This window comes from Lycium barbarum, chromosome 8 (genome assembly GCF_019175385.1).
Source record: "Lycium barbarum isolate Lr01 chromosome 8, ASM1917538v2, whole genome shotgun sequence".
In the NCBI taxonomy this organism is placed as follows: domain Eukaryota; kingdom Viridiplantae; phylum Streptophyta; class Magnoliopsida; order Solanales; family Solanaceae; genus Lycium; species Lycium barbarum.
The window spans coordinates 38,758,767-38,830,855 of NC_083344.1; the positions used below are offsets into that span (position 1 = coordinate 38,758,767).

Below are 72,089 nucleotides of genomic sequence, written 5' to 3' on the forward strand. Positions count from 1 at the left end.
CACATAGACATAAAAACACCATACTAATCCTCCCGTGGCCTCAGAATTCCTAACGGAGCTCTAATTCTCTACGTCACCCCCGATGGACTCAACACAAAATCAGACAACAATCACAAACAAGTCAAGTTTTCAGTTCTACTTACACAATCGAGTTTATATTAGCTCGTTCTACCCTTTGGAAGGTTCTATTGGTAGGGTGATCGTATATTTTCCATAACGACCGGGAGGGTCGTTACACCAGATACCAATTAAATTACCATTCGTCCCCGAACAGACAATGATGAGGATTCTAGGGAAAATTTACCTGTCTCAGCGAAAAGCTGAGGATACTTGCTACGCATATCAGATTCTGTTTCCCATGTAACTTCCTCCACCGGACGATTCTTCCACTGAACTTTCACGGAGGCTATTTCTTTGGACCTCAACTTGCGAACCTCCCTATCTAAGATAGCAACAGGCTCCCCCTCATATGACAAGTTCTCAGCTAGCAACACCGAATCCCAACGGATTATGTATGAACCATCGCTATGGTACCTCTTCAACATCAAAACGTGAAATACCGGATGAACGCCCGATAGACCTGGAGGTAAAGCCAACTCATAAGCTACCTCCCCCACACGCTTGAGAACCTCAAACGGCCCAATGTACCTCGGGCTAAGTTTTCCCTTCTTTCCAAACCTCATCACACCCTTCATGGGTGAGAATTTTAACAACACTTGCTCTCCCTCTCCAACACAAGATCTCTGACCTTACGGTCCGCATATTCCTTATGTCTACTCTGTGCTGCTAGTAGCTTAGCTTGAATCACCTTCTCTAAGGACTCTTATAGAAGATCTGTACTACACGGTCTCACCTCAAACGCATCAAACCACCCAATAGGAGACCTACACCTCCTCCCATACAACGCCTCAAACAGAGCCATATCAGTACTCGAGTGGTAGCTATTATTATATGCAAATTCGGGCAAAGGCAAGAACTGATCCCAGTGACCACCAAAGTCTATCAAACAAGCATGAAGCAAATCTTCAAGAACCTGAATAGTCCGCTCAGACTGTCCATCAGTCTGTGGGTGGAATGTTGTCCTAAGGTCCAACCTTATACCCAACTCCTCATGCAAATTCTCCCGAAATCTAGATGTGAACGTTGTGCCCCTATCGGACACAATGGAGGTAGGAACCCCGTGAAGCCTAACCACCTCACGAATATAGACTTTAGCCAATTTCTCTGCATCATAAGTTATCCGCACTGGAATAAAGTGGGCAGACTTAGTCAACCCCTCAACAATAACCCAAATAGAATCAAACTTCCCCGACGTCTTCGGAAATCCAACCACGAAATTCAAGTTTATTCTTTCCCACTTCCATTCAGGAATAGGCATCCTCTGAAGTGTACCCCCAGGTTTCTGATGTTTATACTTTACCTGTTGGCAGTTCAAACACTGAGCAACAAACTCTACTATATCACGCTTCACCCTAGTCCATCAGTAGTGTTGTCTCAAATCGTGATACATCTTAGTAACGCCAGGATGGATAGAGGACCTCGAACTATGAGCCTCTATCAGAATAGTCTTAATCAAATCACCCACACATGGCACACAAACTCACCCCTTGATATGTAACACACCCTCTTCATTGATCACGGCCTCCTTGGCCTCACCACGCAACACCTTGTCTCGTATTTTGCACAACTTAGCATCCTCAAACTGATTAGACTTAATCTGCTCCAGAAATGATGACCGAACCTCAACACAAGCCAACACCCTGCCTGTGTTAGAAATATCCAGCCTCATAAAACTGTTAGCCAGAGTCTGAACCTCTCTAGATAATGGACGCTCCGAAGAAATCAAACGAGCCAGACTTCCCATACTAGCCGACTTCCTGCTCAACGCGTCAGCCACTACATTTGCCTTACCGGGATGGTACAAGATAGTCATGTCATAATCTTTCAGCAGTTCCATCCATCTCCGCTGCCTAGAGTTCAGATCCCTCTGAGTAAACACATGCTGCAAATTGCGATGATCAGTGTACACCTCACAATGGACACTATACAAGTAGTGCCTCCAAATCTTCAGCACGAACACCACTACTGTCAGTTCTAAGTCATGAGTAGGATAGTTCTTCTCATGCACTTTCAACCGCCGAGAAGTATAAGCAATCACCTTCTTTTCCTCCATCAAAACATCACCCAAACCAGAATATGAAGCATCACAATGCACAACAAAATCTTTGCCCTCCACAGGAAATGCTGGAACAGGCGCTATAGTCAACAAAGTCTTAAGCTTTTGAAAGCTCTCCTCACACTCGTCGGACCACTAAAACGGTACCTCTTTCTGAGTCAAACGGATCAAGTGAGAAACAATGGAGGCGAGCCCTTTCAGAAACCAACGATAGTAGCTAGCCAGGCCCATGAAACTGCGGATCTCGATCACTGATGTGGGCCTAGCTGATTCCCTGACTGCCTGAATTTTCTGCGGATCTACCACAATACCTTCCTTCGAAATTACATGCCCCAAGAAGGACACAGACGACAACCAGAATTCACACTTGGAGAATTTAGCATACAGCTCCTTCTCCCGTAACACCCCAAGAGCAATCCTCAAATGTTTCTCCTGCTCCTCCTTACTTCTAGAATACACTAGGATGTCATCATTGAACACTATCACAAAAGATTCTAAAAATGGCTTAAACATACTGTTCATCAAATCCATGAACGCAGCTGGATCATTAGTAAGCCCAAAAGACATAACCAAGAACTCATAGTGTCCATACCTTGTCCGGAAAGCTGTCTTAGGAACATCCTCTACCCGAATCTTTAACTGGTGATACCCCGACCTTAAGTCAATTTTAGAGAACACAGAAGCTCCCTATAACTGATCAAACAAGTCATCAATACGGGGAATGGGATACTTGTTCCTGAAAGTTACCTTATTCAACTGACGGTAATCAATACACATACGCATAGACCCATCCTTCTTTTTAACAAACAATACAGGAGCACCCCAAGGAGAGGCACTCAGGCGAATAAACCCCTTACTCAAAAGATCTTTCAACTGTTCTTTCAATTCCCTGAGTTCTGCTGGCGCCATCCTATAAGGTGTAATAGAGATAGGACGAGTCCCTAGGTCTAAATCAATTCGGAAATCAATGTCACGGTCAGGTGGCATACCTGGCAAGTCCGCGGGGAACACATCCGCATACTCGCGTACCACTGAAACCGAATCAATAGATGGAGTATCCATACTGGTGTCACAAATACGTGTCAAATAAGCTAGACAACCCTTTTCCACTAGCTTCCTAGCATGAACGAAGGATATGACTTTCTTAGGGAGGGAACTAAGGTTACCCTTCCACTCAAGTCTAGGTGCCCCGGGCATAGCTAAGGTAACGGCTTTAGAGTGACAATCAAGAATGGCATAATGCGGGGACAACCAACTCATGCCCAAAATGACATCGAAATCTACCATATCTAGGATCATCAAATCCACCCAAGTACTATACCCCATAAATGTAATTGCACAAGAAGGGTAGACGCTATCTAGCACCGCCGAATCCCAGCCGGAGTAGATACATAAATAGGGGCATCAAGAGTATCACACATCATATCCAAACCCACAGCAAAATATGTAGACACATAAGAAAAAGTAGAGCCCGAATCAAATAACACAGAAGCCATCCGGTCATAAACTGAGATAGTACCTGTGATGACAGCACTGGGAAAGCGTACAAATGACTGCGCCCTCTTGTATCCTGTGAACCACCATTATTACCCTGTCCAGTTTGAGCCCCGCCTCTGCTGGACTGCTGTCTGTTTCTGCCTGCCTGAGGACCTCCTCGGTTAGGATGAGCGCCACCCCCTACCCGCGGTGTGGCAGCCCCGCCTTGCCGGTGCATGGTCCTTACCTCCTCTATTTAGTGCAAATAGAGCTCGGGGAGCCTAATACTGAGTCCCTTGTCCACCCTATCTGAGTCTGGGGCAATACCTCTTAATATGCCTATCTCACCACACTCCTAACATGCACGGTCCAGCGTAGGTCGCTGAACAGAAGCTGATGAAGCAGTACAACCCCCATGCTGACGTGAAGACTGATAATTGGCCCCTGATGGGCCCCCAATGGACACCTGCATCGCTGACTGAACCGGACGCCCTGAATATACCTACGAACTCTGACCCCTCGAGAAAGAGTTACTGATATTCCCACCCCTTCGAGCCTTCTTCTCTATCTTTTTTGCATGACTTTCCTGTTTAATTCCCTCAACAACACGGACATGCTCCAGTACCTCCTGGAATGAAGCCCAGTGGCTATAAGCTGTAGAGCTGATAGCTGAAGTCGAGTGTTCAATCCCTTCACGAACCGCCGGATCTTCTCCCCCTCAGTAGGCAGCAACTGAAGAGCATATCGGGACAAGGAATGGAAACGAGACTCGTACATAGCAACCAATTCAACACTTGTGCCATCGCATCTGGTATGCCAGGAGCAACTGCAGCCCCTGGCCGAACTGGTACTGCTGTTGGTTTGGGCTGGTGCAGCTGCATCTCCCACGGCCTCATTAGGAACCGCTGGAGGCACGGGATCAACTACTGGGACTCCGCCCCTAGCTGGGGCCACCCCTCTACCACCTCCTCTGCCTCCACCTCTGTCTCTAGATGCTACCGCGCGTGTTCTCGCCATCTGCGAGAGAATGAAGGATAGTTAGATACCAATTTGAATCATCAGATACCAATTGAAATCAAGTAGCACGAAAGAAAGAAGAAAATAGAGTTTTCCTAGTGTCCGGTAGCCTCTCAAGGATAAGTACAGACGTCCCCGTACCGATCCGCAAGACTCTACTAGACGTGTCCTTGTACGACGAGATCGATGAACCTAAGGCTCTGATACTAACTCTGTCACGACCCAACCCGCCATGACTGGTACCCAGACTAACTCCTAGTGGATAAACAAACACACGTGTCACCTATTCATTCAAGTCCGTTTTTGTATTAACTAATTCCATCAGTTATTACCCATTCAAGCACAAGATAATCAAAAATAAGTCATGCCATAAAACAATGAAATAAATGCGGAAGTCCTAACTATTACAAATCCCAAAATCTGAAAGTCACCGTACAAGGACTCTATTCTAAAACATGTCTAACGATCGAAATCTGTCTAACAATAACCACAATGTCTGGAGTAGAAATAGACGTCATAAAGAAGATCTTCGGGCGGCCTGGCATGGATAGAAGCTCACCTTAAAATCTGTGAGCAATGGCCTCACGCTAGATATGAGGACGGGTAGCAGTCTCTGGACCACAATCTGCACTCAAAAGAATGTAGCAAGGTAGTATCATTACAAACACTATGTACCGGTAGATATCATAGGCCGACTAAGATTAGTATCATGCATACATCATAAAATCAATAAAATAGACAAGTCAGCCAACAACAAGAAATCAATAATCCAATCAATAAGTAAACCAAGGATAATCACGAATCAAGTCACCCAACGATATCAAGGATCAGATCAACAGAAACAATAGACGGGAACAACTCTACCAACAATAACCATAACCTCGCTGTACACACATGCTAACTGATGTCATTGCTCAGTAGTCATGACCTGCAGGGGACCCATGGTGTCCATGTACCACTCGCTCCGGATACTCATTGAACCCAAGCATAAAATCTCCGCTCCGAAAAGAACCTCGGACGCGGTCCACATCAAGAATCACTCGTTTTCGGAACGAACCTCAGACCACGAGCCTATAATCTAGGGCACATCCTCATTTCGGTCAACTGTTGCTTTTCGTGCATCTATACATAATAGTATTTCTTGCCCTCATATTATCAATGCTCAAATCATCACTTTGTATCACAATTTCACCGAGAAGATCATATTAACTTCTCATCACAACAACATCAAACTGTAGAATCAACACACATGAATAGTGGCACGAGGCCTACATAGTCACTCAATCAATTGCATATAGGAGATCAACCACACACATATCATGTTTGAAGACTAAACATGCTTTCTCCTATTGAATTCACAACGCATACAATCAACTAATCAAATTCTAACTCAAGTAGACCGTAACCTACCTCAAACGTAGAACTGGAACAACGCGAATCACTCCACTATAGCTTTTCCCTTCCGTAAAGCCTCGGAACGCTCAGAGTCTAGAAATTATAATGCTCAATGAGTCACAATTACTCTAGTCACAACATTAGTTCAAGAATACCCTTCCCTTTAACCTCATTCCAATGGTGAATGACTTCTAGGTGTAAAATAACCTAACAATGGCCTTAGTAACCACTAAGCATTAATTTATAACAATATTTCATCAACACATCAATTACAAGCAATTTCCATGGTCAAGCTACCATTTTTATGAAACCCTAAGTCTCAATTCACTTAGTTCAGGACTCTAATGGTTCAATTCTTGATTAAGAGGAGTTAACCCAAGCCATTAGATGATAAATAAATGATAACAATCATAACCCATCAATTATAGAAGGTCTATTAGGTTCTAGGGTTACTACTACTAATTCACCATTGAAGACCCATAAAAGGGATGATAATCATGAAGAAGATAACGTATTGATTGAAGGGAATGGTTGAGACTTACCTCTCAAGAATATTCTTGCCCTAGCTTGGAATTCGCCCTAGGTGCTTGTGGGGAACTGTGTTGGAGTTTTGTGAATAAAGAATTCATAACTAAGTGTTTAAAACGGGATTATTGTTTTCCGTCGACCGCTACAGCGGTCATTTCGCCGCTGCGGCGGTCTCGCTATAGCGGCCAAGTGCCCGCTATAGCGGACCAAAAGAAATTCGACCTCCGTTATGGCGGTCATATCCCGCTATAGCGACATCACCATAGCGGGCCATTGGCCCCCACAGAGGACACAATGAACAACAATTGCCCGCTCGCGGCGAGAGGCCTGCCGCTACAGCGGTACCGCCGCAGTGGTACAACTCCCGCCACAGCGGTACTACTGAGGCAGTGAGTACGAAATTTTTTTCAGTTTTTCACTTTATCACTCAACATTTCATCCGAAGCCTCACAAACATAAACAAACATGCACAAAGACATAAAAACACCATACGAATCCACCCATGGCCTCGGAATTCGCAACGGAGCCCTAATTCTCTACGTCACTCCCGATGGACTCAACACAAAATCAGACAACAATCACAAACAAGTCAAGTTTTCAGTTCTTAGACTTACACAATCGAGTTTCTATTAGCTCGTTCTACCCTTGGGAAGGTTCTATTGGTGGGGTGATCCTATATTTTCCATAATGACCGGGAGGGTCGTTACAGGATGCTGACGAGCAAGATTAACAGACACATCTCAACGCCAATATGCATTCATAGCACAAAAGAATCAAGAGAGGGTCGAGGCTACTACAATTGAGGTCGCGGACAACAGCAGCAAGGGTGTAAACAACCCATTACTCACATAGAAAATAAAAATTGGAAAGAACTTGAAACCAAAAGGTGTTTTTATTGTATCTGATCTTAAGAAGAATCTTTTTTCTGTGTAAATTTAAGAATGATAATTTTTTCTCTAAATACATATTTAAGACTGCTTTAAAAATGTTGTAATTAAAAATCGAAAAGACGCTTCTAATAGAGTTTCTAAACAAACACTATGCAAATTAGTTTTGAGTATATCACGGGATACTTAAACTTTAAAAAAAAAAAAAAAAAAGCAACCTGCATCCAAAATGTTAAAAATTCCTTATTTGAGATTCTTAAAATCATTAATCATGTGATAACCAATATCTTCGGAGAAAAATAGGATGAAGAACAAGTGGAAGGAGGGTGTAAAATTCGTTGGGGCTCTGAGGTGGCATGTCAAATGGCGTCCACCTAATCAAAATGTCAATGCTACATGACTTGAGCCCCTAACAGAGGAATATATTTGAACCATTTAGATAACTACGAGCAAATTATGCCCGTGCATTGCACGGGGCCCAACATGATTAATTTAGTTACTCACTTTAGTTAGTCTTTATGGTTTGTATATTTTGCAAAGGATTCCGTGATTCTCTTTGGTGAGTCTCCATATTTTATTTCTTTCCTCTTATTTTTCCCCTTACTTTCTCAATTGTTGTTAAATTTGTCTTATTTTGGTTATATCCGCCTCTTTTTATATTTAGTAAGTTGACAATTCAAATATCCAACATGTTAAGTTTATAATCACAAGATTTAAAGGATATTTTATTATATTATACACATTTTAATTTAGAACCACAAGATTCAAAAGTCTATGTTTATTTCTTAAACTCCGTCACTTTAATTAGCCAGTCTTTAAGGTTTGTATTTTGTAAATAACTTTTAAAAACATTCTAATTGTTGTTATATATAGCAACATATACAAAATGTATTTTATGTACCATCACTTTAGTTATAGTTAAAAAATGATGGAATTAAGTCTTTGAGATGGAAAGAGTCTGACTTTTTTCTCATTGTCATGACAATAAAAGTTGTTCATCGATATGAAAAAGAAAATTAGTAAGATTTAAGGTTTGTATTTTGTAAATAACTTTTAAAAACATTCTAATTGTTGTTATATATAGCAACATATACAAAATGTATTTTATGTACCATCACTTTAGTTATAGTTAAAAAATGATGGAATTAAGTCTTTGAGATGGAAAGAGTCTGACTTTTTTCTCATTGTCATGACAATGAAAATTGTTCATCGATATGAAAAAGAAAATTAGTAAGAATATGAGGGGAAATTAATATTTTGATTCTATATTTTTTCTCTTAAATTCTTTAATATCTTATATGTATACTGACAAGTTGATATCCATCTCAATTAATTAACTGTTCAGATCCAAACATAAGAATCATTGTTGTATATATTGGATTTTTTAAACGCAAAACTAATAAAATATGTTAATAAGGGGTAAATTAGTTACATTATAATTTTTTATATTAACAATTATAGATAAAAAGAATTGTTACAAAGAATCAAAATTAAGATTTAATTAATTTTATCTTGGTTTTGTAAATGAAAAAATAATTTGGACACAGTGTTTTAAAAGGCGTTTTCGGGGCGAGCCTCTGGGCTGGGCGTATCAAAAATGCCCCGGGGCGATGGTTCGAGGCGAAAGTCTCAAAAGGCGTACGCCCAGCAATTCAGGGCGTACGTCTAGGCGTTTGGGGCGAGTTTTTTTTATTGGGGCGTAAGCCCAGAAAACTTCTTCAAATTAAAACAAAATTTGTTAAATAAGTCCTCAATATAATGCCCAAATTCTCAAAAGTCAACTAGTAATTACTCAAATATTTTAAAAAGGAATCGAAACATTAAGTTTAAAAGTCACGACCTTTTTTTATTGCTAGAATGCCTAATATATGTTCTTTTCCAATTATTTATCTTGTCTTCTATTATCTCAAAAAAGTAACGAGCAATCACTTGTGCTTGTAAGTAGCGTATAATAGATTGTTCTGATTAGTTTTTTTGTGAGGATGGAGCATATATTTATAGTTTTCTTCAAATGCTTACGCTATTTTACCTATTTAAAAGTATTTATTATAATTATATCCTTTTATGAAATACTAAAAATTAAAGTCCCATGAGGCTTACGCCCCGTGCCTCGGGGCTTATGCCTCGCTGAGACAGATGTAAAATGCCTCGCCTTTTAAAACACTGTTTGGACATATATTTTTAGTAATGTGGCCAAGTAATATGGGACCGAGGGAGTACTTCATTTATTAATTACTAAAGAATGTGAAAAATTAAAAGTGAACAAGTAAAAATAAATATGTGTCGGAGAATTAAAATTGAAGTGCATACGTGTATACATGAGAAGAGAATAAATATTCAGTATCATGACATATGTCCACGTGAGATTAAAAAAATAGTTTAGTAATATGGCCAAGTAATATGGGACGGAGGAAGTACTTCATTTATTAATTCTTAAAAAACGTGAAAAGTCAAAAGTGAACAAGTAAAAGTGCACGGAGGAAATAAATGTGTTGGAGAATTAAAATTGAAGTGCATACGTGTATGCATGAGAAGATAATAAATATTCAGTAGCCAAGTAATATCGGACGGAGAGGCTAAGATGAGAACGATTTAATTAATTTTATTTTGATTTTGTAAATGAACAAATAATTTGGACATATATTTTTAGTAATGTGGCCAAGTAATATGGGACGGAGGGTGTACTTCATTTATTAATTCCTAAAGAACGTGAAAAGTCAAAAGTGAACAAGTAAAAGTGTACGGAGGAAATAAATGTGTCTGAGAATTAAAATCGAAGTGCATATGTGTATACATGAGAAGAGAATAAATATTCAGTACTATGACATATGTCCACGTGGGATAAAGAAGTAGTTGGTTAAAGTGTACAATTTATATAAATTTTGGTACAAGTATTCATTGCTGTGTTAAAGTGTACAATTTATATAGCTTCTAGTACAAGTATTGAATGATGTGTTAGTCCTATCGAGACACTTATTTGGTCAGGTAATACGGGACGGAAGGTGAACTTCATTTATTAATTCCTAAAGAACATGAAAAGTCAAAAGTGAACAAATAAAAGTGCACGGAAAAAATAAATGTGTCCAAAAATTAAAATTGAAGTGCATACGTGTATACATGAGAAGAGATAAATATTCGATACTATGACATATGTCCACATGGAACAAAAAAGTAATTGGTTAAAGTGTACAATTTATACAACTTTTGATACAAATATTCATTGCTGTATTAAAGTGTACAATTTATATAGCTTCTGGTATAAATATTGAATGCTCTGTTAGTCCTCTTAAGACACTTATATATAATAGAAAAAATGGTATTTTTGTACATATAGTATACCAGAGGATACAATCGATCCTTTTCACATACGGGCAAATTTGACCATTTTCCCTACAAAAAATGCTCATTGAATTCTTAAAAAGAAAAATTGACTTGCCAAAAAAGGAAATTGGAGATGAAAAGGCCATGTAGAAACTTGCATTCTATTACCATGATTAAAGGAAAATCTGGTGCAGTGAACAGTTTAGAAGAAAAGGTTTCTTTTATTTAAAGGAAAATAATTAATTACCCATACATTTGGAAGACATGATGTTAACCTAAAAAACACGTGCTCTGCACATGGCAACAGTCACGAACAGACCTCTACAGTTTACTTTTTACACCCTTGTACAGTTACTTTTATCTCAGGTATGTTTACCATCTAGGCCTCACCTAATGGCTAACCCAACTCTAGGTATACCTCAAACTAATAATGTACAACTCAAGTATTACAAACATTTTTATTTTTTTAACATGCTCCATGGTAACAGGTAGAGCCAAATCTAAGACAACAGAACAAAGACAAGGACACTCAACCTAGCCTCAGTTAGCTGTACAGTTTCCCTCCTATGCCATCTAAGCAGAATACGAAGCCAGAAAGCTGATCCTCCTCTCTGCAAAACATGCAACACCTAGTTAGAAATGCACTTCCACTTATTTATTGCAATTCAGTCATAAACAAATCCAATATTAGGTGCAAAGTTCCAAAATTGACGGTGGGCAGTGGGGAAGGCAGCTTAATCAAGTACAAAACTAGAGTATAGCAAAACAAAAATTAGAGAAGAAATTGAGTAAACTAGGGAAGAAATATTGATAACCCATCGTGAACATAAAATGAGATGTCAGTCTTAACAGACGGGTAAAGACATGAGTTATCGTAAGCTAGGAAGAGTGGAGGCAAAAGAAAGAATACCTCCAGCAGCGACTAGTTTCTCTACACGGGCAACTATGTGTTTTCCATAGGTATATTTCTTCAGAGCATTTAGATGAATCTTAATTCGGTTGAGAATTAGTTCAAGTTGCTGGTCATCACACGTCTCCAGCACTTTCTGTACTACATAGTTTGCAAACTGATCTTTCATCATCACCTGCACATCAAATCATAAATACACAAGCTCCCTATGAACACCAGCAAGATAGTTTTCCTACTGCCTGAAGTTAAAAGACAATTGCTCACAAATAGCCTCTCCATCACATAAACAAAATTGATAGGGTTTGGAGTACAAGGTGAAAGTACGCAATTTTCAGCATGAATCTAGACATCAGTTCCTACTTCTTAATATAAATATCACATACTTAGAAACTATACACAAAGTATTATAAAAAACAATTTTTGTAATTAAACATAATATAAAAATGTTTTTAAAGAAATCATAATTGAACAGAAGAAGTTATTTGACTCCACAAATAGTAACTGCCATAAAACATAAGGAAATCGACTATCCATGTCCAAGAAGTATGCATGATGAGTTCTGAAATAAAATTTTAAATACATAAGGTAAGAAAGAAAAACAGGCATAAAGTGATAACATATGAAATCTCCACCATAACCATAGTTGATGGAAGAAATGTGGTTTACAAAGTAGCTATCCTCCATCTTGCCACTTCGAACAGTTTTCTTTTCCTTTGTTCATTTAAGGGTCGTTGGTTGGTGAACAAGTTATACCGGGATTATAATACGTAAATTAAAGAATGACGGGATTATTTAGTTGATATATGGTAGATGTTTGGTTCATTGGACTGAAAACGGAATATACGGTATATAAAGCATTTGTTTCGTTTTACCATAAAGAAATTGGATAAGGTATTATTTCCAATTTTAACCTTGACTTTTTTAAAGAACTTTGGGAGATTAGCTTTGATGAAGAACATCGTTGCCATTTTGGTGTTTTATCCCGTGACTAGTAATCCCGGGATTCTTATCACACATTGAGTGGTAAATAATACCACAATTGTGGTGTGACTAATTCCGGGATTAGGTAAATAATACCACAATTGTGGTGTGACTAATTCCGGGATTGCTAAACCCGGAATCAAAAGTTCAGCAAAACATGGGATAAAATAATCACATATTCTATCCCGAAATTTTGCTATTACTGCCTATTATTATTGTTGTCTTGGCACCTTTTCTTGAGCCGGGGGTCTTTCAGAAACAACCTTCGTACCTCCCAAGGTAGGGGTAAGATCTGCGTACACACTACCCTCCCCGGACCCCACCATGTGGGAATACACTGGGTATGTTGTTGTTGTTGTATTCTATCCCGAAATTATTGACTCTTATTCCACCAACCAAAAGTAGATTCTAAAATAATAAAGATATTAACAGATTATTCAATAAGATAGATACAAAAAGTTTCGTGGTCCAACCATACCTATTCTATTAGCATCTTATACTTTTATATGAATCATTTCCATAATTTGTTTACTTATGTTAGACGTGAACTTAGTATTTTGTTTCTTTGTTTAAAAGTCAACAATTGATTTCTATATTTTCTGTTTTACATTTTTCTCAATGTTATGTTACGGCTGTCCGTCTATCTGTATAATTACCGCTATTTTTTCTCCCACGCAGATACAAATGAAAAGAAAGTCTTTTAACTAAATAATGAAATAAAGAGCTCAAAGATCTCCTTTTGCTACCACTTCAGATATGCTCTATCTTTAGTAGCTAGGATCACCCACAGCCATGCTCTAAAAGGAGCCCGTAGTATTTTCAATTTGAAGTACTCTTAGCAAACCAACAAACTGAAAGAAATGCATCCCAGAGGGTTCAAAAAGCTTACTCAATCATGTTAATTAGCACAAGAAGAAGGACAACCCTCCCCCACCCCATTGGAAAAGCCCGAACTGCGCATTAGGCCGAATGCTTGTGAACAAGGAGTATTTATTCTCAGAAAACCATCTACACTAAAGCTCAAGGCCACCAAAGCAAATCAATTACATCTGAGTTGATGTGGTTTATATTAGACAGCCAAAAGTACAGAGAACACTTAAGTAAGCTTGAGCATACCACTAGTGAAAGAAGCATCTGAAAACTAACAAACCTGAAGAGGACCATTTTCATCTTCGGAGCCAAGGATCTCATCCACCAAGGTTTGGCGTTCTTCAGGAGTTCCAAAGGTTAAACACTTCTCTACAACATTTGAGGCAAATTTCTGCTGGCTCATCTGAACTATCTGCCCCGTCAGCTTATTAATTATAGAAGTGCGCTCCTCTGGCTTTCCATGTTCCAATACATGCTGTTACAAAACATATCAGTACTAGGGGAGTAGTCGAACATCTAAGCAAAGACATTATGACAGAATAAATCCCTCTACCCAACCCCCCAAAATGGGAAAGCCAATGACCTCGGTCCAATTCTTATCAACTGTACAACATTGAGACATGAGAATGCATTCTAGTATGGCAAATAGAAACTGCTAAGATCTGCCAATAATGAGAATGCATAAACTTTACAAATAAAAATTGTACACCAGTCAACATGGAATTTAAACAAGAGTTAGCATCAATTTTCATTTATTTGGCTCAATGAGAGACAAATGAAAAGTCCTTAAATATAAAGACTGGTGGTATTTCAGAAAAGGCCTTCCCCACAATGCACTATCTAACAGATGAATAAATTAAACCCCAAAAAGTTGATGTACCAATCTTTTTCCAAAAAAAAAAGAAACCAGCATGGAAAAGAAGTGATGGTTTTTTAAGCTTTAATAGACTAGTTCACATCTTCTGGTAAATTAGCAATCTTGAAACATCACATTGGTAATGAGCTATGGAAGTTGAGATATGCAGCAGACCTGAACAACATAATTCCCATATTGATCTTGCGCCAGCATGCAAATAGATTGCAAAATCTCCTTCATCACAATGTTCTGTGTTTCAGGATTATGGCAATGTTCCAAGACTCTCTGTCATGAGAAAGTAAATTGAAATAAAAATCATCCCGTGGACACAGAACACCGAAGAAAAACAAAAGTTTACAAGCAATTCAGTTTTGACCTGTATCACCCGACATCCATATGGATGGGTGGACAATGTCACAACTTGATCATAAAATGTGGAAACGATAAACTGGATGGCATCCTCTGGAATGCATTCGATACACTTCTGGATAACATGATTCCCATTCTGATCTCTAACACAGCGCATAGTATGACCATCAAGCTCTCTTACCATTTTGGTTTGCTGATCCAGATCTACCACCTCTACGGCCTGACATATTCAAGAGGGCATAAGAAAAGAGAGAACCTCAAATATTTAGCACTGAAGTGCCATAGAAGAAATCCTTATAACAGTATGATGCATAGAAGCTGTGTACATTGGATTATAAATATGCCAATTTCCATTCGGTGAGACACCAAGTACAGAATTCAAGACCTAAGCCCAATCAATAAATCCATAAATACAGCATCAGTAGTTCTAGCGCAATGCAATTAGAGACAGGAAACGAGGCCACCCTATCGGAAGCCTTTGGATACCAGTGAACCCTAAAAGTCAATATTGTAGCAGGCAACAGTTTCATATAACAATTCAAAACCATTCCGTTCGTATTAGACCAAGATGGTATCAACTTTCCAAACTTACAAAGGGTATGCCATTAACTAAATACAAAAATCAGCTTAGATGGTTTCCATTTTCTTGGTAAAGTGAATTTTGGCATACTAAGACAAGAACTTTGCGTATTATTTGAGAAAGAAAGTTGTTATGTCATAACAGTCCGATCATAGGAAACAAGAAATATTTTGGACGTTCAGTTCCTTATCACATAGGATACCCATTTTTAACAAGGACAAGAAGCAGCTAATGTAGCTTCCAGGGGAGACAATCTACCATAGGATGATAGGATAGGATAGCCCCAGTAATTCAGCTTATAAAGAAATGAGATTCCGCTTTACATGCCACGAGAATAGCCAAGTTGCAAGGATGTCAACTTTTTCCACTGCTCTAGCAATACGTAGCCAATACAGTGACATAATTCTCTCCAAAACGAATTAAAACTATTTTTCCAGTAATAGCTATGGTAATCCTCTAGCAGGTTTCCATCGCAAAAATACAACATTTTTAAAGACAAGGAAGAAGGGAAAGAAATATGCAGAGAAGGGAAAAGACAAACATTAAAAGAAAAATCAGAAACTAGTGATGGGAAATTGAAACAACAGCAGCAAAGCCTTTCAATTTGTCAAATGACTGGAGTTTCGAAAGGAAGGCCTAATTTAACTACATCAGTTTGTGATTTCAAGTTCTCAACTGACATTACTTGCTAAATTACCACACATAAGCCAGGAGAAAACAAAACGAATAGCCTGTTTGCCAGGTTTTTTGGGAGGCTAAAAGTGCTCTCCTTTGTTTTTCCCCAAAAAAAGCACTTTTTTGAGATTTGAGGTGTTGGGCCAAAACGGAGAAATGCTTTTGAGCAGCAGTAGAAAAGGTTTTTGCTTTTGTGGAGGAAGCTACATTTCTGCCTTCTGCCAAGACGCGGAAGCAGAAATTTAATTTTCTCAAGACAAAAACGTTCTTACTATAAATTTATATTTACCAAACTATCCCTTATTACTTTAACCTTCTTCTTTTCCTTTTTTGTTTCTCCATTTCGTATCCTTCTCCTTCTCATTCTCTTTGGAATAGTCTCTCAACTATAAATACAATCTCCTTATTCTTTTTCTCTTCTGTCGTTTCTTCTCTTCTTCCTCTTTGAAATAACAAAGGCAGACGAAGAAAATTAATTTTTTGAAGACAAATAGTCTTACCATAAATTTATATTTACCAAAATATCCCTTATTAATTTAACCTTTTCCTTTTGTGTTGCTACCATTCCTCATCCTTCTCCTCGTCCTTTTTGGGATAGTCTCTGAACTATAAATACGATTTCCTTTTTCTTTTTTGTTTCTACCGTTTCTTCTCTTTTTCCTCTCCTCTTCTTCTTTGAAATAACAAAGGCAGAAGGAAAAATATTCTCACTGTAAATTTATATTTACTAAACTATCCTTTTAATTTAATAACCTTTTCCTTTTCCTTTTTTTTGTTTCTATCATTCCTTATCCTTGTCCTCCTCATCAATCCAGCTATAAATAAGACACCCTTTTTCTTTTCCTTTTCTACTGTTTATTCTCTTCTTCCTCTTCTTCTCCTCTTTGAAATAACAAAGCTAATCGCCAAAATCAAACAATTTTCACGAGGTATGATTTCTTTTCTTCTTTTGCAGTATATCAGTTAAATCATCTCCAGTTTCTACTTTTGCCGCAATTTTGTCTAGGGCGTATTTACACATATGAAAGAGCATGTGTTCTTGCGTTGTCGTACCTTCATTTAATTTTTAAGTATAAAATAGAAAATTTAATTAAGTTTTCCATAATGAATATTTAAAATTTATTTCTATGTTTACATAATACTAATTGTAATATGACCTTGATACTAGTTCTTTCGTTATTTGACACTCAAGCACTTTGTGAAAAGATTGGTCAAACACAATTTGGTTATCAAATATTGACAAAGTACTTCTCAAACGAATTGGCCAAACACAAACTACAACAACAACAACATACCCAGTGAAATCCCACAAAGTGAGGTCTGGGGAGGGTAGAGTGTACGCAGACCTTACCTCTACCTTACGCAAAATTGCAACTCTCCAAAAGTACTTCTCTGAAAAGTTATTTTGACAAAAGCGCTTCTAAACATAAGCAGTTTTGGCAGCTTGGCAAACAGGCTTTTAAAAGGACATATAAGGAACATGAGATAAATATCATCCTGAATGACACTACACATCATACATTATAGTGAATTAGAAAATGTAACAAATCCAGATTATAAAAGAGAGCACGAAAGATGGTATGGCGATCAATTTATGAACAGATAAAAAATAAATAAATAAATTGGAAACTGGTAATGTTTAATTATGAACAGATAAATTACAAACACAATTAATACCTTCTGGATCACTCGGCAACCATACATTTGAAGAGAAAGTGTTAGTACATGCCCATTGAGCTGGTCAGCTAGTTCTCTAATCTGCGATGCACTTCCATGTTCAAAAAACTGAAAAAGTGAAAAAGAAAGAAAAAAGAGAACAAATAAGATCATGTTTCTGATTCCTTATGATTCAGAGCATTTCGCTCACAAAGTGAACAACAAGATACGCCAAATATTGACTTAGGCTAACAAGAACATCCAAAAATGCTAGCGAAAAAGACATCATACCTTTTGGATCACATAATTACCGAACACATCAGTCATCAATGAGAGAGCTTGTGGCATAATCTCACAGAAGACCATGTTCTTCTCCTCTGTGGTAGCAGTCTCCAATTTCTGTTGAATGAACCTGCTTCCGTACTGGTCCGCGCTGATAACAGAAGACATTCGATCAACTTATAAACTTATAAAAGTCCAGGTGAAATGGAAGAAAAAGTATAAGAGTAAAGTTTACCTGAACTCCACAACATGGCCTTCAATCTCCGACAACTCAAAACACTTGCTTTTGTTGCTCTTAAACTCATCTAATAATGAAGAAGCAAACCTTTCTCCCGAGTTAGAACCAGAGGCAGAATGCCAAGCTCCCATTACACCAGATAAGTTCCTCATTCCTAAAGGAAAATGTATGTTCGGTTCCCCATATCTCACTGGACTACCAGGCCCAAAGGGGAGATTCTGAAGTGCTGCACCAGCCAAAGGACTTCCAGGATACGACATTTTAACACCAAGAGCTAGATTACCATAGAAACCATTATTGAAGCCACCAGATTTTCCAAGACAAGGAAAACCATACTGTGATTTTTGAGACACAAGCAGCTCCCCAATATATGCTTTCTGAAGCTCAAGCAAATCCATGTAGGAATTGCCTAGAGATTCCCTGTTAACAGTTGGATCATTGACAGCTGATAGCTGAGCAGCAAGATACTCGGTTGATCTCAAGTATTGAAGGTGCATGGGATCCATCTGACGCAATTGCAGCGAACCACCCGAGGTTTGATTACCAAGTCTATTAATGTTCTGTAATTCAGCAGCGACAGCCAACAGATTAGGACCCAAATTCAGGCCTCCTCCAATTGCTCTAGGATCAATTCCACAGGCACTCATTGCTGCCCCAGCAGCAATATTTTCAAAAACTGAAGGAAAATTACCACCACCAAGTTGGTTTTCCGACATCGGTGGTGATGAAGGGTTCATACCATAACCTCCTAAAACATATGGAGAAAACATTGAATTAGGACTATCAACAGTTGGATATTGAGATGGTGAACTTCCTCCACTACTGAGAGTTGGGGTAGAAAGCCCTTTCAAGTATGAAGGGGCAGAGGAACATGCAGATCTATGAAACTGAACTGATTCAGACTTGTTCGAATAGGAATGCTGCTTCATAGGATTTTGATCCTTCTGCAAATGAAAGAGGTTCTGATGATAGTCAATCTCATTATGAGTTTGAGCGTTTTGAAATTTTCGTTCATCTCCCATACCATTCACTGACAGACCCATGCCAGAAAATGCAGTTACCAGATCAGCATGCTCCCCCATATTAGATGAAATGTTTTCTGATGCGTTAGGGACATCTAGGTTTCTTTTGTCTAGTGAGCTTATCCTCCCTCCTCCAGCAGAAGGAATACGAGGACTAGGTCTAGCTACAAGCTGAGGGTCAGAGGTGGTACTTTGTGACAATGATGCACCCAAAGCAGAAGCATAAGATTGAGAGCCTGATGTGTTGACTTTTTGGAGTGCAGATGTGCCTTGAATCTTTTCCTGAGAATGTAATGCATCCAAAGATGCCAACTCGTGATGAAGATGAGCAAATTGGGACTCAGAAGGATCAACCACATCATCAAATGCACGGCTAGCTGGCCGAGATGACTGCCTCGAAGTAGATGTTGTGTGATTCACACCATCCTACATTTCCAAAGAAGTCTCAGAACAATATACCCACAGCCCTTTAGATGAAAATTAGCAGAAAGAAAAAGGAACTCGTGTAGCAACAAGCTGAATAGACGAAGAATAACAAAAAAACTTGCAAGCACACTAAAAAAACAATCGTAAAAACTAGATAAATTGCATTGCTCAGTAAGAAAATTATAGACCTTTACAAATTGCTCTACAAAGATATAAGATATGATCGGATTACATATATTATTGATCAAAGAATGCAAGTCTCTCTTGGTAGCAATTACTAATGAGTAATGATTCAAAGTAATTCCAGGTTTCTCAAGGTACATCAAAACATCACTAACAATGACATGAATTGTCAATAACAAACTCAGACCATAGTCACCAAAATAAGTGATAAAACAATCTTTTTTTGATCAACTTTTTTTTTTTTTGCGACGCTATGCGATGATTAAACAATCTTTTACAGGTGTACCATGACATTAAGCAGTACCGGTGAAAAAACGAAAAAAGACATTTATTGGTATTGGTATGAGGAGCCATTTGTCTATTAGGAAACAGGAAATAGAACAAGCGAAGGTGTTTGACTCTATTCAAAACACGTGTCTGACACACAACATCCCCATCCTAAAAAATATGATGATGCATTGACCAGTGTTGTCAAAGGCGCGCTTAAGCCCTGAAGCGAGGCTCAAAACATGTTGAGCGCTTCGCCTCACTTTATTTGCTCTTCAGTGTCATCAACAAGGCTCTAAGACATACTTTTCCTTGACAATGAGCCTCTCTTGACGAGGTGACACTAGATAATTGATAATTCACTTTATCGTAATGTTTTTATAATTTCTTTGTCCATATATTTGTTGTTCATGCTTATTATTAGTAGTCTTGGACTAAACATATCTATATTTGTATTCATTAAACCCCACACTTTATTTGCGCTTTGTGCTTAAAACCCCAGCTGACCTTAGAGCTTTTTTTGCCCTTTTCGCTTTTAATAACATGGCATTGACTGCTATACCCAAGTACATGCTGTCCAGTTGAAAAAGCTGGAGTAATTAAATACTAGGACAGGTTTAAATTATGAAGCCGACAAAATGTACAAAGGCACTACAGAAAGGATTACACAATTGCAGAAGCCCTTTTGACCAATATCCTCGAGATCAAGAAAAATAATTTACTGTGAATATCTCACCAACAAAACTAGCCTGAAAGAGTCCCAAGATACCCTAGACTACAAATGTGAGGCTCCAACTCAATAAAGGAAAATTGTTGTTAGCAAAGGCGGATCTAGGAGGGGTTGAGGGTGTTTACCCGACCCCCCTTGGTGAAAAATTACACTGTATATATAAGGTAATTTTTTTTTTTTTTATGTACATATATAGATTTTGAATCCCCTAAACACAAGGCTAGAGGTAGTCTCAGTGATTAAGGGGGTTCAAAATTCACCTTGGGGATCCAAGTTCAAATCCCAGACACTACATATTTATTTTTCGAACCCCCTTAATGAAAATCCTGAATCCGCCACTTGGTTGTAAGAAATGAGAACTATAGAGACTCAATAACAGGAAATCAAGCCGACATAAGAAATTAGAAAGTCAATTCAAAAGATTTCAGAAACGACAAGTCTACACTATAGCCAATTCACAACAACAATTAACAGACACGAGCTTGATCCTCGGACAACTAGCTTTTAAGCTGATAAAATCCAAGAGTGTACGTTTTAACTATGTATACCTCCTTTTTTTTCCTTTTGTGTCCAAGGTAGCCAAAACGCACTGGTGGAAAAACTTCACACGTTATAAAATACTAATTAACACACTTTGACAATCAAGAAAAACAATTATGACATCTAGTTAAAGAAGTCACAATTCCGACGAGGAAAATCAAACCAACACATGAATACACACAGTAATGCTACATATCCAAAAATGCAGACAGCTACAACCTTTCAAACATAATAAGCATGTTATTACAATGTTTGAGATGCAGAAAGCGATACTAACGTAAAGCATTCAACAACCTCTATAAACAGGAATAATGTTTCAAAATCTACTAAACAGGCACAACAAATTATATAACAGATACCAACAGACATTGTTTAGACACCAATACATTCAAACATATGTTATTGTATTTTCCATTTATGTTGCACCTGAATCATCTCAGCCACGCTTTTCTGGTGGCTTCCTAATCCGAGGCCACGTAATCCAATAAGTCCATCTCCTCCGCGCCATTCGTTCTTGTCATCTAATTTTCTGGTATCTCCTAATGGCAGACGGTGGGCAAAGCGGCAGACATCTTTGGAGAGAAGAGGTGGCGGAAGGCGAGGGTTAAGGTTCACATTGGAGCGGTAGTAAGCAATGTAGGCTGGATCACTCCTTAATTCCTCTTCTGAAACACCTTCAACAGTCGGCGGAGCAGAATCACTTCGGAACATGGTATGCCCTCTCTCTCCATCATTCTGCCTTCTATAATCGTTGCTTCCTCCTACCATTGATTCCGATATCATTTTTGAATAATTATTACTAATCATTGCATATACAACATTGACATAAAATTACACCTCCAAAACTCCAAATGTAGCCCAAAAATATCGATCTACTTAAATTAAATTTTATGTCCAGAACTTGTAATAGTTTAAATATTTAAGCTAGTTTCGGACGGGCAGAACATCAATTTAAGTTGATCAGATGGAAAAAGGTCATCACTGAAGACGGGGTTTTAGAGAGTGTTTGTTAGTGCACTGAACACTGAAGGAAGAAAACGGGGAGTGATAAGTACGAGGACTGTGATGGTACGCACCGTTGGATGAAGAGGTGGACGGCTCAGATTCGGAGTTTTTCTTCTTACAGTGGGCTACCGTTTTAGGGTTTTATTTTAGAAATATTTAAAACTGGATTTTTGGTCGGTGTTTGGATATTTCTGATTTCACATTATTTGTTTTATTAGATAAGATTTTTTAGCGGCATGCATAGATAACATATATTTTTTCTGGCAAGTGAAGATTTATTTCATGAATATGAAAATAAGACGGCTAGGGTAAGCTCAAAATTAAGGTTTGGACACGGCCAAGAATTGCTCGAACGATTTTTTTTTGCCGATAAAAAATGTTCTCTACAATAGCCCTACCAACCCTACCCATATTGTCAACTCTGATGGCCAGTGTGGCCGGCGGACAGCCTCCGACGGGGTTTGTTCCGCCAATTCCATAACCCACAACTGAACCAACTTATGTTAGCGTAAACATTCACCATCAAGCACGACTCTCATACCACCTATTCCATTGAAACCAGTTACGTATCTGCATGCAGAATCTATGATAATTTGGAACAAGGAAAAAATCAACAGTATGATCGCTCGTAAAAGTCTGCAATTTGCCGTAATTGGCAAATTCTCGTATGGCTGGCCCGACATTAAGGAACTACACAAATTAATTCCCCTTCAATGTGAACTTAAAGGTGAATACAATATTGAATTATTGCGCAATAGGTACGTTCTGATTCGACTTACGTTATTGGAAGATTATGTGAATCTATTGTCGAAACCTGCTTTCTATATTAGCATCAAGGTTGGTCGTATTAGATGAGAACATTGAAGTGGGATCCTTTATTTGATCAGGATGAAGAAACATCAATAGCCATTGCATGGCTTTTGTTTCCATTCCTGTCGCCAAATTATTGTCAAAGAATCCATTTTTTTAGTGGCTGCGGCAGTAGGTAAACAATCACAAGTTGAAATGGCGACAAAAAATTAACCTATACCAAGTTGTATTGGGGTCAAGGTTGAAGAGGACTTGGTGAATTTCCGAAAAGGATCAATATAGGCCTGAGAATGAAGGGATCAGGAGAGGTAAAAGCAAAATGGATCAAAATCCCATACGATTACATGCCCAAATATTGTAGAAGATGTAAATTGCAGGGGCATAATGTCGAGCCCCGAAAATGGTTAGGGTGTAACACAGCACTTGGTGCCTGAACTGATGGGCCGAGCGAACCAATCATGACTGATTAAACTGCTGAAAATATAATTGTGCGGAATGGACTTAAAGCTGAACTACTGAAGAGTATGACTGAATATCATAATTATGAAATACTGAGATAAGTCTGAGAATATAAAGATGTAGCTAACACAACTAACACAATATCTTAAAATATTGACTAACTGATACTCTAGTCTATGAAGCCTCCAAAGAATACTGAAATACTGACTGTTTACCGGGACAAGGCCCCCAGCATACCTGACTATCTAACATAACTGACTAAAAGAAAATAAAAGCAACGCCCGAAAGAGATTGGGGCTCACCAAGCCGGTGATATGTAGGAGGTCCAAACGAACAGATCTGTCGTCCTATAAATCAACACCTGCAATGTGAAATGCAGGCTCCAGGCAAAAAGGGACGTAAGTACATTTGAATTATATTATATGTAAAGCCAACTGAAAGAATAAAATAGTTGTGGGGTGGTCGGTAAAAGGAGCAGCCCAAATAAATAACATAATACATAACTAAATACTGAAACTGAAACATAAGGATAACTGAACTGAAACTTAAAAGTCATAACCATAAGTTTCCCTTTTCTAAATATGAGGGAGTACACCTGTTTACCTGAATTTATAGACTGTGGCCTCTGGCCCAATTATAAGTACAAAATTCTGTGGCTCGAGCCCAAGTATATGTATACATAAAATGTGACCTCAGGCCCAAATGCATGTGTTTATAATTTAATAATTTATATCATTGATTTGAGAAACATTCTGTAATTCATAACATGGAATACTAGCATCACTATTCTGAGACATAGAATTATGGGTAGTTCATAGAATTTAGAGTATTAACTGTTCATAAGCATTCTGGGTTTTCAACACTTAGACTCATGGAATGTCAAACATGAGTATACACTGATTACATACTGAGTTCATGTTGTTCGGAATAACATACATGAACGAACTACGAAACTATATTGTTTAAAGAATAGAAGTTCTGAAGATTTTCATAAGACTATAGTATAACTCAATATCTGAAGCAAGTCGTAGTAATGAACATGGCATGGGGAAGATCAATAATATTCTTACACGTAGAGTGTTAGCCTTACATACCTCAATTTCATCCTTTAGGCATACTACTATGTTCGGTTACCCTTTCGGCTTTAATCTACAACAATATACGTCAAAGGGAACCAATATTAGTAAGAACATTCATGGTTTGGTCATCTAAGCATTTTATCAAATACCTAGTGGACATGAAGCTCCATAACCTTCATCAATGGTGTTTCTTCATCCAACAACCTATCCTCTTGCTATTAGATGATACTACACCCTCATATAAATATAAATACCATCACCTATGAGATCAACAACAACCCTTAACCAAACATTCTATCCATATAATCATTCATGATTCTCTACCATATTCACCAACTATTATTCAAGAACTTATAGCCTCTAAATACTAAATACATAATTATATTCGAGTGTAGGATGAAGGCCTTACCTTTTGATATCCAAATCTTAAATTTCGAATTCTAGGGTTTCTTGTCTAAGATGAAGACTCAAGCAAGAATCGATGAATTCTCAAGGTTTAATCTTGTTAGTAAGAGTATTGGAGAATTGGAATCAACTTAAAAACACCATTAAACTCACCTTGGAGGGTTCTTGATGCCTTAGACGAATTTTAGCTCTCTCTAGAATGGTTTTCAGACTTGGGGAAACAAACCCAGACCTTGGATACTTATAAAATACCAAATCTGGAAAAGTACGACCACGCGTCACATGGGTGCCGCACAAGAACAAAAACATTTCAGAATGGGACTTGGCATGTGCCACCTATGCGACGTATAGGTGTCGTGCCTGCTGTCCTGCCTTTAGTAAAATGTGCATAACTTTTTGTCACAGAGATCCGTTTGGCCCGTTCCTTATATGGATGAAAAGGTATTTCAAAGGGCTACAACTTTTATCAAGAAGTTTTCCCAAATTCCCAACTAATAAGGGGGTTATGTTCTCTTGAAGTGAGGCCTTGTGAAAGCTCACTTGAAAACATGGTCCGTAGTGTAGCTTCCAACTTTAATTTTCCCAAAGACTATCCTTATACCTTTTATAGGTTTCAAAACACTTCCTACACTTTCCATCTTGGTTCCTTTATATCCCTACCTTACAAGTCAAACCATAGCCAGAAGGCACGAGGTGTTACACATAATGAAGTGTAATGTCATTTACTACATCTAAAACTATTGCCAAAAGATGAGGAAGAAAAGGATGACGGAACAGTGAATGAGAAGGTTGTAACTCAGAAAGTAACATCCAGTGGAAAGGTTGTGGATTGCCAGAATTCAAATGCTCAAGGGAAACAACAACTTGCTTAGTCTAAAGATCCAGGAAATCAAGGAAATCAATAAATTACTCATCCTAAGGATGATGGAAATAAAAGAAAACAACAACAAGCACATCTTCTAAGGATGGAGGAAAACAGAGAAGACCATATCAGGGGCATCATAATAACAACAGAAAAATCATCAGGTCTTCGAAGGCATGGAATTTTGTCAAAGATAAACTTAAAAGATGGGAAAACTATAAAGTTGATAGGTAAGATACTAATAGGGCACATCAATTCACCAGGTGGTGATACTGTAGAGAAAGCAGATGTTGAAGATATATCACCTAATTTGGAGGCAGATGCAGAAAGGGATAAACACACTTTGGATCCAGGCATACAACAGCCACATGAGGATATTCATGAGCATATTCGAGTAACTGAAGCATTAAAAGAAACAACTCAATCTCAAGAACATATAGCAGAACTCAATGGTGAAGTTGTAGCTTGGTCACAAGAGGGACAATTACAAAATACAGATAAAGAGTTTGATAACAGCGAGGTTAGGGATCCCAAATTTAGAATTAAATACTAGAAGTGCGGAAGCAAAAATACAAAAGAATATGAAAACTAGAAAATAAAGATATGGGAAATTCGAAGGACCAATCCAAGAATTTTCAAGAACGTAAGTTCTAAAGTATTGACCAGATCCAAGTAACAACATACAGATTTATAAGAAGAAATGTAATGCATTTACTTGAGATAACGAATCAAAATAATAGATAAGATCTAAAGCGCTCTGTGAGTAACTTAAGACAATAATTAGTATTTAAAACTAATCATCATCAAAAGACTACCCAAAAGAAATCAAAGATATCTCAAGAAGAATTTATCTTACTACCATGAACTATGAACTAGTTAGGTTGAAAGATAAATCTCAAAGCAATGCCACAAAGGTTCAAAAGAACTCTCAGTATAATATTATTCAAAATGTAAGTTACAATTGGGGAACAAAGCACCCTTTATATAGTAGTAAAGAAGGGGGCTGGTCAAAGACAAAACTAAAATGGGAATGATATTCCCTAGGGGTATAGAAGGTTTCCACAAATTAGTCCAATGTAGTCAATATAGATTAAAACAACTCTTAAATATAAATTCTAGAAACTAGTTTTGGGGCAGATTTGGGCTGCTGTATTTTCTTCTTTTTGGGGCAGATTTAGGCCCCATTCCACCTCATCTTGGACTTTATTTTGGGCCTCCAAATAGATGTAAGACTTGGGAAACATTCTTCATTGGGCTGGAGCTCTTCCTCCATCACAAGACACTTTTTAAGTGCTAATTGTATCCCAAGGGTTCGTGCATAAGAGTTATATACATTTTTCTATTGAAAGTTACTTATGCTTGGGAAAAAAGAAATTTTAAGCTTTTAGTCTATCACTTTCTTAGTTGTTTAAAATTTCTTAAACTATAAAACTGAAGTGTTAGGATTTTACCAATTATTTACTTGGTGTTCACATTATGACTGGTCTCTTCATTAGAACTATAGAAATTAAAAGAGATCTCTGAAATAGCTGCCATGAAAGTCGTAGTAAAGCCTCAAACGCCATTTTAGTTTAGCTGCATTACAAACCACACTAATTGAGATGCTGACACATTTTTTACTAATTTCTATCTATAGGTTTTTTCCCAACTTGAAATTGTCTGTAACTTGCAATTAACTATATGAGGATTTAATTATTGGGAGCACTAGATTTAATTGTTGGGAGCATCAGATTTCATTTGCATGCTATTTATTGTTTTAGTTTATAGCTAGGTATGTTTGCAGATTGGAACGACATACACCCAAGTAGTGGCAACACAAGTAGAAGTTTTCTATAAAGTGTAACTTACACCATGGCTCCAATAGCCTTCTGGTATTACTGTCACGACCCAGCCCCGTGGGCCGCGACTGGCACCCTACCTGGGTGCCCAGACCAAATCACATATTCATTTACCAAATCCGAACGTATTTCAGAATTTCACAAAAGTCATATCAACATAGGTTATATCAAAATATGTCTTAAGCGGTCGCACAAATCAAAATGTCATATCGAATCCAAACGGAGCGGCGGAATAGACATCGCCGGTCATAAGTACAAATATAAGCATAAGGGCCATTTAGGGCCATCATAACAAACTGACCGCTCTAAGACCAGAAAACAAAATCAAACAAACATACATAGGACCCTCGCCCCACATATATGACTACAGGCCTCTACGAATTCAAAACAAAGACATATGGCGAGACAGGGCCCCGCCGTACCCAAATAGTCAAATGTACAGAATATATACATAGCAAAAGAAGTCTGTACCAAAAGTGGACTCCGAGTCAAGAAGGAGCACTCTGAAATAGCAGAGAGTGAAGCCTACAGTGGAGGATCCCCAATATCTGTACCTGCGGGCATGAAACGCAGCCCCCCGAAGAAAGGGGGTCAGTACGAAATATGTACTGAGTATGTAAAGCACGGAGTACAGAAATATGGGCCAAAACTGAAAGCAAACCGGATATCAAAGGGAAGTACCAATCAGTATGTCAAAATCCGTACCAAATCATATACATATACATAATGCAAACGAAATCATGCAAACGCTCAAGAATGTGGTCGCCACTCCGACGCTGGCGCCACACACAGCATAACACCAGAAGGTTTCGAATCTCCGTACATCCCCGAACACAAACATAAGTGAGCGTATCGCATCACTAGCCATATCACAGCATAACTCCAAACGGAACCCGGCCCTATGGCGAGGCCTCGGGAACCGTAACACAGCATACGGCCGAATTATCATAGGGCGCACGAATCATAACCGGCCCGGGAACCGGTGAACGAAGTCATAGTAAGGCACGAGCGGAGTCGTGAGCAAACAAATGCAAATCATATTTCAAAATAGCCTTTCAAAACATAATGATTTCATAAGTCATTTCATAACCCAAAATAATCGAATACTTAGCTGATACGAAGGTTTATTTCACAAAATGTTTCCAAAGTGGTACGTATGGCTCAAAACAAAACTTAACATATCGTAATAGTCAAAACATAATTCATAGAGGGAAGTCTCAAAGTCGAAGATCTCATATCGAAGTTCATCCAAAAAGAGAGCCCGATAGGACAAATAGGGCGTCTCGGGGTTAGCGGGCCCACCTCGAGTCAATTGAGGTGACGAACATAATTTACGAACATTTAGAGGCTAAAGATCATACATAATGATTTCAAAGTGACCCGATCACATTTCGATAGGTTTCGGACATTTGAGTGCATTCTAGCCAAAACAGAGCCTTTAGGCTTCAATTGAATTGAATGAATAGTAGTCGTTTTGTAGATCGGGTTTCGAGGAGCAGAAATGCTCCGGAGGTTCCAATATTCACCTAACATACTAAGACATGCCAAACGAAGAAGTGGGAAGCTTTACATACCTTATAGACGTCTTATGCTTTCCCCAAAATCAAATCCCGTTTCGTCCAGAATCTGCAAATGGTCAAAGTTACCAATTAGAGATTCTTAGGCTTAAAATTTCCATTAACTGGATTTTTGTCTACCGAAATTTCGGCAGCATTTCCCCTATATATCTAACACCCCCGAGACTTAGCTCGGCTCAAAATATATCAACAACAACAACCCAAACATCATCAAACAACATAAACCATAATCAAACCATTCTAACTTCAATGTTCTTCCTTACTATATAAGTTGGCAACTTTTCATTCAAACTTCACAATTCTAAATCTATGTCCACATTATTGTATTCATTTACTCATTCAAGATTATTCAAACACGTCCCAATAATATTCCAAGCAATATACATAAGTTCAAACAATTCGCTACTTTCCATATTGCATCCCAAACGTCAAAAGTCACGACGAACATTCTAACTTGCATCGTTTCACTTCAAATTCATTAACATCAACCATAAATCCCATTTAAAGTCTTTAGCATCATAATTATACAACAATATACACAATTATACAAAAGGTATACACTTTCCCATAATACTCCACAACCATTTCCAATGCCATTTCAATTCGTTAATCATTCATTTACGTTATAAAGGTCACAACGACGCCACAAACCAACTAAACAAATCAATTTCACATTGCCTTCTACTCCACTCAAGTCACGGCCACAACACCCAACACACACACACCCACGGTTTTGCACACACATCAAAGTTACGGAATTCTCGTCTATTCTCAATCCTTATCACATTCATACAAATTCCATAACAAAAGAATAGCAAAATTCTTACCTTTTCTTAAATTTCCGACTTGCCGCAAACGCGCACCTTTCGCCAAACTAATTGTACCCCGTTGAAGAGGGTCTTGAGTACTTTACAAATATGGGAAAACTAAGATTTTTAAGGCTAGAATCAAGCTTGCAAAAAAAATTTCTTTCCCTTCTCTATGGTTCGGCCGAGAGGTATTTTGAGGTGCTTTCTTATTTGTTTTGTTTGTTTTGATGATTTTTCTTGAACATTCTAAGGCTAAGGATGATATATATCCAATTAAAGTCATGTGCCTAGCACATGACTTGCTAAAATGGGCTTGGACCATGCCATTATGGCCGGCCACCCCACAATCTTGGGCCTCAATTTTTGTTGTCCAATTCTTGGCCCAATTCATTAAAAGTCCCGTTTTGTAATTCCCGAAACTAATTTCCGAAATTCCAAATTTACCCTCGGCCTTCCCCGATGTCTTAACATTAGTGATTTCATAACCAACATAGTCATATCCACTAGAGTCAAATTATTTCCTTATGACACACAAGTCTTGATTATTTCTCGCTTTCCAATTATACGAAAACACGGAACATAACATTCTCCCCCCCTTAAGAACATTCGTCCCCGAATGTTGAATTAACCTTGTAAAGTCTTATGACCAAGGCGGGGGAGTTCTTTATTATTAGTGGCATACAAAATTATTTTTATCAACCAACATAACAAACTGAAAGGTTTAGATTACCTGTGGACGTCGGGAACAAGTGAGGGTATTTCCTTTTCATCTCGTCCTCCGCCTCCCAAGTCATCTCCTCCCGATTATTGTTGCGCCACAGGACTTTGACGGAGGGCACTTCTTTAGTGCGTAGTCTCCGCACCTGTCGATCCAGAATAGATACAGGCTGCTCGTCATAAGATAACTGCTCCGTCACCTGAATGTCATCAACTGGGAATATCCTGGAAGGATCACCAATACATTTCCGCAACATAGACACATGAAACACCGGGTGTACGGCCTCCAAGTCGGATGGTAAGTCTAGCTCGTAGGCGACCTCGCCTATCTTTCGAACGATCTGATACGGCCCAATGTACCGGGGGCTCAACTTACCCTTTATACCGAATCTCATGACACCCTTCATGGGCGACACCTTCAGGAACACCCAGTCGCCAATCTGGAACCCTAACGGTCGACGTCGTCTATCTACATAAGCTTTCTGTCGACTCTGAGCAGCCAATAATCGTTCTCGAATAAGCTTTACCTTATCTACAGCTTCCTGGATCACATCTGGCCCAATCAGCTTAGTCTCGCCCACGTCAAACCAGCCAATAGAAGATCTGCATTTCCTGCCATAAAGGGCCTCGTACGGAGCCATCTGAATGCTGGAGTGATAACTGTTATTATAGGCAAACTCAATAAGCGGCAAATGATCATCCCAGCTGCCCCTGAAATCAATAACGCAGGCCCGCAACATATCTTCGAGCGTCTGAATAGTGCGCTCGGCCTGCCCGTCGGACTGAGGGTGAAAAGCTGTACTAAGGCTCACCCGAGTCCCTAATCCCTCCTGAAATGACCTCCAGAAATTAGCTGTAAACTGGGCACCTCGGTTAGTAATAATAGATATAGGGACTCCGTGAAGTCTGACTATTTCTCTAATATACAATCTGGCATAGTCCTCAGCCGAATAAGTAGTCCGAACCGGAAGGAAATGGGCTGATTTCGTCAGCCTGTCAACAATAACCCAAATAGAATCATACCTGCGTGGAGTGCGCGGTAACCCAACAACGAAATCCATATTAATCATCTCCCATTTCCAGGCTGGAATTTCCATCTCCTGTAATAATCCACAGGGCTTCTGATGCTCGATCTTAACTTGCTGGCAGTTCGGGCACTGACTAACAAACTCAGCAATATCTTTCTTCATGCTGTCCCACCAATACAAACACCTGAGATCCCGATACATTTTAGTGGAACCAGGATGAACAGAATACCGTGCATTATGGGCCTCGCCCATAATCTGCCGCCGTAATCCCGCAACGTCCGGTACACAGAATCTGCCGTCATATAATAATACTCGTTCAGGCGAGATCTCAAACTGAGTCTTTGCTTTATTAAGGGCCACATCTCTGTACTGAATCAGGAGAGAATCTTTAAACTGGCGCTGCTTTACCTCCTGAATAATAGATGATTCAGCAACTGGACGAACAGAATCCCAGAATCTCCAGAATCCGCCAAACGAACTCCGAGGCTGGCCAGCTGATGAATATCACGAACCAAATCTCTCTTATCAGATGGTACACCAGCCAGACTGGCTACGGACTTGCGGCTAAGCGCATCAGCTACCACATTGGCTTTCCCCAGATGGTACAGAATATCAACGTCGTAATCCTTTAGTAACTCAAGCCATCTCCGCTGCCGCAAATTTAGCTCCTTCTGCTTAAAAATATACTGGAGACTCTTATGGTCCGTATAAATATCAACATGGATCCCATATAAATAATGCCGCCAAATCTTCAAAGCATGAACTACCTCGGCCAACTCAAGATCATGAGTGGGATAGTTCTTCTCGTGCGGTCTGAGCTGCCGGGAAGCATAGGCTATGACTTGACCGTGCTGCATCAGTACACATCCTATCCCAATACCAGAGGCGTCACAATAAACAACATACCCGTCGGATCCCTCTGGGAGAGCCAAAACTGGTGCTGTAACCAATCTCTCTTTCAGCATCTGAAAGCTGCGCTCGCAGGCATCTGTCCACTGGAATTTCGCTGCTTTCTGAGTAAGCCTCGTCAGTGGTGCTGCAATAGAAGAAAAATCCTCCACAAACCTGCGATAATAACCAGCTAACCCCAGAAAACTGCGCTCCTCCGTCGGTGTAGTAGGTCTGGGCCAATTCTGTACAGCCTCAATCTTCTGCGTATCGACCCGAATACCGTCTGCACCGACAATATGGCCCAAGAATGCCACAGAAGTCAACCAGAATTCACATTTGGAGAATTTAGCGTATAACTTCTGCTGACGGAGAATACCAAGCACCACCCTCAAATGATCTGAATGCTCCTCGGCTGATCGTGAGTAAATCAGAATGTCATCAATAAACACAATAACAAACATGTCCAGAAAAGGCCGAAATACCCGATTCATCAGATCCATAAATACCGCTGGAGCATTAGTCAGCCCGAAAGACATAACTCGGAACTCATAGTGCCCGTACCGGGTCCTGAAAGCAGTCTTCGGGATATCTGACTCCCGCACTCGCACCTGATGATAACCTGAGCGCAGATCTACCTTCGAAAAATATTTAGCACCCTGCAGCTGATCAAACAAGTCATCAATCCGGGGGAGGGGATATTTATTCTTAATAGTCACCTTATTCAGCTGCTGGTAGTCGATACACATCCGCAGTGACCCATCTTTCTTTCTAACAAACAATACCGGCGCTCCCCAGGGTGATGTGCTGGGTCTGATAAAGCCTTTATCCAACAAATCTTTCAGCTGCTCCTTCAACTCTTTCAACTCAGCCGGTGCCATCCTGTACGGGGGAATAGATATAGGCTGCGTATCCGGCATCAACTCTATAGTAAAATCAATCTCCCGCCCAGGCGGAAGGCCAGAAAGCTCATCAGGAAATACATCTGGGAACTCACTAACGACCGGAACAGACTGAAGGGTAGGTATCTCCGCTGCAGTATCGTGCACACGAACCAAATGATAGATATAACCCTTCTGGATCATCTTCTTAGCCTTGAGGTATGAAATAAACTTACCCCTCGGCGACGCAGTAGATCCGAACCACTCTATGACTGGTTCCCCTGGAAACTGAAAACGGACTACCTTTTTCTGGCAGTCAACATTAGCATAACAAGAAGACAACCAGTCCATACCCATAATGACGTCAAACTCAAGCATGTCTAACTCTATCAGATCAGCCCTAGTGCAACGATCATAAATAGTCACAGAACAATCCCTATAGATCTGTTTCGCTATAACAAAATCCCCAACTGGCGTAGCTACCTCAAATGGCTCTATAGGCTCAGACACTATCCCAGTTTTTCTAGCAACGAGCGGGGAAATATATGATAAAGTAGAACCAGGGTCAATCAATGCATATACAGATCTGGAGAAAACCAGTAATGTACCTGTGACGACGTTTGGCGAAGCCTCCTGATCCTGGCGGCTGGCCAAAGCATATATGCGGTTCGAGGGACCGCTAGAACCTGAAACGCCACCGCGGCCTCGACCGCGTCCCGCCGGTGTCGGCGCACCTCGCCCTGCAGGGCGTGCAACAGATGGAGCAGATGATGAACCGGCGGCTGACCCTGTCGGCTGAGCCACACTACCAGAACCGCTGGCTAACGGACAATCTCTCATAAAATGGCCCTGACCACCGCACGAAAAACAAGCTCCAGTAGCTCGATAACACTCCCCAGGATGAGACTTCCCGCAATGAGAACAACGGGGCCTGGGTGGTCTGGTCTGGCTGGGACCTCTAGTCATCTGTGAACCTGCCGCTCTGGAGCTCTGACCGGCCCCAGACGGTCCCGCACTGTCAACTCTCCGGCTGCCTGACTGAGTACTCCGGCCGGACGGAGGTAGCTGTCTGCCTGACTGCTGCTGCTGAGGCTGTCCGCCCCGAAAATCTCCAGAATAGCCTGCGGACCTAGCCCTCTTGGGCGGCCTCCTATCCCGATCTCTACCAGAATAGTCAGACCTGTGACGATCTTCCATACCCATCGCATAAGCCTGAAGTCGGGTAATGTCCATATCTGCCTGTAATGACACTGCCATACAGCCGTCAATCAAATACCGATCCAATCCCATAACATATCTGTGCATCCGATCGGACATATCTGCTACCACGGCCGGTGCATATCGGGCCAGAGAATCAAACTCAAGATTATATTCGCGAACACTCCGACCCCTCTGCTGCAAATGTAAGAATCGGTCAGCCCGCGCCCGCCGTAACTCTGGGGGCAGAAAGTGGCGGGTGAAAGCAGTCACAAATTGATCCCACGTAGCTGGAGGAGCACCCTCAACCCTAGATAACTCCCAAGTCTCGTACCAGTGAGTGGCAACATCTCGAAGTCTGTGCGAAGCCAGCTCGACCGACTCGGTCTCTGAAGCCCTGACCAAGTCCAGTGAGCGCCGCATCCCCCGAATAAAGTCGTGGGGGTCCTCGTCGGGCTTAGACCCGAAAAACTCTGGAGGGCCACATAATAAAAACTCCCAAACTCTCAGGCTGTCCCGCCTGTCATCATCATCATCGTCCCTCCGCCCGCTTCTACGAGCCTGTCCTGCCACCAGTGTAGTCAACAACTGTACAGCCTCCCTCAGGGTCCTATCCTCCGCCCCCGGCTGAGGAGCTGGAGTCTCAGGAGCGGGTACACGGACCTCTGGAGCTGCTGAAGGTCCTGCCCCAGGCTGTACTAGTGGGGGCGTAGCAGACCCCTCAGAATGAGGCACAACCTCAGGCAAATCATAAACACGAGCCCGGGTAGATCGCTGTGCCTGACTAGTCTCTCCCATCCCCGCTTTGCCCTTCTGGGCCGCTGTTGCCTTTTTCGGAGGCATCACTGCAAACACAAGAATGGGTCAGATCAGAATCATCCTAATAGCACAGCACTATCGCACGATCTAAGATTCCAAAGAAAGTAACATCCTAAATGCCCTGTAGCTTCCTGTGTATAGATGTGGTGCACAACACATCGATAAACAGGACTCTACGAGACACGGCCTGTAGACATTCCGAGGACAAACTGCTCTGATACCACTTTTGTCACGACCCAGCCCCGTGGGCCGCGACTGGCACCCTACCTGGGTGCCCAGACCAAATCACATATTCATTTACCAAATCCGAACGTATTTCAGAATTTCACAAAAGTCATATCAAAATATGTCTTAAGCGGTCGCACAAATCAAAATGTCATATCGAATCCAAACGGAGCGGCGGAATAGACATCGCCGGTCATAAGTACAAATATAAGCATAAGGGCCATTTAGGGCCATCATAACAAACTGACCGCTCTAAGACCAGAAAACAAAATCAAACAAACATACATAGGACCCTCGCCCCACATATATGACTACAGGCCTCTACGAATTCAAAACAAAGACATATGGCGAGACAGGGCCCCGCCGTACCCAAATAGTCAAATGTACAGAATATATACATAGCAAAAGAAGTCTGTACCAAAAGTGGACTCCGAGTCAAGAAGGAGCACTCTGAAATAGCAGAGAGTGAAGCCTACAGTGGAGGATCCCCAATATCTGTACCTGCGGGCATGAAACGCAGCCCCCCGAAGAAAGGGGGTCAGTACGAAATATGTACTGAGTATGTAAAGCACGGAGTACAGAAATATGGGCCAAAACTGAAAGCAAACCGGATATCAAAGGGAAGTACCAATCAGTATGTCAAAATCCGTACCAAATCATATACATATACATAATGCAAACGAAATCATGCAAACGCTCAAGAATGTGGTCGCCACTCCGACGCTGGCGCCACACACAGCATAACACCAGAAGGTTTCGAATCTCCGTACATCCCCGAACACAAACATAAGTGAGCGTATCGCATCACTAGCCATATCACAGCATAACTCCAAACGGAACCCGGCCCTATGGCGAGGCCTCGGGAACCGTAACACAGCATACGGCCGAATTATCATAGGGCGCACGAATCATAACCGGCCCGGGAACCGGTGAACGAAGTCATAGTAAGGCACGAGCGGAGTCGTGAGCAAACAAATGCAAATCATATTTCAAAATAGCCTTTCAAAACATAATGATTTCATAAGTCATTTCATAACCCAAAATAATCGAATACTTAGCTGATACGAAGGTTTATTTCACAAAATGTTTCCAAAGTGGTACGTATGGCTCAAAACAAAACTTAACATATCGTAATAGTCAAAACATAATTCATAGAGGGAAGTCTCAAAGTCGAAGATCTCATATCGAAGTTCATCCAAAAAGAGAGCCCGATAGGACAAATAGGGCGTCTCGGGGTTAGCGGGCCCACCTCGAGTCAATTGAGGTGACGAACATAATTTACGAACATTTAGAGGCTAAAGATCATACATAATGATTTCAAAGTGACCCGATCACATTTCGATAGGTTTCGGACATTTGAGTGCATTCTAGCCAAAACAGAGCCTTTAGGCTTCAATTGAATTGAATGAATAGTAGTCGTTTTGTAGATCGGGTTTCGAGGAGCAGAAATGCTCCGGAGGTTCCAATATTCACCTAACATACTAAGACATGCCAAACGAAGAAGTGGGAAGCTTTACATACCTTATAGACGTCTTATGCTTTCCCCAAAATCAAATCCCGTTTCGTCCAGAATCTGCAAATGGTCAAAGTTACCAATTAGAGATTCTTAGGCTTAAAATTTCCATTAATTGGATTTTTGTCTACCGAAATTTCGGCAGCATTTCCCCTATATATCTAACACCCCCGAGACTTAGCTCGGCTCAAAATATATCAACAACAACAACCCAAACATCATCAAACAACATAAACCATAATCAAACCATTCTAACTTCAATGTTCTTCCTTACTATATAAGTTGGCAACTTTTCATTCAAACTTCACAATTCTAAATCTATGTCCACATTATTGTATTCATTTACTCATTCAAGATTATTCAAACATGTCCCAATAATATTCCAAGCAATATACATAAGTTCAAACAATTCGCTACTTTCCATATTGCATCCCAAACGTCAAAAGTCACGACGAACATTCTAACTTGCATCGTTTCACTTCAAATTCATTAACATCAACCATAAATCCCATTTAAAGTCTTTAGCATCATAATTATACAACAATATACACAATTATACAAAAGGTATACACTTTCCCATAATACTCCACAACCATTTCCAATGCCATTTCAATTCGTTAATCATTCATTTACGTTATAAAGGTCACAACGACGCCACAAACCAACTAAACAAATCAATTTCACATTGCCTTCTACTCCACTCAAGTCACGGCCACAACACCCAACACACACACACCCACGGTTTTGCACACACATCAAAGTTACGGAATTCTCGTCTATTCTCAATCCTTATCACATTCATACAAATTCCATAACAAAAGAATAGCAAAATTCTTACCTTTTCTTAAATTTCCGACTTGCCGCAAACGCGCACCTTTCGCCAAACTAATTGTACCCCGTTGAAGAGGGTCTTGAGTACTTTACAAATATGGGAAAACTAAGATTTTTAAGGCTAGAATCAAGCTTGCAAAAAATATTTCTTTCCCTTCTCTATGGTTCGGCCGAGAGGTATTTTGAGGTGCTTTCTTATTTGTTTTGTTTGTTTTGATGATTTTTCTTGAACATTCTAAGGATAAGGATGATATATATCCAATTAAAGTCATGTGCCTAGCACATGACTTGCTAAAATGGGCTTGGACCATGCCATTATGGCCGGCCACCCCACAATCTTGGGCCTCAATTTTTGTTGTCCAATTCTTGGCCCAATTCATTAAAAGTCCCGTTTTGTAATTCCCGAAACTAATTTCCGAAATTCCAAATTTACCCTCGGCCTTCCCCGATGTCTTAACATTAGTGATTTCATAACCAACATAGTCATATCCACTAGAGTCAAATTATTTCCTTATGACACACAAGTCTTGATTATTTCTCGCTTTCCAATTATACGAAAACACGGAACATAACATTCTCCCCCCCTTAAGAACATTCGTCCCCGAATGTTGAATTAACCTTGTAAAGTCTTATGACCAAGGCGGGGGAGTTCTTTATTATTAGTGGCATACAAAATTATTTTTATCAACCAACATAACAAACTGAAAGGTTTAGATTACCTGTGGACGTCGGGAACAAGTGAGGGTATAGAAGTGTATATATATAGGCACTGCCACATATGTATTTCATATTTTTTCATCGCTTCTTCTGTTTTTTTTTCTTATTTTGTTCCCTTTCTTTCTTCTTTTTCTTTTCTTTCTTTCCTACTGTCTCTTGAACTTTTTGTAGTATAGAAGTTGTTGTTTCGGTCGTTATGCAACGTAACCCCCTTGGGCTTGGATTATATCTCCTCTGAGAAAACTACTGAATTCACCGAGAAATAAGCCAGGTTCCTTCAGAACAAAGGAGATAATAAGATTCAAAGGGAATATGTCTTCGAAAACATGGATAGAGTTAAGATTGATAGATGTCAGGAAATTAACAAACAAGGAGCTAACAATCTACTGGAATTGATAAAAAAGCTCGATTGACAAAGAAACGTTAGAAGAGAACTCCAAAAGGGTCCACTCAATCGACGAGGACATTGAATGAGAATTTACCCTTACTGAAAAATGAAAATAATCAGAAGAATAATTGGCATTGGATCACCATTCAAAAGAACTAATATAGCAAACACCGCAAGGAAGATAAAACCTGCATATTCTAGATCCAGGCATACAGAAAAGGGCAAAATAACCACAAAATCCACCTGACAAAATGGAATTAATAAAAAGGGGAAGGTCATGCTTTAAAAGAAGAGTCATCGAAGAGAAAAAGGGAAGCACAAGAAAATGAACTGGCAAATCCTAAAAGATCAAGCAGGAAAAGAGTAAAGAGAATAGATGTGTAGAGGAAGAAAGAAAAGGCTGTTTTAAAAGGAAGACAATTGATCCCGAAGCTATGGAAGAACCCAGCATAAAAGAGCTCAAGTGGAAACTTGATCTACAAGGATCATCTAATCTGCTGCTAGATCAAAATCCTATGGTGTATGAGGAGGAGATGCAACAATTTTACAAAGGGCTGAAAATTGTGATAGAGATACAGTGGTGACTATTGTAAACAAAACAAAAATTGAATTTACAAGATTTGGGAGACATTCTTAATATACCCCATGTTGGGTATGAAGAATACATCAAAAAGAAATGGGTCGAAAATGTCGCACCCCAAACCAAAGGGGCAAGACCGGCACTCGGTCCTTATTTGATGAGCGCCACATGATTCCTACTGACATTCATACTATAATCATGCTGGCAACCAATAAAGACATAATATGTGTATCGAATAAAAGAAGAGATCATGTAACAGTAATAAGTTGGGCCATACATATATACACAGGGCCATCATAGAATGTTAGACAACCAAACACTGGCCGACGAGGCCACCACAGGAATATATATATATATATATCGTACATACAAAAGTTATACAGAGGACACATGTCTATGAGCCTCTAAGAGTAAACATAACATGTCCTAAAGGTCGAGACAGGACCCCGACATACTTAACACATATACATATATATATATATATATATATATATATATATATATATATATATATAGCAGCATATCTGTCACGACCCAGCTAGGGGCCGTGACGGGTACCCGGGGCTAGCCACGGAGCACCACTCGTGCTACTACTCATCTTGCTCATTTAATGGTCTTTTATCAGCTTTATACTCAAATTGTAGGAAAATCATATTTTATATGGAAACGTAAATACTTTTTATATACATTTGCCTCTCGGCCATCAAAATAATATATACATATAATAGCATCTCGTGAGACCATCTAACCCACACTGCGCATCTACGAGCCTCTACTAGAGTGCTACACATAAGGACGGGACAAGACCCCGTCATGCCCAAAAATACATATACATGAATATACACAACAGAATCGTCATAAGCACCTCCGAACAAAGGAGTGCTTTCAATCAGCTGACAGCTACTACTGGTCTGGGTTGAGCTCTCGTCCCTGCCTACCTGTGGGCATGATCACAACGTCCAAAGAAAACGGACGTCAGTGCGAATATTGTACTGAGTATGAGAGGCATAAACAAGGAAATAAGGCAACGATATACAAGAAGCATCAATATGGAATAACTGTATCTGACTGTCAAGTGTAAAAGAAATAATGCATGCTGGCTTACTCATAGTCATCATCAGGTCATGTGTGCATAAATATATAAGCTGCCCGCCCATATAGGTACGGTGTAATAATGTATAAGCTGCCCGTCCATATCGGATCGGTGTGATAATCATAACATTAGCCTGCGTCCAGGCCTCCCGCGTCCGGGGTATCATCTCATGCCGCCCACTAGTGGTGTCTGCCCATGCCATTTGGCCATGGTGTATCGTATAGCTGCCCGCCTTGGCGGTGACTGCCCGTCCAACTAGGCGCGGTGTTATATCATCATCATACATGCTCATCATAATATGCTTATCGTAACATACTTATCATAATACATGCATAAGGCTTATGAACAACTTTACTTTATCGGGGTGATGTAAGGTCGTGATCCCCCGATTTCATTATGGAGCAATTATTGACATTCTACCTCACCTTGAAGGAACTAACATATAAGGTGAGTGTGAGCAATAAATAACATCATGCCATTTTAGGATCATCATTCAAGTATCATAACCTTCTAATACTTTAAACAACATGTTTTAGTCATGAAACTTACCTTAGATGATAGTTGAACAAGCCTTGAATGGAATTACTCCTTTAGCACCAAAACCCTACTTTACTTCTTTTGGGTTTTCTTGAGAAAGATGAACTTTAGTGTGATTCTTACACTTGATTTCGTGGGTTTCATGTAGTTGATCACTAATTTCCTTTGGTTTTCTTGTGATGAAGAGTAGAGAGTATTCTAGAGGCTTCTTGAGAGAAATATCGTGGAGTTGAAATGAATGGAATGAGGTTAGGTCTCCTTTTAATGACTTAAAATCTAATCCGGAATGAACAGTGACTGAAGTGCACAGTGGTCGTAAACCCAGTTTACGGTCCGTATTCCAGTTTACGGGCCTTATATCGTGGTCGTATTTAAGCATATCAAAACCAGAAAGGTAAGCTGAGGATCATGGCGATTTACGATCGAAGTTTACGGACCGTAAATTACGGGCCGTATTTCAATTTACGGTCCGTATTCCAAGTCGTATTTAACCATTTGAACATTTGGCAGAAAGTTGAAGTTTTGTGAGTTGGAATACGACATGGTGATTTACGGGCCGTATACCACTTTACGGTCCGTATTTCACTTTACGGTTGACTGGGCCAAAATGCAATCTGCGACTTTCAAGTCTTCAAAACCTATAATTAGTCATTGTGGAGCATAACCTTATCCCTTGTTCCCATTACCTTTGAAATCTTACTTAAGGTCGTCAAACGTCGTTCCCTTCTCATTAAAACATCGTATACTCGTATTCTTCGTTAGTCTATTCGTTGTGCGTTCACGGGGAAATTTCCGAGTTGTAACAATATCAACTTAACAAGGCAAGCCCGGAAGGAGTGGAGCTCGCCAACCAACTGCTGAACAGGAACAAGCCTACTAGGAAGGTCCACCGAGCTGTTTCTCTGGACTTGCAATACAAAATGCAGCGTCCCAGGAAATAGCACGTCAGTACAGATAAATGTACCAAGTATGTAAGACATGAAAACATGAATAAGGCAGTAATGTAAAGAGGAGTAGGGAAGGAGCAACCTGCAACTCTGAAAGCTACTAAGAACATATGATATGCATACTTATGATAAGATCAGTTGAGCATATGATAAGGCAGTATATATATACATATATATATATACATATATATATATACATACAATATACAATATATATATACATATCTCAAGCCACTCTGTGGGGCTAATCATCATAAGATGTCCAACTGATCAATGGTGTGAAGTACATATATATAATGCACAATAGGTGTCTGCCGGCTGTTACGGTTCACTTTTACACGAGGCATAAAAGCTACTACATAGTTGTGGACTCTTTTTGGATTTATTTATTTTTAGAGTCACCAACTTTTATTAAGGGAAATTAGGAAAACCAAGTTAAAAGGGTTTAGTCAAGCAAGAGGTAAATTCTTTTTAAACCAGAGTTCGAGTAAGGGTTCAAGTGATTCCTCGGGGAAGGTATTAGGCACCCCGATATTAAGAATCCGCATAATGCGGTTGACCTTCTAGTTTCAAAGTGTAATTTGTGTTTATTTGCTTAAAAAGAGTTTAAAAATTTGTATATAAAGTCATGGCATATCATAGAGAAAATGGTTTCGTTAAAGTCTTTTTACTTCTTTCACAAAGAGTTGAATTACAGTTGAAAAATACGTATAAGGTTTGAAATGGTCATTTCCTTTTTTGGACCAAAACACACTCAAAGGTTCCCTCGGGTAGAGTTCAACTAAATTTGTCCTAAATGTTATGTCCTATTTGTCCTTATAAGTTTATGAGAGTTTCAAGTATATTCTTTTTGCAAAATATGCCGTAAAATTATACAATATTTATAAAAATACCCCTTTTCACTTATAAGTCGTGAGATTTATCCGTTTTACTTTTACTGAAGGTCAACCACATCCCTTCCCTAAAATTTGTGTTTTGAGTAAAATTCCTTTTGTCTATTCACGTTAAAGTGGGCTTGCCCAAAACCAGATTTCTGTTCTTAAAAATCATTTAAGATCCATTTAAAACATTTGATTTTTTTCAATAATCCTATTTTAGACTCATTCTTTTTATTTCCTTTGAAAAAAAATTCTCAAGTTGGAAAAGGTTTTTGTTCCTCTAACAGTCAGTCCACTGTTCCGTTTTCTCCTCAAAATTTTCAGGTTAATAAAGTTGATCTTTAAAATAGTACAATACTTCACTGTTTTTCCATTTTATAAGAGAAGGAAAAATTATCTTTTCTTTGTCACATTTTTGAAAGAATGTTATTTCTTTATCTTTCGTCGGGTCCGATTTTGAAATGGTTCGGGGTCCTATCTGTTCTAATGATATCACGCATCGCTTGCCTATTTTCAACTAGGTTCCTTACATAGGTTTCAATACTTTACAAAGTATCTTTACAACAAACATACACAATATAAAATAAAAGCATAATGGGTTGGTGGGCCTACCAAGCCCACCAGTTAAACCATTTTCACCTATGGTTGGGCCTTCAATTTTTGCGATTGGACTCGGTAATATGGAATGTTGGGCCTTGGCCCAACGAATCGGCGGATATGCGGAATTCAACCCCATAGGCTCATGCGAGGGATGTCATTCCACGAAGAAGGTGAGAAGGAAAATAGTGGTTTGAAAGTATCTACACTTACTGAACAAAAACAAAGAAGCAAAAGGAGTACCACTTAATCAGTTCAGAGAAAAGCAAAAGAGAAACAGTTTCATATAAATACAAGATTAATGACTACCTATGACTTGGCATGTTCTCATGAACCCAACAACAAATGATAACAACAACAGGCCCAAACAGGATTGCCTCAATCATAGAAAACAGTGCCATACAAGCCAAAACAGCAAAATCATACAAAGGCGACATCGTGGGCTTCTGGCCTAACACATTTATAAGAAACATAAGTTAAAAGAAGAGGAAGAAGTGAAGTTGTTTTTTGGACCAAGTTAAGTCAACACAGTGGTCTGCCTACCATAATATACTCTAAATATACACGATATGCACCTTTTATACACCGAAGCATATGTATAGGCTTATACTCGTATATATCAAGACATATCTGTCACGACCCGTCTAGGGGCCGTGACGAGTACCCGATACTTGTACCGAGCACCCCTTGTCTATCGTTTTACCTTTACCTCTTAGCAAGCCATGTAAACAGAGCCATTTTTTTTTTGAACATTAACATTAGCGGCGTCATTCTGAACATAGACTAATAAACTTCGTTATCACTTATACATTAACATTAGCATGCCAAAACACCATATACCTAACTATACTTAACTGACTGTACATATCTGTCTACGAGCCTCTAGACGTAGTACACTTATACATAGAAAGGGCTGAGTACTGCCGTGCCCGAATATATATACACAAAATAGTACCAAGGAAGTGAGGCTCCGGAATAACTGGAGCACTGTCAACACTGCTGGTAGAGCTTCTAAGTATCAAATCCGCCTGTCTGCTGACCTGCGCGGCATGAAACGCAGCGTCCACAAGAAGAGACGTCAGTACGAATAGTGTACCGAGTATGTAAGGCATGAATAGTAATATACAGAAAATATGAATCATGTATAATGACATAAGAGAGTTACAACACATGTCCTGGGATAGAAACATAACCTGTATATATATGTACCCTTGGCAGGTGCTATGCGTACTTAGCTTTCCTTTAAGAATCTTTCCTTGTTCATATACATATACATATAAAATAGGACATATCATATTGCCGAGGCGTCGGCAGCCGATCCATTTAACCATAAATATACACATCCCGCGTCCGGGCATCCCGCGTCCGGGACGATATCATATCATGTAATGCCAACTGATCAGGTGGATATGCGTTCATAACGCTCTGCCCTTACCTCCATTTTCCCCGTATACACATGCATATATCATGTACATATATCAGCGTCTATAGCGCTCTAGCTCTTTTATCATATACATATACGTGTGTCATGTAGGTACATCAGCGTCTATAGCGCTCTAGCTCTTTCGTCATGTGCATATTTTAAAAATATATACGCATATCCTACATACATTTACATGTCTTATATGCATTTACGTATCCTATAAACATATATCTCATAGGCACGCAGGAAAGCCCAAAGAAGAATCATGTAGTCATCGGAATGACGTAAGGTCGGTGACCTCCAATTATATTATAGAATACTCGTGATCGCTTTGTCTTACCTTGAAGGAACGAGTATTTTAAGGTGAGACTACCAACGGGGAATAATATTAAAGTAAACGTAGAATGAAATCGGGGCATCATAGATGACGGTTCATAGACTTTGAAATCTTTTAGAAAATAAAGTCATAGCTAGGAAATATAAATAAGATTCAAAAATTAGTTTATCATTTTCATGTTTACATAAGATACTTAGCTTAGTCATCTTAGTCATAGAGTCGTTCCGGTAGTACGTATCATAGGCATATTCTCTTATCTAACATCATTGTTATCATTATCGTCATGGAAGTGCCCTCGTTAGAGGAGTCATAGTATTTATCATTTGGTATTGAAATCGGGATCAAAGGTCCCCTTTGGATTCACTTCAAGTAAGTCAAGCAAGACTGTAAGGAAAATTCCGAGAGTAGCGGGCCCACCTCGGGCCGGATGAGGTAGCGTATACGATTTACGTATGTTACGTGTCATAGCGTTACTTGTGAGGGTCTTAGGGTAATCGGGTCCCATTTATACAAGTTCTAAGGGTGTAGGAGGTTTTTCCAACAATTGGACACTTTCTAGTTCAATTCTATTGAACAAAAAGTGGAAAACTTTAGGTGCGGATTCCGGGGAACCGAGTTGTCCCCGAGGCTCGTACCCAACTTATTTCAACTAAGACATGCCATAGAAAGAAGGGTGAAGCCTTACATACCTCTTTCCGCTCGTTTTGCTATTCCAAATTCACGTCACAATTTCGTCAAAATCTGCAAATTGGTCGTTTTTACCAAAACTCTCATTAGTATACTTAGAGTTGAAATCTTAAGGAAACACTTGGCTACCGAAATTTCGGCAGCATTTCCTTTGTAAATATACCATCCTCAACATTCAACATAGCCAAATTCTCAACCAACACAATCCGGGAATTCAAACCCGGCCAAACTATTAACATAATCAACAATCGCACTAGCAATTCACATATTTCATCCAAGATGCATGATTTCAATTTATTACCTTCTTCAAAACCTTCCGACTCCAATGAACACGATAACAACCTTATAGTATATATTCCAACGACATCATACCAATATCATTACATACTATCCATGCAAGAACATTATTCTTCAATATACATAATCTTCCAATTACCAATACTTTACCACACTTATCAAGTCTTTACTTGCTATATGCAATCTACAACACAACAACTAAAACACTAAATATAACTTGCTCATTATTCTTCAACAATACCAATAGTCTTAATATCATTTCCAACACCAACATATGCCATAAAACAACCCACACACTATTTTCCAAATTTCTCAACCAACCCACTTGTGATACAACTATTTAATAACTTTATTTCCGTAAAGAAGTTGAAATTAGTACTAACAACATCAATAATAACATCCCCAACATCCTACAAGATAGATATATGTATATTTCGTCCAATTTCTCTTCAAATCTCAACCCACAAATTAACAACATCAATACAACAAACTATCACCTTGTTCTTGCCATTATTTCTTAATTCATATTGATAGAGAAAGAGATTCAACAAATTCATACCTTGTTTTTCATGAAGGTAGCCAAATCTTCAACATTTACTTGTTTCCAAGCCACTCCAACTCCAAAATGAAATCATATTTGTGACTATGCGTTGCCCGGACTTCGATTAGTACTTCGTAGCTTGAAATTTCGCCCAAAATCTTCACTTTTATGTGAGATTAAGAGCCTTTTAATGGCTGAATTTTCTGGAACTTTGTAGCATTTTTTGTGATGAAAATGGGGGGTTTTTAGCCGTTTTATAGAGGGTGGGCCGACGTACTGTTGCAGTACTGTAGCGGTACTGTAGCATTGCTGTAGCAGCTCTGTTTCTGCGCGACAATTCAGTTTGTAACATCTATAATTATCTACTCCGACGCCCTATCGATGAGCGGTTTGTTGCATTACAAACTAGACTCGACGAACTTCATTTTAGGATTTTGAAACGCCTTAAAACTCCAAATATACATGGAGATATACCCCTCCAAATTTGACTAAAAATCTTTCCAGCATTTCTCAAATTTTCATCGAACTTATTTTCATCAATTTGCTCGATCTCGAAATATTCTGAAACTCTCCATACATGATATTTATCACTTATTATACTAATAATGATCATGTTCTCATGTTTCAAAATACTCTTTCCCGATTACGACTTACGAGATCGTAATTCACCCTCTTTCTTCGTTGTTACGTACTTTCCATGGCTTGGGCTTTTCAAAACATTATGGGACGTCTCCGACACTCCATTACTACGGTGAGGTAAATGTCATACTCCTGCTCTGAAAACGCGGGGTGTAACAATATCTTATATATCCGTTTTGAAAGGAAGGGAAGGAAGGAAAGATTTGGTCACGCCCCGAACCATGGTCAGGGCATGACAAGACACTCGGTGCCTGACTGCATGTGACTGAGCGAACCACCTGGCTGGCTGAATTAACATGGGACATGTACTAAGGCGGAATATAATTAAAAAACATGAATATTCTGAATAAATCATGAGTCATCATAATAATACTGAACATACTGTTTTAAAACATAAGTGCGAAAATAGTCTAAAAACATGATAGTGTAGCTCAAAAGGCCGAACATAACTGAATACCCAACATGACATGACTAACTAGTGTATGAAACCTCTGACATGAGTCTGTAACACTGAAATATTGCTGGGACAAGGCCCCCAGCATACCTGACTATCTAACATAACAAGGCTGCTGAAAATAAAGAAAATTCCCCGAAAGCCCCAAAGGAAGTGAGGCTCACGAAATAGCTAATACGCGTGAATCCTAAGTGTGGTCCAGTCGTGCTGTAAATTAGTACCTGCATCATGAAATGCAGGCCCCGGGCAATAGAGATGTAAGTACACTAGAACTTTACTTGTATATAAAACCAGCTGAAATAAATAATAGCTATTGGGTGCTTGGGAAAAGGGCAATCCAAAACAATAAACATGGAATACACTAGAACTGGAACTGAAACTGAAACATATTGTTAGCTGAACTGAACAAGAGAAGTATAGTCATAAGTACTCCCTGTTCTGAATATGAAATCACCTGTTTTAACTGTGTTAATAATATATGGCCTCGGCCCAATATAAGTGCACAAATGGGTGGCCTCGACCCAAGTAAGTGCATCTAGTTATGGCCTCGGCCAAGTATACGTATACATATAGCTGCACCCTCGGGCCCAAATACAGGTGCTCAACATTCAAAAATTTATATTAAGGAACTGAGAATCATATTGTGATGCATAACGCTGGAATAATGAGACACGTATTCATGAACTGATTATGGACTTTAAAGCAACAACTATTCATAAGCATACTGAGGTTTTATAATTGATACTCATGGGATATCAAACATGAGTCTATACTGATTACGTACTAATTTCACAATATTCAGAATGATAATCATGAACAACTACGAAACTATATTCTCAAAGGATAGAGGTTCTGAACTTTTCATGAACTAGGGCATAATCTCTATTTCTGATATAATTCATAAAAATCATGAAAAACGAGGTATGGGGAAGATCAATAACATTCTCACACATAGAGAGTTAGCCTTACATGCCTATAAGCACTCTAATCCAACAAACTAGTTTGCTTTTCTGACAAAGAACACCCAAAACCCTAGCTTGAATCACTTGAGAAGAATTACCTTGGAAATCCTATGTTTTCATTTAAGAATCATGTATTTAGTGCTAGGATTGATTAAGAATCATAGAGATGTTCTTACCTTGATGTGGGGGGGGGGGGGGGGGGGGTTTGAGAGGAGAGAAAATCGTCCTTAGGGGGTGTCACGACCCAACCCGCCATGACTGGTACCCATCTAAATTCTAGTGGGCGAACCAACATACAAGACACCTATCCATTCAATCCGGTTTTATATTAACCAAGCTAAACAATTATTACTCATTTAATCATCAAAAGAACAAAGTAAATCATGCCATAAATGCTGAAATAAGTGCGGAAGTTCTAACTATTACAATCCCAAAAATCCGAAAATTATTGTACAGGACCCTAAGCTAAAAACATGTCTAAGAATCGGAAGTCTAACAAATAAGTAATCCATAATGTTTAGAGTACGAAAAGACATCATAGCCAGAAGATCTTCGGGCAGCCTGGCATGGGAAGAAGCTCACCCTAAAAATCTGTCAACAATTATCCTCCACACTAAATGTAAGGATGAGCAACAGTCTCCATATCAAAATCTGTACTCAAAGAATGCAGCAAGGTAGTATCAGTACAAACACTATGTACCGGTAGATATCATAGGCTGACTAAGATTAGTATCATGCATATTTCGTAAAATCGATAAATAAAACAAGCCAGTCAACAGTCATGCATATCAATAAATAACAGGAAGTCAACCGAGAACAATCACAATTAAATCACCAAGATGTCAAGCATCACAATCACGTAAGTCATAACAGAAATAAGTTTACCACAATAACATCTCTCGCTGTACATACATGCTAGTTGATGTCTTAGCCCAGTAGCCATGACCTGCAGGGGACCCATGGTATCCATGTACCACTCGTTCCGGAATACCCCTCGGACCCGAGCACAAACCTCCACCCCTAAACGAACCTCGATCGTGGGACATATCAAAGTACCTCTCGTTTCCGAAACGATCCTCGGACCACGAGCCCATAATCTAGGTCACATGAGTGCCTTTCCATACCTCTTACAGAACAGTGTTTCTTACCTTTTACATATCAAGAATCAACTCATCAATTCATGTCACAATACCCTTGAGAAGATTATATTAGCTTCTCATCACAACACATCCACTATAGATTTAATCACACAAGAATAATGGCACGGAGCCTACACAATCAATCAATCATATTCACATAGGAATTAACCACACAATACCATGCATGAAAACTAGACATGCTTTCTCCTAAGGAGATCACCAAACATATAATCAACTAACCAAAGTCTAACTTAAGTTAATCGTAACCTACCTTAAAGTAGAGCTGGAACACGCAAGTTACTCTGCTACAACCTTTCCTTTCCTCAAAGCCTCAATACATTCACGGTCTAAAAATAGAAGGCTCAATGAGTCACATTGCTCAATTTACAAACACAAAAGCAAGAATACCCTTCCCTTTCCCCATTCTAAGGGGGATGATTTCCTAGGTGATAAAAAATCTATCAAGGCCCATAGTATTCATTTACCATCCATTTATACAGCATTCTTGTTACACCCCGGAAATTTTTCGTTCATCTACAGTGAATAGACTAGCGAAGAGCACGAAGTATACGATGTTTCGATAGGTAAGAAATAGCACTTGATTATCCTAATGTATATTTCAAAGGCATTCGAAGTAAGAGAAGAAAGTTTGCTAAGAAAGACAAGGTATACATTACGAATCGGAAAGGATTTACAAGTGATAAGTTAGTGATGATTTAAAAATGTTTGGGAGAAGAGTTATAATGTCCCTTATATAGTTAAAGAGGTGTTAAAAAAGTGTCAAGAAGGTTGTATAAGGATTGGAGATCAAACGAAACGACGAGGACAACTTCGAAAAAGCTGTAAGTTACACGACCACCTTACACGGACCGTACAACTTTATACGGACCGTATAAGGGTCCGTATAACCCAACAGGAAGAATGTTTTCCATGGTGGTGAACCACAGACACTTATACGGACCATACATGGTTATACGGACCGTATAAGTGGTCCATATAATACCCGACGGGCTGATTAAGTTGCAAGTATAAATACATGTTCCCACTTTTATTTTCTCATTCTTTCCACTTCTCCATCTCTCGCAAGACTTCTAGAGGGTTATAAATATTTCATCAACACAAATTAAATACAAATCAAAGGTTCATATAATAAATCCAAGAGAATCAAGTGCAAGAAACTCATTAGGGTTCATCCAAGACAAGAAATCTCACTGGAAGTGGAGCTAGGGTTTTTCTTCAAGTGAAAGATTATCGTCCAAAACTTACTTCTACACTATCAAAGGTAAGTTTTATGGTATTTCCATATTTTTTAAGGTATTGAAAAGTTGAAACACTTGGATTGTAGAAGGATATAGAAAATGGGTTATGAATGTAAGAATAGTGCCATTTTTGAGTAATAGTTTGGAGTGAATCATGAATATTGATATGTTGTGATTGTAATTACGTTATGAATGATGTTAAGAGCATGAGATAAACATTAGATGATAATGAATGTAATGTTGTAATATGATCATGATTACGGATGACCTTGAGAGGAAATTGTGGGGAGTGGATAATGATGAATTTGACAAAAGTTATTGATGCTGATATTATGAATGTTATTATTGACGTTTGGGAGTTGATATATGATATGGAGAAAGTAATAGAAAGAAAGGAAATGCTGCCCAATTTTCTCTAGCTTTAGTAAGCACGTTCTTATAATCGTTTAGCTAATGTTAATACGAACTCCCTTGAAGGTAAAGACGTGAGTATTGAAGGAGAACGATCAAGCGGTAGAATAGCTGAAGGAAAAGGTATGTGAGGCTAGTCCCTTCTTTCTAAGGCATGAATCTTATTGCATGATTTTCCCTCCTTCTCTATGAATTTCCTACATTCCGGAAAACTAAGAGTCTATGTTCATGAATAGCCAAATGAGTTAAAAATAAGAGATATTATGAACACGATGATGATGAGCTTAAGTCCCAAGATTCTAGAGTTCACGAATACGATGTTTCTACAAAGCTAATGATGTTAATTATGATCCATTGATGTTGTTCATTGTATACACTCACCTTATATGCTAATTCCTTCAAGGTGAGGCAGAATGCTTATGAATGCTCCATAACGGAATCGGGGGTTCACGACCTTATGTCACCCCGATAAAGTATAGTTGTCTTTGAGTTCCTAGGCATGCATTATGATAATAGTATGATAAGATTATGATAAGTCTATGAGATGTACATGATGATATTACACCGCGCCTATATGGCTAGGCAGACACCGCTAAAATGGGCAGCATATACACCATGTCTAGATGGCATGGGAAGACACCACTAGTGGGCAGCATGAGATGGTTACCCCGGACGCGGGAGGCCTGGACACGAGCTAATGATTATCACACCGTACCTATATGGTCGGGCAGCTTATACATATATGCATACATGATATGATGATGATTATGGAGTAAGCCAGCATGCATTATTTCTTTTATAATTGATAGTCAGTTACAGGTTGCGCCTCATTTGATGCCTCCTTATTTCATTGATGTATTATTATAATTGATTCCTTACATACTCAGTACAATGTTCGTACTGACGTTCGTTTTCTTTGAACGCTGTGTTCATGCCCACAGGTAGACAGGGAGGTGAACTAGACTCGTAGGAGCTACCAACAGACTTGAGAGCACTCCATTGTTCCGGAGGTGCTATTTCATTTATTGTTTTGTGTACATATTTGGGCACGGCGGGTCCTGTCCCGTCCTCATGTCTAGTACTTTAGTAGAGGCTCGTAGATACGTATGTGTGGGTAATATGGTCTCACGACTTCCTCATTGTATATGTATGTATTATTATGATAGCCGCAAGGCCTGTGTATATAAAGGTAAATATGTTTCAAAATGGAAATGGTTTTTCTATGACTTTGAGTATAAGAATAATGAATGAAAGCAGGATGAGTACGATGGGTAATAGTATGAGCGGTGCTCGGTGGTTAGCCCGGGTACCCATCATGGCCCCTATTCGGGTCGTGACAAAAGTGGTATCATAGCAGTTCAGTCCTAGGAAGTGTCTACGAGCCGTGTCTAGTAGAGTCTTGTTTATGGTGTGTTGTGCGCCACACTAATGAACAGGAGGCTACAGGGCATTTAGGAAAAAATGACCATCTTTCTTCTTATGAGATAGTGCGATAGAGCTGTATTATAAGATTATCTCCTCCTTGATAGCGTGCTATGATTTCAGAAATGCCGCCAAACGGAAAAGCTACATCCGCCCAGAAGGGCAAGACTATGATGAAAAGACGGGTAGAAAGAGAGCTGCCAATGAATGTAGAAGAGGGCTAATCATATAATGAGGCTCCATCTAATACTTCTCCCACTCCGCCTATTATAGAAGAACAAGAACGGGCTTCAGCTCCAGCTCCTATGCCTCCAGTGCCTCCGCCGGCTACTTCGGGTCGACAAGTGACTGAGGCTATTCATTTATTGACGTAGTTAGTTGCTGCCAAGGCACAGCGGCAGAATGCGGGTCCAAGTGATCGGGTGGCTAGTACCAGAGCCCGTGATTTCACGAGTCTGAATCCTCCGGAGTTTTTCGGGTTAAAGCCGGATGAAGACCCACAAAGTTTTATTGTTGAAATGTTGAGAACATTGAAGATTATTCATGCCTCCGAAACTGAATCTGTGGAGTTGGCATCTTATAGACTCCGAGATGTGGCGGTATTATGGTACAATAATTGGATATCATCAAGAAGAGAGAATGCACCTCCTCCCATTTGGCAAGAATTTGTAGATGCCTTCATCTGCCACTATTTGCCACCCGAGGTCCGCCGAGCTAGAGCAGATAGGTTCTTAAATCTAAAACAAAAAAATATGAGTGCTCGGGAGTATAGCTTTCTGTTTAATTCATTGGCTAGATATGCCCCGACTATGGTGGCCGACATGGGTGATAGGGTACACAGGTTTGTGAGTGGCTTAGGGCCACATTTATTTAAGGATTGTTTGACGGTTTCGTTGTAAGATGGGATGGATATCTCCCGCATTCAAGCCGATGCCCAAAATTTAGAAGGACAACAACATCTACAAAGGGGTGATCGTGATACTGATAGAAGGCAAAGTAAGAGAGCCAGATCTATGAGGGCAGGAAGTGATCATAGAGGGGGATCAAGGCAGACATATCGCAGACATTCAGGCCAGTCGGCGACCAGTGCGCCTCCACGATTTGCAGGTAGGAGATTTGATCGCTCCTTTCATTCAGGCTAGCGTCAGAGTTCGAGGGCTTCAGATTCTCAGTTTGGGGGAGATTATAGCCAGAGGAGACCCCCAGTACCGCGATGCAACCAGTGCGGTAGACTACATTCCGGACAATGTCGTTAAGGTTCAGATGCTTGCTATGCTTGCTTGTGGCCAGGTTGGGCACATGATGTGAGATTGCCCGTCAATGAGTGGTAGAGGTGGGGTTCAGCCCACAGGATCAGCGACTGGTTCCTCTTCAGTGCGCCCGGTAGGGCAGACTCCCTAGATTCCAGTAGGTCGAGGTGGAGGCAGAGGGGGAGCATCTACTTCAGGTGCCACTCAGCCCCGTATGTATGCTTTAGCCGGACGACAGGATCTTGAGTCCTCCCCGGATGTGGTTACAGGTACATTATCCGTATTTTCCCATGATGTGTATCCGTTAATAGATCCGGGTTCTACCCTATATTATATTACTCCATATGTTGCTGGTCATATTAGGGTGAAATTCGAGCGAATTAAACCTTTTGAGGTATCTACTCCGGTTGGTGATCCCGTGATAGCTAGACAAGTGTATAAAAATTGTGTAATTGTGACATGTGACCGCCAGACTAAAGCTGATTTAGTTGAGCTGAAAATGTTAGATTTCGATGTGATTATGGGTATGGATTGGTTGGCCTCATGTTATGCTAATGTTGATTGCCGAATGAAAGTAGTTCGATTTCAATTTCCAGGAGCGCCCGTGCTTAAATGGAAGGATAATACAGCATCTCCAAGAGGTCGGTTTATTTCCTACCTTAAGGCAAGAAAGATGATAGCTAAGGGATATATTTATCACTTAGTCCGAGTTCATGACACCGAAGCAAAGTCGCCAACTCTCCAATCCATTCCGGTAGTGAATGAATTTCCGAATGTATTTCCAGATGAACTTCCAGGACTTCCTCCGGAAAGAGAGATTGATTTCGCTATTGATGTGTTGCCGGACACCAAGCCTATTTCTATTCCTCCTTACCGAATGGCTCCGGCAGAATTGAGAGAGTTAAAGACACAGTTGAAGGATTTTCTTGAGAAGGGGTTTATTAGACCCAGTTCGTCACCGTGGGGAGCACTTGTCCTATTCGTGAGAAAGAAAGATGGCTCCCTATGAATGTGCATCGATTATAGGCAGTTGAATAAGGTGACGATAAAGAACAAATATCCTCTTCCGAGAATTGATGATTTATTTGATCAATTACAGGGTGCCAAGTGGTTTTCCAAAATAGACTTGAGGTCAGGTTATCACCAAGTGAGAGTTAAAGAAGAGGATATTCCCAAAACAGCTTTCAGAACGAGATATGGCCATTATGAATTCCGGGTGATGTCGTTTGGGTTAACTAATGCTCCGGCAGTGTTCATGAATTTGATGAACAATGTATTCAGGCCTCTCTTGGATTTATTCATAATAGTATTCATTGACGATATTCTGGTAAACTCTCGCACAGAATCAGAACATGCAGATCATTTACGTATTGTTCATGGAATTCTTCGAACTCGAGAATTGTATGCAAAATTTTTAAAGTGCGAGTTTTGGCTGAATTCTGTGATATTTTTGGGTCATGTTATTTCAAATGATGGCATTCGAGTTGATACTCAGAAAATTGAAGCTGTGTAGACTTGGCCAAGGCCTACGATGCCCACAGAAGTCCGTAGTTTTCTAGGATTGGCAGGTTACTATAGAAGGTTTGTAGAAGGATTTTCCTCTATTTCAGCCCCATTGACGAAGCTAACCCAAAATTCTGCTAAGTTTCAGTGGAATGATGCTTGTAAACGTAGCTTCCAAGAGTTGAAGGACACATTAAACTCTGCCCCAGTCTTGACACTCCCAGAAGGGCCAGATGGCTATGTTTTATATTGTGATGCTTCCGGTGTTGGGTTAGGATGTGTGTTAATGCAGCACGGTAAAATCATCGCTTATGCTTTGAGACAGCTGCGGAAACATGAAAAGAACTACCCAACTCATGATCTCGAATTGGCTGCAGTTATTCATGCATTAAAGATGTGTAGACACTACTTGTATGTGGTACATGTCGATTTTTTTATAGATCTCAAGAGTCTTCAATACATTTTCAAACAGAAGGAGTTAAATCTGCAGCAGAGGCGGTGGTTAGAATTATTGAAACATTATGATGTGAGCATTTTATACCACCCCGGAAAGGCAAATGTAGTAGCTGACGCGCTCAGCCACCGATCAATGGGCAGCCTATGTGAAGTTCCTCCGGAAAAGAAATAATTAATTCATGAGCTCCACCAACTCGCTAATCTTGGAGTACGTCTAATTGATTCAGGTAGTGCAGGAATTGGTATTAATGATCCTACAGTTTCGTCCCTGAATATGGAAGTAAAAGAGCGTCAATATGAAGATCCCCAGTTGAGCCATATAGAGACACATTTCATGAAAAAGAGAAGTCTCCATTTGAAACTTCTATGGATGTAATTCTTAGATACCGAGGCAGGCTATGTGTTCCGAATATTGCAGAATTACGTCACCGAATTCTTGAAGAAGCTCATTATTCTCGGTATTCTATTCACTCGGGTGCAACAAAGATGTATCATGACTCAAGTTGATATATTGGTGGGATGGCATGAAGAGAGACATAGCAGAATTTGTAGCTCAATGTCCAAATTGCCAGCAAGTGAAAATCGAACATCAAAAGCCAGGAGAATTATTGCAGGCAATGGAAATCCCTACTTGGAAATGGGAAGTGATCAATATGGATTTTATTGTGGGATTACCTCATTCCTGAAGCAAGTATGATTCTATATGGGTGATTGTGGATAGATTGACGAAAGCAGCTCATTTTCTTCCTATTAGAACCACATACTCAGCAGAAGATTATGCAAGGTTGTATCTCAAGGAGATTGTGCGACTCCATGGTATTCCGATATCCATTATCATAGATAGAAGAGCGCAATTTACAGTCAAGTTCTGGAAATCTTTCCAAGAAAGTCTAGGTAATCAAATAAAGCTTAGCACGGTATTTCATCCGCAGACTGATGGGCAAGCAGAACGTACCATTCAGACCTTGGAGGATATGCTAAGAGCATGTGTTCTAGATTTTGGTGGTAGTTGGGATGACCACTTACCTCTAATCGAGTTTGCATACGACAATAGCTACCATTCCAGTATCCAAATGGCTCCGTATTAAGTTTTATGTGGAAGGAAGTGCAGGTCTCCAATTAGATGGTTTGAAATAGGAAAAGTACAGCTAATAGGCCCTGAGTTGATTCAACAAGCAGTAGAAAAAGTCAAAGTGATCCGAGATCGATTATCGACAGCCCAAAGTCGCCAAAAATCTTATGCGGACAACTGCCGGCGAGACTTAGAATTTCAAGTCGGTGATTGGGTATTCTTAAAGGTGTCACCAATGAAAGGAGTGATGAGATTTGGTAAGAAAGGAAAGTTAAGTCCTCGATACATTAGACCCTATAAGATTATCCGTAAGGTGGGTCAAGTAGCTTATGAATTGGACTTGCCTCCAGAACTTGAATCAGTCAATCCAGTTTTTCATGTCTCAATGCTCCGCAAGTGTGTTGGAGATTCTACGAGGATTGTCCCAATAGATGATGTTCAAGTGACAGAAAAACTAGTCTATGAAGAAGTGCCCATTGCCATATTAGAGAGGCAAGTACGGAGACTTCGAAATAAGGAAGTGGCTTCAGTTAATGTCTTATGGCGACATAACAACCGAGAAGAAATGACTTGGAAAGTAGGAGAGAGTATGAAATCCAAATACCCATACTTATTTCAGCCCCTAGAAGAGATCCACGATGAAACATCGGGAGTATCAGGTATGTATGTTTTATTTTTATGCATATGGGTCGTGTGTGACCAACTTATATTGCTAATGTGTTGTGGCCCTGTGAGGCAATGTTATTGTGGGCCGTTGTGACAGGATGGTGGTGCCATATTACAGGGGAAACTCTGGCGAAATATTTGTAGAATTCCCGAGTGCTTAACATTCGAGGACGAATGTTCCAAAAGGGGGTAAGAATGTTACACCCCGGAAATTTTCCGTTCATGTACAGTGAATAGACTAGCGAAGGGCATGAAGTATACGATGTTTCGATAAGTAAGAAATAACATTTGATGATCCTAATTGATATTTCAAAGGCATTCGAAGTAAGACAAGAAAGTTTGCTAAGAAAGGCAAGGTATACATTATGAATCGGAAAGGATTTACAAGTGATAAGTTAGCGATGATTTAATGATGTCTAGGAGAAGAGTTATAATTTCCCTTATATAGTTAACGAGGTGTTAAACGAGTTTCAAGAAGGTTGTATAAGGATTGGAGATCATACGAAATGACCAGGACAACTTTAGAAAAGCTGTGAGTTACACGACCACCTTACACGAACCATACAACTTTATACGGACCGTATAAGGGTCCGTATAACCAAACAGGAAGAATGTTTTCCATGGTGGTGAACCACAAACACTTATACAAACCGTACATGGTTATACGGACCGTATAAGTGGTCCGTATAATACCCGACGGGCTAATTAAGTTGCAAGTATAAATACATGTTCCCACTTTTATTTTCTCATTCTTTCCACTTCTCCATCTCTCTCAAGACTTCTAGAGGGTTCTAAATATTTCATCAACACAAATTCAAGACAAATCAAAGGTTCATATCATAAATCTAAGAGAATCAAGTGCAAAAAACTCATTAGGGTTCATCCAAGACAAGAAATCTCATTGGAAGTGGAGTTAGGGTTTTTCTTCAAGTGAAAGAATATCATCCAAAACTTACTTCTACACTATCAAAGGTAAGTTTTATGGTATTTCCATATTTTTTAAGGTATTGAAAAGTTGAAACACTTGGATTGTAGAAGGATATAGAAAATGGGTTATGAATGTAAGAATAGTGCCATTTTTGAGTAATAGTTTGGAGTGAATCATGAATATTGATATGTTGTGATTGTAGTTATGTTATGAGTGATTTTAAGAGCATGAGAGAAACATTAGACGAGAATGAATGTAATGTTGTATTATGATCATGATTGTGGATGACCTTGAGAGGAAATTGTGGGGATTGGATAATGATGAATTTGACAAAAGTTATTGATGATGATATTGTGAATGTTATTATTGACGTTTGGGAGTTGATATATGATATGGAGAAAGTAGTAGAAACAAAGGAAATGCTGCTCAATTTTCTCTAGCTTTAGTAAGCACGTTCTTAAAATAGTTTAGCTAATGTTAATACAAACTCCCTTGAAGGTAAAGACGTGAGTATTGAAGGAGAACGATCAAGCGGTAGAATAGCTGAAGTAAAAGGTATGTGAGGCTAGTCCCTTCTTTCTAAGGCATGAATCTTATGGCATGATTTTCCCTCCTTCTCCATGAATTTCCTACATTCCGGAAAACTAAGAGTCTATGTTCATGAATAGCCAAATGAGTTAAAAATAAGAGATATTATGAACATGATGATGATGAGCTTAAGTCCAAAGATTCTAGAGTTCACGAATACGATGTTTCTACAAAGCTAATGATGTTAACTATGACCCATTGATGTTGTTCATTGTATACACTCACCTTATATGCTAATTCCATCAAGGTGAGACAGAATGCTTATGAATGCTCCATAACGGAATCGGGGTTGCACGACCTTATGTCACCCCGATAAAGTATTGTTGTCTTTGAGTTCCTAGGCATGCATTATGATAATAGTATGATAAGATTATGATAAGTCTATGAGATGTACCTGATGATATCACACCGCGCCTATATGGCCGGGCAGACACCGCTAAAGCGGGCAGAGTATACACCATGTCTAGATGGCATGGGCAGACACCACTAGTGGGCAGCATGAGATGGTTACCCCGGATGCGGGTTAATGATTATCACACCGTACCTATATGGTCGGGTAGCTTATACATATATGCATACATGATATGATGATGATTATGGAGTAAGCCAGCATGCATTATTTCTTTTATAATTGATAGTCAGTTACAGGTTGCTCCTCATTTGATGCCTCCTTATTTCATTGATGTATTATTATTGTTGATGCCTCACATACTCAGTACAATGTTCGTACCGACATCCGTTTTCTTTGGACGCTGCGTTCATGCCCACAGGTAGACAGGGAGGGGAACCAGACTCGTAGGAGCTACCAGCAGACTTGAGAGCAGTCCATTATTCCGGAGGTGTTTTTTGATTGTTTTTTTTACATATTTGGGCACGACGGGGTCTTGTCCCGTCCTCATGTCTAGTACTCTAGTAGAGGCTCGTAGATACGTATGTGTGGGTAATATGGTCTCACGACTTCCTCATTGTATATGTATATATTATTTTGATAGCCGCAAGGCTTGTGTATATAAAGGTAAATATGTTTCAAAATGGAAATGGTTTTTCTATGATTTTGAGTATAAGAATAATGAATGAAAGCAAGATGAGTACAATGGGTAATAGTATGAGCGGTGCTCGGTGGTTAGCCCCGGTACCCATCATGGCCCCTAGTCGGGTCGTGACAATTCTATCAAACTTTCCCATTACAAATAGTTGTCTATGGCAAAGACACCATTTTTATAGAACCCTAGGTCTCAAATCACTTAGTTTACTGTTCTAAATTTTCAATTTATGACAAATAGCAACTAATCAATCCCTTTATGTGATAAATAAGCAATAATAATCCCAATCCATCAAGTTTAGAAGACTAATTGACATTCTAGGGTTTTTACTTTATTTTCACCATTAAAGACCCACGAAGATGATTACCATAATGAAGGGGAAGGGAATGATAGAATGAAAAGCAATGGAACTTACCTCTCAAGGTTATCTTGCCCTAGCTTGAAAATTCTCTCTAGGTGCTTGTTGGGAAGTGTGTTGGTGTTTTGTGAGAAGAGGAATTAAAACTGAGTATATAAAATTCGGGTTACTGTTTTACGTCGACCACTACGACGGTCATCACACCGCTGCAGCGGTCCCGCTATAGCGCTCCCAAACCAAATCGCTTGATTGCTGTGGCGGTCTTACCACCACTATAGCGGTAACGCCGTGGCGGTCCACCGTCCGCCACAGCGGCCACTAAGGACATGGATGGCTGCTGGCAGCGGTCAAGCCGCCGCTATAGCGGTACCAACGTAGCAGTCCATTTTTGGTAGTGAACTCGACTTTTGATAAGTTTTTCCCCCTATCACCCCAAATTTCATCCAAGGCCTCAAAAACACAACACAAAACATGCACACATACAAAAATACGCCCCACGAATCCACCCGCGGCCTCGAAATTCCCAACGGAGTCCTAATTTTCCCTAACGACCAGAAGGGTCGTTACACCAGATATCAATTATGTTACGCCTCGAAAAATTTCCCATCAGCGTACAGTGAATAGGCCAACGAAGGGTATGACGTATACGATGCTTTGATAAGTAAGAAATAGCATTTGATGACCCTAATCGAAATTCCAAAGACATTTAAGGTAAGGGAAGAAAGTTGTTAAGGAAAGCAGATTATATGTTGTGTGTCGAGCAAGAATTTCGAGTATCAAATTAATGAGAGTTTAAAGACGTTATTGAGAAGAGTTATAACGACCCTTAGATTGTTAATGAAGTGCTAAACAGGTGTTAAGAATGTTCCATAAGGATCGGAGATCAAACGAAGTGACGAAAATAAGATTCAGTGAACTGGCGGGTTATACGGTCGATTATACGGTCCGTATAATGTTATACGGTCCGTATAATAGACCACAGAACCATCACTGTGAAGGTCCCTTACTGGTGGGATTATACGGTCACTTATACGGACCGTATAATGGTCACAGAGAAGAGAAACTGAAGGGTCCATGTCACAGTCACTTATACGGACCGTATAAGTGTCCGTATAATTGCTCGACGGGATCAGATTTTAAGTTATTAAAAGGAGACCCAAGTTCATTTTATTTCATTTCTCTCTTACACATGTCAAGAACTCTCTCGAATATTCTCCACTCTTCATCCACAAGAAAGCAAAGGAAATTGATGATCAACTTCATCAAACCAACAAAAAAATCAAGAGTGTGAAGCACATTAAAGTCATCTAAGCCAAGAAATTTCAAGAGAGGTGAACTAGGGTTTTGATGAAAGAAGAGTAATACCCCTCAAGGCTTGTTCCTACAATATATAAGGTAAGTTTTATGATATTCTCATGATGTTTAAGATATTGAGAAGTTGAAACACTTGGATTGTAGAAGAATATAGAGAATGGGTCATAAATGTGGGAATAGTGCTATTGTTGAATAGTAGTTTGGAATGAATCATGAATATGGAGATGTTGTGATTGTAAGTAGATTATGAATGACATTTAGAACATGGAATGAGCATTATACGTGCAAGAACGTGATAGTGAATTATGACCATGATTATGGGGAAATTGAAGTGAAATTGTGAAATGTGGATAATGTAGATAAATGATGATTGTTATTTATGATATTATGAATGATGTTACGGATGTTTGGGAGTTGATATGGAATATGGAGGAAATCATATAAACAAAGGAAATTCTTCCCAATTTTCTTTAGCTTCAGTAAGCACGTTCTTATAATCGCTTAGCTAATGTTAATGCAAATTCTTTTGAAGGTAGAAACGTGGGCGTTGAAGGAGAACAAGCACGCAATAGGTTAGTTAAACGAAAAAGGTATGTGAGACTAGTCCTTTCTTTCTATGGCATGAATCCGATGGCATGATTTCTCTTTTCTTCTCCATGAATCCTCTATATCCCAAAAGGCTACATGAGATAAGAGATACATTACGAGTCCAATAATGATGATGATGAACTTAAGTCTAAGGATCCTAGAGTTCATGGTATGAGATTCCTATATAGTTAATGATGTTATTATTTGGATACACTCACCTTATACACTATTCCCTTCAAGGTGAGGCCGGATACTTATGAATACTCCATAATGGAATCGGGGGTTCACGACCTTATGTCACCCCGACATAGCCATAGTTGTCTTCAAGTTCTAATGTACGTCTTAACGATAAATGTATAAGGATGCTAAGTCATGATATGCCTATGAAATGGTCAATAATGTCACACCCTGATCTTGATCAGGGCATGATGGGCACCCGACCCCATATTCGGAGCCGAGCGAACCCGCTGACTCTTATTACACTCCTAATCTTTTAAATCACAAAATGAAATACATAGTAAAGGCTTTTAGAAACATTCTTTCTGTCGTTCTCAAATCAAATAAAATCTGTAATCATATGAAATTTGTAACATAACACGTAATGACACATCGGCTTGCAGAGTCGCTTACAAGACTGACAACCCACATACATGACTCTGTCTACAAAGTCTCTAACATCAATCAGGAACCATAACACATATACTCTGACTCGGAAACACTCCGGAAGGATTTGGAGTTCGCCAATCCCGCTGAAGCATCTTTTAGCAATATCTTCCACTCATCTGGGTGTACCTGCGTGGCATGAAACGCAGCCCCCGAAGAAAAGAGGGTCAGTACGGAGTATGTACTGAGCATGTAAGGCATGAAATACAGTAAAAAGGAACATAACTAAAATGAAGATAATTACCAGAAACAAGTATGAGTCTTAGGAACATCAATACATATGCCTTTTGAGATGTAAATCATGCATAACATTATCATGTACCGTACCCGGCCCATTATGGGACTCGGTGGACAAAATCATGTCATCATATCAGCGTACTATCATATCATCATGCATATATATAAATATATACCGTACCCGGCCCTCTAGTGAGGGACTCGGTGAACAAAGTCATCTTATGCCCTCCTAACCGCCATAACATATCATCATCTCATCATTTCATCATATACATATACCGTACCCGGCCCTCTAACGAGGGACTCGGTGAACAATGCAGTGGAGTGCGCACGATAACATACCCGGCCCGGGACACGGTGAAAGAGATATTGAGGCATGCACGAGCAGAGTAGTGAGAAACTATATGCACATAATTCAAGACTCGATAGGTAAGCACACAAATCGACACTTGAGGATCATAAACACGTTTCAAGTCAATCCGGTTTAGTATGAGAAAGTTATGGACACTTTTACCACATAACCTCTACGAACGTTTCCAAAGCAATCCAAGACTGTATACAAAAGTTAGAGACATTAATACTTATGGAACCCCTTTTTAGGGACATGAACTCTTTATGCTTTACTCGTTATTCAACCATATAATAAGCTCAACTATACCGAGCGTACTCATGTCAAGAAGTGAATAAGAATCATAGACAAACTCAGAAACATATCAAATAAAGCTTCGGAAATCATAGATACATATCAAAACCATATGGAGTAGCTTATGGAAATCAAGAATATTAGCCATCCTAGTGGCTCTAAGAATAGGAGCTTCTTTGAAATCACACATGTACGTCGTCTGTTTGTTTCATAAGGATCATGCCAAAAGAAAGAAAGGGTAAGCCTTACATACCTGTTCCACGTCCTATTAGCTACGCTTATTCGTCCAGACTTACTAGTCTACATTCAAGAGGATTTACAAAATCACCAGACTCATCGTCATACACTTGTATTAGTCCTTCAAATAAATTCATTTATAATCTACCGAAATTTCGGCAGCATTTCCCCTGTAAATTCAACCAACCCCGAGAATTCAACTCGGCCAAATCATCAACAACAATACCAACAACCACATTAACAACTTCAACAATTTAATTCAAAATGCATTATAACATTAGTAGCTCCTTTTTACCTAATTTGACGGCATTTCATTTATATTCAATTCAATCACATACAATCAAGCCAACATAAATGCTCACATGTTCAAATACTTGCCTAAGACCTTTCACACCGAACTCAAGAACACTTCAAAAAATCCGCGCAATGACCAAAACAGCCCAACCAATGCACACTACCACCCAAAACCTCACAACACCACCAAAGACAACAACACATTCTTTTCTTCCAAATTCATGAACTCCACCAACAATCTACACTAACAACTTCATTCATACAATTATAAGAATTCATGCTAGTGTCACATTAACTTCTTCAACAATCCACAAACAATTACAATGCCAACTAGAACCATTAAACCTTCATTTGCATCACAGAATCCACAACAACAACAATCAAAATACTAAATAAAATCAACGCATCACATCCTACCAACATGGCTCTTATTCGGCCACCACCAATACACACCTACTTCATGCATTTCATCCATTTCTACACACTACAACATGTACATATCATCCATGACACATGTAAAAGAAGATTAGACCTTACCTTTCTCACTTCACTTCTTAACTTGGCTAGGGTTTGTAGATCACTCAAATAAGTGCTTGGCTTGCTCCAACAACCACTCCACGTTGTTAGGGACGTTCCAATTGGTTGGAGTACTAGAAGAAATAATTTTTCTTGATCAATTTGCATGGCAGAAATTTTTGGAGCTATGGCCGAATGCCACTTAGTTTCTTTTCCTTCAAGTTTCTTGAATTTTCATGAAGATGAATATGTCTTGTTATGTAAGCCTTGTCCATATTTATAGTTAGCTCCAACAAATAAAAAGGTGGACACATGCCCCCACCCTTGGCTTGAGTCAATTGGCCAAGACTTGGGGTGGGGACCACACCCACACCACACGGCCACAAGTGGTCCCTTCAAGAACTTTCTTGAATTTTTGTGAAATTCCCGTTTTTCCCCTAGCCTTACATAATATTACCATGAACCACCTTGTGAATTTCCCTTTTTACCCTTAGCTTTTCTCAATATTTCCATACTAATAAACAACTTGTATATCAAAATAACTTTGGAAAATGGTCTTGCCCTTAACTTACCACGACTATCTTGAAATATCCGAATGTACAAAATACGGGATATAACAAATAATGTAAGTTTGTGATATACTTATGCGAGGTATGAAAATGTTAAGTTATGAATGATTATGTGACGATATGAATACACCGTGTCTAGATGGCCGGATATGTCACCGCTAATGCGGGCTGCTTATGAATACACCGTGCCTAGATGGCCGGACTTGTCATCGCTAATGCGGGTTGCTTATGATTACACCGTGCCTAGAGGGCCGGACATGACACCACTAGTGGGTGGCATATGATAGTTACCCGGACACGGGTTAACGATGACGGTGATAATGTGATGATATATGTGCTATGATGATACATCTTCCATGATTATGTAAATATATGATATATGTATGAAATGTACTCATCTATAGAACTCATGCTGGTTATATCCTTCTCCTATGGTTTATGATTCTTCTACTATGTTTATTTCATTCTTGTCTTACATACTCAGTACAATGTTCGTACTGACGTCTGTTTTCTTTGAACGCTGTGTTCATGCCCACAGGTAGACAGGGAGGTGAGCTTGACCCAGACTTGTAGGAGCTGTTAGCTAATTTGAAGAGCACTCCATTGTTCCGGAGGTGCTATTTGGTTCATTCTTTTATGTATATGTATTTTGGGCACGACGGGGTCTTGTCCCGTCTATATGTCTAGTACTCTAGTAGAGGCTCTTAGATACGCATGTGTGGGTAGTATGGTCTCACGATACTACAATTGTATATATATATATATATATATATATATATATATATATATATATATATATATATATATATATATATATATATATATATATATATATATTATTTTGATGGCCGAAAGGTTTATGTCTATAAAAGTATTTATGTTCTCAAATGAAAAATGATTTCTTTCATGATTTGAGTATGAATTTTCATAAAAGAACGTTTAATGAGCATGATAAGTAGCAGAACGAGTGGTGCTCGGTGGTTAGCCCCGGGTACCCGTCACGGCCCTTAGTTGGGTCGTGACAAATAAAACCACAGTTCGTCCTCGAATGGACAAGGGTGAGAAAACTAGGGAGGAGTTACTTGACTCGGCGGAAAGCTGTGGGTATTTGTTACACATATTGGACTCTGTATCCCAAGTAGCTTCTTCCATTGAACCTTGACAGAAGCTATTTCCTTGGAACTCAACTTGTAAACATCCCTGTCTAAGATAGCAACGAGCTCTTCCTCATGCGACAAATTTTCATCTAACAAAACCGAATCCCAAGGGATAATATAGGAACCATCACCGTGGTACCTCTTCAACATCGACACATGGAACAATGGATGAACGCCTGATAATCCCGGAGGTAAAGCCAACTTATAAGCCACCTCTCCCACACGTTTGAGAATCTCAAATGGACTAATGAACCTCGGGCTAAGCTTGCCCTTCTTCCCAAACCTCATCATACCCTTCATGGGTGAGACCTTCAACAACACTTGCTCTCCTTCCTCAAACTTAAGATCTCAGACCTTGCGGTCCGCATACTCCTTCTACCTATTCTGCGCTGCCAAAAGCTTGGCTTGAATCACCTTCACCTTCTCTAGGGACTCTCTCAGAAGGTCAGGGCCCTACAGTCTCACCTTGAATGCATCAAACCATCCAATAGGAGACCTACACCTCCTTCCATACAATTCCTCAAATGGGGCCATATCAATACTCGAGTGATAGCTATTATTGTAGGAAAATTTGGCTAACGGCAAGAACTGATCCCAATGTCCACCAAAATCTATCACACACGCACGAAGCATATCCTTAAGAACCTGAATAGTCCGCTCAGACTTCCCGTCAGTATGAGGATGGAAGGCTGTGCTAAGATCTAACTTCGTACCCAACTCCTCATGCAAGCAGTCCCAAAACCTGGATGTGAATGTGGTGCCCCTGTCGGACACGATGGAGATAGGAACCCTGTGGAGTATAAGCACCTCCTGAATGTAAACCTTAGCCAACTTCTCTGCATCATAAGTTATCTTCACCGAAATAAAGTGGGTAGACTTAGTCAACCTGTCAACAATAACCCAGATGGAGTCAATCTTCCCTAGCATCTTCGGAAGACCCACCACGAAATCCATGGCTATTCTTTCCCACTTCCACTCAGGAATGGGCATCCTCTGCAATGTACCCCCAGGTTTCTGATGTTTATACTTCACCTGTTGGCAATTTAGACACTGAGCAATGAACTCTACTATATCCCGCTTCACCCTAGTCCACTAGTAATGTTGCCTCAAATCACGATACATCTTAGTGACACAAGGATAGATAGAATACCTAGAAATATGAGCCTCTGTTAGAATGGTCTTAATCAAGTCGCCCACACGTGGCACACACACTTGCCCTTTGATTTGCAGCATGCCCTCCTTATCAATCACGGCCTCCTTGGCCTCTCCATGCAATGCCTTATCTCGTATTTTACGTAACTTAGAATCTTCAAACTTCTTAGCCTTAATTTGATCTAAAAATGATGATCGAGCCTCAACACAAGCCAACATCTTGCCTGTGTTAGAAATATCCAGTCTCATAAAACTGTTAGCCAGAGTCTGTACTTCTTTAGCCAACGGACGTTCAGAAGAGATCAAACGAGCCAGACTTCCCATACTAGTCGACTTCCTGCTCCATGCGTTAGCTACTACATTAGCCTTACCAGGTGATACAAAATGTTGATGTCATAGTGTTTCAGCAGTTCCATCCATCTCCGCTGTCTAGAGTTCAGATCTGTTTGAGTGAACACATGCTGCAAACTGCGATGGTCTGTGTACACCTCACAATGGACACCAGTAGTGCCTCCAGATTTTCAACGCAAACACCACCACTGCCAACTCTAGATCATGAGTAGGATAGTTCTTCTCATGCACCTTCAACTGCCGAGAATCATAAGTAATCACCTTTCTTTCCTGCATCAAAACAGCACCCAAATCAGAATGTGAAGCATCATAGGAAACAACAGAATATTTTCCATCCGCTGGCAATGCTAGAATCGGTGTTGTAGTCAACAATGTTTTGATCTTTTGAAAGCTCTCCTTACACTCATCAGACCACTGAACTGGTACCTCCTTCTGAGTCAAACGGGTCATATGAGAAGCGATAGAGGCAAACCCTTTCACAAACCGATGATAGTAGCTAGCCAGACCCACAAAACTACATTTGTCACTGATGTGGGCCTAGCCTATTCCTTGACTGCCTGAATTTTCTGAGGATCCACCATAATACCCTGTTTCGAAATAACATGACCCAAGAAAGACACAGAAGATAACCAGAATTCACACTTGGAGAATTTAGCATACAATTTCTTCCCTCGCAATATTTCAAGAGCAATCCTCAAATGTTTCTCATGCTCTTCCGTACTCCTAGAGTACACCAAGATATCATCAATGAACACTATTACGAATGAATCTAAATAGGACTTAAACACACTATTAATCAAATCCATGAACGCAGCTGGGGCATTTGTGTTACACCCCTCGTCTTCGTCATAGTAGAACTAATGATTTCCTAGTCGAGTATGTCTCCAGAATGGAGACCCATGCCCGAGTTTGGGGAAAAAGTGTTGTACTCAGTGTATAATCATATCAGTAGGTATTCTGGGTAAAATATGGAGTTAGAAGCTGAACGAATTAAATCGACGCAATCAGAACGGATTCAGGAAATTCTACATACATCAGTCACTGTCCATATGTTTCTGCAATTAGAGATTTGTAGGTGTAAGTCAACGGACCGTCGACACGTCAATGGGTCATCGAACCGCCCCACTGGAACTTTCCAGTTCCAGTTTTAAATAGATGAACCATGCTCTTATTTTTGAGATTTTACGTTTCCCACAAATCTTGAGAGCTCTACAGTATTCCCTCCACCATATTAATACTAATCCCAGGGAAATCAAGGATTAAGCACCAAGAATTGGTAGAATCAAGTGTATAGATGCTAACTAGGGTTTATATAGGTCAAGAATCTCTTTTGTGTTGAAGTTGGGGTTTTCTGAAGTGGAGTACCTTCATCAAAAGACCATTCCTATATAATCAAAGGTGAGTTTTACATTTATTTCATGTTATTGAAGGTATTGAGTGGTTGAAGGACTTGGGTTAGTGAAGAAAGTAAAATATGAGTTCAAATATAGAGAAAAGGATATTTTGAGTAGTAAGTTAATGTGAATCACGATTCTTAGTATGAGATAAGTATAATCTTGTTATAAATGATGCTAATGTCGTTGAGGGAGCATTATGTGAAAAATGAATATGTTGTTGTATGGTAGTCATGGTTGTGGATGATTCGAAAGTGAATTGTGAGGATTGAATAATGTTTGACTTAAAAAGGTTTATTGATCATGATATTATGGGTGTTGCTATTCCTATTTGGGAGTTGTTTATTATTTGGAGAAAGTTGTCGAAACAAAGGAAATGCTGCCCAATTTTCGTTAGCCTTTTAGTCGCTTTAGATTAGACTTAAGCGTGTTTCTAATGATCTAACCTTGGTTTGAATTCTCTTGAATTTAGAGTTGTGAGCTTGGAGGGAGAACACTTAGTCGTTAAGGAGACGTAAAGGTATGTAAGGCTAGTCCCCTTCTTTCAAAGGCATAACTCCTACTGTGATTTCTTTCCTATATTCCTATGATCTTCTTACATCCTAAAAAATGAAGGTTAAAGGTTCTTAAGAGCTTTTTATGAGATAGAGATGAGATGTGTTTTATGATAATGATGAGGTTGATGGTTCTAATTCTAAAGATTCTAAAGTTATGAATTGATGCTTTCATAAGGTTTATGATCTTATTCTATGTTTTCCTTGATGATTGTTCATTGTTGTTCCTCTCACCTCATATTACGAGTTCCTTCAAGGTGAGACACGACGATAATGACGATTCCATAACATAATCGGATGTTACCGACCTTACGTCATTCCGATAGAGTTATAACTTTCCTTAAGCTCTCATGCATGTGTTATGTTATGTATACGTATGATTACACCACGCCGATATGGCCGGGCAGTCACCACTACGACAGGAGTAGTGGGCAACTATGATGATGATTGCACCATGTCTATATGGCATGGGTAGACACCACTAGTGGGCGGCTTGAGATGTTTACCCCGGACGCGGGCTAATGATGATCACACCGCACCTATATTGTCAGGCAGTTTATATGTATATATGCATGATATGATGTTTCTTGTTAGCATGCATAATTTCGCCTTAAGAGGCATTCAGATACAAGTTATCTCTTCATCTCATGTTCTCTTACTTCTTTATTATGTTGATATACATGCCTTACATACTCAGTACATTGTTCGTACTGACGTCCTTTTTCTTTTATGGACGTTGTGTTCATGCCCATAGGTAGATAGAGAGAGGGTGCAGATGCATAGCAGCTTACTCAGCAGATCTACAGGAGCACCCCACTACTCCGGAGGTGTAGCCTATTAGTATATTCTTTTGTGTACATATTGGGGCATGGCGGGGTCTTGTCCCATCCTTATGGTTTCAGTACTCCAGTTGGAGGCTC

General features: G+C 39.6%; 1 protein-coding gene across 1 annotated transcript; it reads right to left on the minus strand.

Moving 5' to 3' along the window:
• Positions 1-11,001: 11,001 nt before the first annotated feature.
• On the minus strand, positions 11,002-22,522 carry LOC132606126 (pumilio homolog 1-like). The gene is made up of 9 exons (XM_060319475.1): positions 21,812-22,522; positions 18,215-19,665; positions 17,989-18,130; positions 17,719-17,826; positions 14,794-15,006; positions 14,592-14,702; positions 13,842-14,036; positions 11,711-11,885; positions 11,002-11,411 (listed from the first exon to the last, which is right to left on the minus strand). The coding sequence occupies exons 1-9, from the start codon at positions 22,190-22,192 to the stop codon at positions 11,374-11,376; spliced, it is 2,814 nt and encodes a 937-aa protein (XP_060175458.1). The 5' UTR covers positions 22,193-22,522; the 3' UTR covers positions 11,002-11,373.
• Between the last annotated feature and the right edge of the window lie 49,567 nt (positions 22,523-72,089).

Coding starts and splice junctions, on each gene's coding strand:
- LOC132606126 (XM_060319475.1), bottom strand. CDS start 22,192: ATGATTAGTAATAATTATTCAAAAATGATATCGGAATCAATGGTAGGA. Junction 14,703..14,793: donor ATGGATGTCGGGTGATACAG/GTCAAAACTGAA, acceptor TTCTCATGACAG/AGAGTCTTGGAACATTGCCA. Junction 11,412..11,710: donor GAAACTAGTCGCTGCTGGAG/GTATTCTTTCTT, acceptor CATGTTTTGCAG/AGAGGAGGATCAGCTTTCTG.